The 72,089-nt window shown below is 35.2% G+C and overlaps 1 protein-coding gene across 1 annotated transcript; it reads right to left on the bottom strand.

The window, feature by feature from the left end:
• Nucleotides 1–29,406: 29,406 nt before the first annotated feature.
• LOC145664821 (innexin inx2-like) lies at nt 29,407–68,768 on the bottom strand. Its single transcript, XM_081731814.1, has 3 exons — nt 68,679–68,768; nt 49,577–49,641; nt 29,407–32,835 (listed from the first exon to the last, which is right to left on the bottom strand). Exon 3 carries the CDS (start codon nt 32,832–32,834, stop codon nt 31,659–31,661), a length of 1,176 nt encoding a protein of 391 aa, XP_081587940.1. The 5' UTR covers nt 32,835; nt 49,577–49,641; nt 68,679–68,768; the 3' UTR covers nt 29,407–31,658.
• Nucleotides 68,769–72,089: the final 3,321 nt, after the last annotated feature.

Here is a 72,089-nt window from a genome sequence, read left to right as displayed (position 1 = left end):
TGTTTTGGACGCAAAAGGAGGCCCCACACCATATTACGTATGATTTTCACACTTTTGGAAACATTTTAGATTTTTTGTCTTTCCCCTATATATATATATATATATATATATATATATATATATATATATATATATATATATATATATATATATATTCAGAGTTTTCATACAGTCCGCTCCCCCCACGTGTATCTTCGAAACGACTGCGAATATGAGGAAACTCAAAAACAGATCCATAATTATTTTAAGGGGCTTGAATTTTGAGCTATAAAATGTTCACCCCAGATTCCCGAATATAGGGGTACGTGGAGTCAACTTAAAAATTTTAAATGGCAAAAGGTGTCGAGTAATATATCATTAGAAACGTCTCGACAAGAAAAACACTTTTCCGAAAGTTTCAAGTCCCTACCGTGAAACCATCCAAAATGGCGGAGGTTCACATTTTGTGTACATAAAATCCGTTCCCACCCCGTGTTTCTTCGAAATGGCTGAGAATATGACAAAACTCTCGACAAAAGATATTTCTCTGTAAGTTCTGAATTTGCAAATAGATTAGCAATCATTGTTTCAAGAAACGGCATTGACTTGTTATGCCGTTTCAATACTTTAATCAGGAACAGGGGAAGCAATAGCTTGTGTTGTTAATAAAACATTGGAATCCTGAAGAGTTACAGACCAAGTGAAATGTATGGGTTTTGATACAACATCCACAAATACTGGTTTGCGTAGTGGATCATGAGTCTTTCTAGAGGAAAGGATGGAAAAGAAATGCTTTATTTGGTTTGAAGACATCGTATCCTCCAAATTATGCTTGAGGAAGTTCCTAGTAAGTCAATTGGAGCCTCAACAAGGCCTGATATCTTGCTGCTTAACCGATTTAAAGGTTTGTGGAACTCGATTGACTACAATAATTTCAAACTCGATACATCTAACGGTTTACTTCATAAAAATGTTACCAACAGTGCGCCAAATGTACTTGAGTTTGCTAAAAAAAAAAAAAAAAAAAAAAAAAGTATGATTTTCAACCACGAGAAGATTGCACAGAACGTTTAGAGCTCAAAATCATATTCCTTCGAGAAGTTCCAGAAAGAAGTATACATTTTAGAGTTCCAGAGGAAGTGTCAAGCCCGATGGATGGCCAAAGCAATTTACTCGCTAAAGATAGCAAGAAGAAGAAACAGGAATTCGTAGCATTTGCTCATTTGTGGTGAAAGTTTACGTTAACTGTTGGTTTTAAGCACCATTTGCTTGTACTCTCCCCAGAAATGACTTGCAACTTTTGAGAAATTTAAAGGAAGGTATCAATGGGAAAATTTCGAAGTACGTAATGAAAAAGTTTCTCCATTTGTGGTACATATCAGAAGAGCTTGTTCCGCTTGCGTTGTTTTATGGCGACGTTCCTCAGGAAACTAAAAGGAAATTGTTGGATGCTTTAGAAAATGAAGACAATGACGAACCATTGAAACATGCACAAATTGATCCTGATGTCATTCTTACAAAGGACTTTCAAGATTTTGTACCCAGTAACACCATGAGGTTTTTCCAAATCCTGGATCTACCATCAGAATCTTTGTAAACAGATGCAATTCCCTGGAAAGACAATGAATCCTACAAGAAAAGCAAGGCAATAGCTAGTTCACTTAAAGTTATTAATGATGTAGTTGAACGTCGGGTTGCGCTGATGAAAGAGTACAGTAAACTTCTTACAAAAGTTGGAGAACAAAAGCAGTATTCACTCTTGGTAGTTAAGCAATTTAGAAGCAAGTATCCGGACACGAAGGAATCAACTTTGGTGTCTTAAAATGAAGTAAAAACTGATAATTCATTTTATTAACATTTTTTTTTTTTAAATCTTATTATATGGTAGCAATGTATTAACATTTTTTTAAATACAACTTCACTTATAACTAAATTTTACTTTAATTTATTCCTAGTATTTTAGTGAAAATTTTACAATGTGGTAGCTACCCCTAAATATTAGTTTAAAAATACAAAAAAATACAGAATAATGCGAAAACAACTTTTTCACGTATTTAAAGACCACCCTAATATATATATATATATATATATACAGGGTGGACAATTTATCTTGATCATCGGCTATACCGGAGAAACCAAACGAGAGAGAAAAGCGAAACTTTGCACGAAGCGACTATAAGGAAGTTGACATCTTCACATATATTAAAGGGAAACACGTAACAAACAATGTTACCAACCCAATATAAATTTATATTTTTTTCAAATAGCACTAAGTCAAATTATTACGTATTTCAAATCAACAATTTCAAGTCAAATTAAAACTTAAAATGCAATGTCGCAACTTACTAGATCATTACATATTTTAAATCAACATGTAAAGCGAAAATTTAAAATGCAAACTAAGGATGTTATAGTATCACAAAAAAAATCCGAAGTTTAGAAGCCTCTAACGCACGAAAAAACACAACGCAGATGCACAGGATAATGTACATAGTTATGTTTTTTTTTTACTTGTTTTGAATGAATAGGAATGAAGATACGAAGATACCTTGAAAATTTTATTTTTTAAAAAATTCTTTATTTCGAAAACAAATGCTTAGATAACTATCACATGTATTTACGTGTTTTAAATTTGTAATTAATTTGTAAATTATTTTGCCGTTTAACGCACATCGTTATCACAAACCGTTCCGGAGGATAAACCTTGATAAAGTTCGCAACACTACTGAAAATGGTGTATTTGTGGAAAATATTTAAAATGATTATTGTTTTCCTTCTTTTTTATATCTTTTAGTATCGGTAATTATAACAAGTTCTCGCAATTACATGATTTAAGCAGTGTTGCAAACTTTAGCAATGTTTATCATATCTTCGGAACGGTTTGAGATACCGAAATGCTGTAAATTAAAAAAAAATACTTTACACATCCATTACAAACCATGCAAGTAACTAAATGTGATAATTATCTAAGCATTTTTTCGAAATAAAGACTCTGAAACAAACTAACATTTTCAAGCCCTCATAACTTCGCTTCAGTTCATTCGAAACAAGTCATACGATGAGCGTGGTATCCAGTGCTAAAGCACTTCTGATGTGTATTTTCCTGTGCCATTTTGTTCTGCTATGTGCGCGTTAGAGGCTTCCAAACTTTGGATCTTTGTGATAATATGACATCCTTAGTTTACAATACTGAACAATAAAACTTGAATATTGCACAGACTTGTGGTAAAATGACGAATAAATAGTGCAATATTTCTAAATGAGTTACATTTTAGGCTTAATCTACTCTTGTGCTAAGTAGAGAAGGTTATAGTGAAAACTCAAGAAGCTCAATAAAGAGTTTGAAATCTATGAAATAAATAAGATGGTACAAAATATGTATTACATGATTCAAATTCTGGTACCCACTTAAGGAGCTAAAATACTACTTAGCAGTTTTCTATTGGATTAAGGAAGATACCCTCATTTCCTAGATTTTATAAATTTAAAGAAACTCCGTCCTAAAGAGATTTTGTTTCAAGCAATAAACGTAAAATTAGCCAATGTACAGTATTAGAACCCATTCTTTTGATCCATTTTTTGGATCATTTCTAAACTTCTTGTTAACAGAAGTTTTCGAGTATCTACGAAGAATAAACACAACGTGTAACCGTGAACTTCATCATTAGACACGAATGCTTCTATAAAAAGAATTGCTAAGAAATATAGTTCATTCGAGTGTGTTAAAATTTGGTAAGTTAGACTCCCTAAGAATATGGCTTCAATGGAACTTCGGCGATAATATTTATTAACTTATTAACATTCCGTATGAGAACATAGAACGGATATCATATTCCACTGATATTCATGAAATATAATACATTACTCATTTAAAATGCAAAAACCCAAAAAATGGAAACATTTTTAATTATAGGCCCAAGTTGAAGTCCCCTACTCAAATATATCACAAAATACAATTAACACAATAACAATAAAACTTAAAGCCCTTTCTTAAATCTGAATTGCTACACGAATATCAATGACACTTTAACTACTATCGAGTTTCTTTACCACAAATTGTAAACGAGAAGCTTGACACATCTGTGTTACCTTAATACTAAAAGACTAAGATTAATGCTAGTCATAAACAGAGTACTAGTTTAAATAATATTCGATAATTTATTTATTTTATAGTGGTTTTACGAAAACATCCTAACATGAAATGACTTGTGGTGTCGAAATTATGAAACAACCCAAAAAAGGAAGAAAACATATTCGAACAGACTGGGTTAGAACAACAATCTAGGCTTTTTGAATCAGTAGTATAGTGGCTACTCGGGCATCTAGACCCAACTACGCTCTTTAACCATATGCTAATATAGGTACATCGAAAAATGACTCAAACTGGTCATTATGTTCGATTTTAGTCCCTCAGGTCCGAACTTCGAACCTCAAACCTTCCACGTAGATACAAGAAATGTCAATGGCATCTACTGCTGTGGTATCCAACAACCGATTTTCACTGGTGAAAAAGTTTCCTTAGCTCTCACGTTATGTGGAAAGATGCATCTACCGAATGCTTTAAAAAAGGAATAACAACATAAAGAAGGAAAAAAGTATATATTCCTTACATGTTGCATGATTAGAATTAGAAACGTACCATTTGTGCCGGCTAATAATTTTTAATTTTTCTTAAAGGAAACATGGTACCTTAGAGGAAAGGTGACAACTGCATTATTCAAAGTATGTGCCATCGATAGCTGTATATATTTTACCCATTTTTTCTTAAAGTGTGGGTTCCCTCTAGCCCCGTAGCCAGCGAAAAAAATGTAGGAGGGCCCGGTAGAATTTAGGGGGGCCCAACCCAACAGTATAGTTCATTTGCAAGCCTACCGTGAATATTTTAGGGAGGCAAGTGAAAATTTAGAGCGGCCGGGCCCCCTAGCCCCCTGGATACGGGCCTGGTTCCCTCTCAGAAAATCGTTTACATTTTGAGGTGATCCAGTCAGCAACCATATTTAGACATTTTCATAACTGTTGAATTGCTATTTGGAAAGTGCGTGAGACGTCGACGAAAACAAGTTGAAATTCGAAGGATCCGCGTCTGGTAAGTACGTCGGGAGGGAAACGTTCCCAGCCAAGTGCAGAATTAGCTGTGTATGATGAAGCATTGTCTTGCTCTCCAAATCACTTTTCCGTTTCTTGTAGCGCAATCCGAGCACTTTTCGAGCAATCCATGGTACAAATTGATCAGTTGTTGACGGTGGTGAACGGTATTCAATGTTTTGCCTGGTTTCAGGAGTAAATGGTACACCATTCCCTTCTGTTCTCACCAAATGTACAGCATTCCCTCCTTAAGCGATTCCGCTTTGCAGTCGGTGTGAATAGTTGTCCTCGGACAACCCATGACTTCTTGCATTGAAATAGTAGTAATACCACGGTATATATACTTGTTCCTACATGATCGAAAGTCTTTATCATCTAGACGAAATATGTTAGAGATTATGTAAGGAAAGTATTATGCTGACCACACATTAGTAGGGGTCAATTTCTGAAGAGAACTTGAAAAGGAATGAAGAAATTTTCTCTTTCGCTAACTGTTGTAGGATTCTGGATTGCACTCTTAGTTGTTACTCAACAATTTTTCTTTGGTGGTATGAGAATGTGGAAGAACACTATAAAAGGTTATTCAGGTTTCTTCGTCTGTAAATAAGAGGATTTGTTGCCTTTTAACAACTATGGAAACCAGATAAACACAATTTAATTATGGTCCTATTTGGTTATACAGATGAAGATTTAAGAGGGAAAATTTCCTAACACTACCTTCTCACAAAATACTAGCTGGGGTTTCACTTTGTTCAATTTGGGACTTCTTATAGATTAACCGTTTGCTAAAGAAAAAAGAGTTAACATAAGGGCTTTCCTGTCAATTCACACATTTACAGAGGTAGGTGGGCTAGTTTCGTTTTAAAGTACTAGAATGATTAAAAAAAACACAGAATTTACTGTTACATTGTTCTTTTAAGTTTTCGCTTCTTGTGTTTAGACTTGTCATCCTTCGTACTATCATAGTACTTCATTAGTACTATGGAAAACAACACAATGCCACAACAAGTAAACATTTCTAGTTGATCAGTTATTACGTACTGTGGTTAGGGCTTCGTGTCCTCGGATAATGACCACATTCAGTTATAACTATGAGCTTATCACGCGCAAAGGGTCAAAGACGTGAGGCACGAAATGGGAAGAGTGCTTCAATATTTCATCAAAACTATTAATGAGAATTAGTCTGCGTCAGTTTTGAGTTTCTACTAAAGTGTCTTACTGCTCATCTTTGTTCTCAGACAGATATTGATTTTAATGAATGTTCTCTTCTTAAAATCAATAGGATTACTGACCAATAGGATAGTTACTGATTACAAGTATTTATTTAACAAAATCAATTCGTTCAATGTAGCACATGTTACTTGTTTCCTTAATTTAAGTCTTGGTTACTTAATTTGTCTAAAGGATTACGTTGAAAAGATCTCAACATGTCATTTCTCTTAATAGTCTTAAATCTACCGAACTCCTGCTTAACTTCCTCTATTCTAAGTTTCTCTTATTCTACACTGGTTCTGAAATCACATATTCTTACACTCAACCGTCTTCTGTTCTATTTTTTTTACATTAGAAAAAAGATAAAATTTGTTTGATACTGTGCTTATTTCGTCCTATGATATTATTCCTCCATGAAGATAGTTCCACGTCTTTCATAGATCCTACATCTTCTAGACTGTTATTTTCCTAGAATCAAAAACAACGTAACACAACTTAGGTGATATAAGTTTGTTAATTTCTAACGTGTCTTTCATTTCTAGGGGTCTTAAATAGGTGCATAGGCAGGTGAAACATTCTAAGTAACAAGGCCTTGAATTTGTATTTTTCTATTATTTTTCGAGCTTACAACCATATGTAGTAAACGTTCATTGGGCTTTATATGGTCTATTGTAAGGTTGTGCTATATTTCTTTCGTTGTAGCTAGATTGCAATTTGGTTTTTAATTGCAATTTATTTGTTTGTTTGGTGAATTGTAGTAGATTACCGACTTTCAGCACTAAGGCTATATGTGTTAAGAGCCGTTAACCGTAGCTTGAACATTGTAAATATAGACCTACCAGCACGAATTGAAACTAAGTATTCTTTTTCTGTTTAATTGGCGATAAGTTTAAGTTAATATAAGAGTTTATTATATGTTTCTTTCATTTTAAGAAATTGATCCCTTTTGTGTATTATATTCTTTTCGAGTGGAGAAGGAATTATCATTAATTGATTTATTTCACTTCTGGAGCAGAGGGCCAAGTACAGTGAATAAAGTTAAAGAAGTTACACTCTTGTGGGGTAAGTTCTCTAATTTCAGCGAGGAAAAACGGTGTAATTTGTGTTGTTTTATTCTAATCGCGGTATCGGTATAAGTGTGTCGTAATTTGATTATTGTTAATCAGTGTTACAATAGTTTATTTAAATTGACGATTTTGAAACGTAATTTTCATGAGTTGACGAATGAACTGTTTCTAAAGATATATCTAATTGTGCAGGATTCGAACTTCGAACCACCAACAAATGGGTTGCAACCTTCCAATAATGTAGCGGGGCATCGAAGAAGAACAAGTCTTGTGTGAGGGAGTTTTTGAAGACTCACGCTCATGTCATTATGATATAATAACAGTGAGACGAAAATGTTGTTGGACTTCATATTATTATGAACTCCATGGTTAAAGCTCCATCATGAAACTTTTTATAAACTTCAGCTACTCAACATAAGGCTTATACAGTTTCTTTGACCCTAATGTTGCGTTTATGCTCCTAACTTTTAATCATTGCAACATGTAAGGAATATATACTTTTTTCTTTCTTTATGTTGTTATTCCTTTTTTAAAGCATTCGGTAGATGCATCTTTCCACATAACGTGAGAGCTAAGGAAACTTTTTCACCAGTAAAAATCGGTTGTTGGATACCACAGCAGTAGACGCCGTTGACATTTCCTTGTATCTATGTGAAAGGTTTGAGGTTCGAAGTTCGGACCTGAGGGACTAAAATCGATGTTGAACATAATGACCAGTTTGAGTCATTTTTCGATGTACCTATATTAGCATATGGTTAAAGAGCGTAGTTGGGTTTAGATACCCGAGTAGCCACTATACTACTAATTCAAAAAGCCTAGATCGTTGTTCGAACCCAGTCTGTTCGAATATGTTTTCTTCCTTTTTTGGGTTGTTTCAAAACTATGGGACCTACCGAAGTTGGGCCAACAATTTCCTTAGGAAGTAGTATGTGCGCTATCTAAAAATCCATTTTTGAAAACCCTGCGGTACTTTCGCAACAGTTTTTTTATAAAAGGAGTTTGGCTGCGGGCACATAATTTGAAGTACTCACCAACTACCTCTATAAAAATTGTTGCGGAAATACCGAAGGACTCTGAAACATGGATATTTGGATAAGGCACATACTAGTTCTTAAGTGAAGTCTTGACCCGACTACGGTAGGTCCCATAGTTTTGGAGTTATAGGTTGATTTCTGACACCAACTTGAACTACCTTTAAAGTTCAATTTTTCATGATTTCGGCAGCTTATAACTCCCAAAGGAAGCATTTGTGCACCCAAGTTGGTCTATACCTTTTGTCCTATTTTGGTGTCAGAAATCACCTCACAAACGTTCTCGGTGTTGTTTTGAAACACCCTGTATTTATAAACAAGATCTTTTCAGTGTTTCTTCCAGGCAACTTCCATGAAAGCGTTGTCTCTCCTCCATCTGGATTCGCATACTGTTCTCCCGGAGGTAAAGTAGTTTTAGTTATTATCACATGTTCCTCTTGTGTAAGGTAAATCCTGTCGCATATAATGTCTTACTTAGTGCATACCCCACTCATATTTTGCTCACGGGACAAAGTTTTCTGGGAAGAAATATTTTATCTGATGTTGTTTTCCCAGTGAAGCCAAATTGTCTCCGATAAAGTTTCACGATACATCAATCGTTAAGTACTGTCAAAGCTGTTTCTTGGTAAGTAATAGTAAAATTAAATTGTCTCTATGAGAGCAAAAGTGAGTAAAGATAAACTATGTTCAATAGCTTAGAAAACATCCAGTGTTTTTGTATTCAAGAGAAGTATTTTTAAAACATGTTAATAACATATATACATTCGGCTATTTGAATGACTCGACGAGAAAATAAGAACAAAATAAAGATAATTATAGATAAATTTGTAAACCAGGGTGTCTACTAAAATTTCGTGACTTTTTCGTGACCATTTCTTTACCAAACCATAACATCTCGTAACATTCTCAAGAGTGAGATAGGTTGCGTTTCGCTTTGCTTGCAATTTGGTAGCGTTTAAACCCGATCATGTACGTTGTTGGTGTTGAATTTTGACGTTTTACAGAACAAACGTTTTCACTCTGAACTTATATTTGTACAGATAAAAACAATCGTGACCCAAAAGCTAAATTTCGTGACCCCCAGTGAATCTTTTCCACGCTCATTCTCAATCCTCTGTATATTCACATATTTTCATGAAGAAAGTAAAAAAAAAATTCGATTAGAAACTATCTTGGGTCATAAGTTGTCAGCACGATAGTTAAAGCAGAGAATACAGATCGCTTTTCACACTTACAAACTATGCTATGCATAAGTGTCGAATGTCTTATACAAAGGGTTTTTCCATCCGTCCCTCTCCTAACACCTATCTATACAAAAATAGTAAGATATATTTAGAAGCGGTTTTACTATATATTCAGCTTCTCACAAATATGTACTGTCTCCCTCCTTAAGCATCCATTCCAAGCAGAAATGGTTGATACTAACGATTTTCGGTTTCAACCTTTATCAGCATAGAGAAGGAACTGTAGAAGTCAAGTAATGTGTTTTCTACAGGGATTCAGTGTTGAAGAATACATTCTATCTTTGATCTTATTGCTCTGTTACAACTAGTAGTTACAGATGTACTATTTTATGTTTAATTCGCTAAGTTTGGAAGTTTACCGTAATTTCGCACTTCGAAACCAAACATATTATTATTTATTATCAATATTCAATTATAGGTACAAATCTGGATCCAAGATAAAAATCGAGGTCCGAAGTCTGGATCTCGGATCAAAGTTTGGATCCAGATTCAGATTTCAAATCCAGGCTCACATCAAGATGCGAAAAATTTTGGCCATTCCTAACACACAGTAGATTCTCACTCAAATCAGGGGTACTCTAAAACTTTTGATCTGTAATGTATAACTCAACATTTGATGTCATTTGATACTTCACTTGACAATAATTTGTTGCATGTTCACACAAAACTATGGGTATGTAATGCAACAAGTTTAAATATCTGACTTGATAAAAATAAAAATAATGTTACTCGGTGAAACAATAATATAGAACAATGTAATTGTGAATGTGTTAATACAAACCGTATGTTATATAATATCATTTATTATTGATTGTGAGTGAAACGAATTTCCTGTTTCGGATGTCATGAATAATTAAAGGTATTGCTTCATATTGTCTCATTAGTGTTCCTTTGCAATAAATTCTTCTAATGAATGTGTTGACATCGTGTCGTTTAGACAAGCAAGCACTACACATACATTGGACAAGATAGACATTACTATTTTTATTATTTCCCTTCTAATACGTATATTATTGGGATCAGAAGGTTCTAAGGAAGCAATTTTCAACCTTTAGGAATGTTGTCGGATCATAAAGTTTTAACATCATGCTTCCTGTTTCAAAATTGATTCATTGCAGCAAAAATGGTTAAATACATCGACCAACGTTTTGATATAGACTTCTTCTCCAGTTATCAATACGACCGTTCTAAATATGTTAAGAATATTCATTACAGAAGCCATATCATTCTTAACTATACCCTAGGTGAAACAAGTTAAAATTCTTGGATTCAAGTGAAACTTCAGGTTTGATGCACTTTCAAATTTATGACTTAATCGTCATTGAGCATAAAACAGCCGGCTTCAGAAGGAAGTTCTGCGCCCCATGAGTACCGGAATGTTTGACTATAAATTTCAGCATTTAGTTAGTTATCTATACTCATATAAAATAATATGTGTCTGTGTGTCACCAGACTTTGCATATTGAGGAGTCAGCTTGAGCCACTAAATTTTGTACACATATATATTCACCAGATGTAATGGCAAGAAGAAGTGGACCGAAGTGAATGAAATTGTGCGCAGACATTGTAGAGGTAAGAAAAGGGAATACGTGTCCCATATTTTCCTGGAAAGGAAAAAAAAACTGTTCGGTAGACCGAGGCGTTGGGTTGCGAAAGGAGTGGACTGAAACGAACGAAATTGTGTGCACATATTATGTATTAAAATAAGGTCTTCCGTGTTTCACAAGTGCCCCCATCCGATTTCTTCAAATTTGGCAAATGAACAGTAAGCATAGACAGTATTGCGTATTTTATAGTATCTCGGAGGCGCCTTTCTTTATCCCTTTACAATGATTTCCCGCATAAACAAAATCATCTGCCGATTTATTTTCTGTCTGCTGTTAATGTGTCAAATTTATAGCAAATCGGATAGGGTCACTTGAGAAACACGAAATGCCTTATTTCACATATATAATATCTACACACAATTTTATTTGCTTCGGTCCATTGATTCCTGCGCTATTACAGTAATATTCACTTATTTTTCGGAGAGGGCCTTCGCCCCACCACTGTTTTTCCGCACAAATTAAAGCACGTTTTGTTTACTTTTTTGCAAATAGTCCCTACACAAAGTTTCGTTGCAATTCTCCATACGGTTTAGGAACTTCTGACGTATAGTTATTTGTACATTTGATATTTCGTAATCAAGGTTTAGAAGATCTGTGACCACCCAACCTTTTTTTAAATGAAAATACGAAATACATATTCCCTCAATTTACCTCCACAATATCTGTGCACAGTTTCATTCACTTTGGTTAACTTCTTCTTGCCCTAAAGGGGTCAAATTTCAAAATTTTGGGTGGGGGCTTTTGCCCCTAAAACCGTTTTTTTTCGCAGAAAATAAAACACGTATTCATTTTTTTGTGTATTGTCACTACACAAAGTTTTATTTCAATTTTGCACTTCTTTTAGGCACTTCTGTTATACTGTTATTAGCACTTCTGATATTTCATGAGCAAAGTTTTGGAGGGGTTTGTGCCCACCCAAACTTTCTTTTCAGAAAAGTAGGAAACCCGTATTCCCTATTTTTACGTCTACAATATTCGTGCACGATTTCATTCACTTCGGTGCACTTCTTGATTTTCGGGCGTCAGCTTTCAAAATTTTGGGTGGGAACTTTTACCGTCTAAAACGGCTTTTCCGAAGAAAATAATAAAAAAAACATGTTCGTTAATTTTTGTGTATTGTCCTTACACAAAGTTTCGTTACAATTCTTCGTTTTCTTTACACACATTTGACATACTGTTATTATCACTTTTGATATTTCGTGATCAAAAGTTTGGAGGGATCCGTGACCCACTAATCTTTTTTTTTTCTTTTTTCACAAAAGTACGAAACATGTATCCCCTCATTTTACGTCTACAATATCTGTGCACCATTTTGTTCACTTCGGTTCATTTGTTTTTGCCTTTCGGACGTCAACTTCCAAACTTTTGGGTGGGGGTTTTTGTCCCCCCTAAAACCTTTTTTCCGCAGAAAATAGAAAACGTGTATCCATCTATTTTATGCGTAGTATCTACCTGTCAAATTTTATCAAAATCGGAGTGTTACATTTGGGAAGTGTTACTTGTGAGTAAGGCTTACCTTACCTCAGCCTCGCAGTCTCTCGACTCCAGGCATGATGTCATCAATGAATCTTACCCTACCTTGATCTTACTCTGATCAACTTCATTGGACTCGAGCTCACTAAGGGCTTCGTCTCACTGTCTTAATTAGATCAGGCACTCGTACATGCTTGTGCTAACAAACATCATTCTGTATGGCGTTACCATGTATTCTGGCTCCCTGTCCACCCATAGAGGCTCATACTGAAACGTACTGCGAATTCAGCCCAGGAGCCAGATTCACAAGTTGCACTCTCACTATTAAGAAATGATTTAATTTGTTTTCACTTCAGTTGCCTACAAGACAAGAGTTCACATTATCTTGTGTCGAAAGTGCATAATAAAATGGATGTTTCGTCTCGAAAAATCTATCTGTTTTTATTGGAAAAGTGGTCTTGTAGTGACAATTCTGTCTCGCATCATATCGTGGGCAATTCTTTCGGTATAAAAAGCTTAATATGAAAGGAGTTTAGTTTCTGGAGGAATTTTCTATTTATTGTTGAGTTCCGTGAAGCTTAATATACCTCAAGCTGGGTCTTAGACCTTTAAGGTTGGGAAGTACTGCCATAAGATGCTGTGTAAACATCATACTAGACAAACAACGTAATATATATAGTTTTCCAGTACACTCTTGTAAACTTAAGTGTGTGATCAAACAATTTAGAGTTAAAATTTTCAACTATGTATCAGACGCTTAAATATTCGACTTTCAGATTTAAATTTCTTGTTCCCAGAGTCAGTGTATCCATTCTTACAACTTTCTAGCTAGACGTGAACAGCTTGTACTTGAGACAAAGAAAAAAATCTATAATTAGGAGAGCCGAATTTATTTACCTTACTTGTTAGTAAAACACCTCTGTGAAAAATCTATATTTTAAACAAGATCAGGGCCACGATGACTCAGTTATAGAGCATTTGAGTCTGACTCACTGGGTTCCTGGTTCGATTCCACCTCGCGCGAAATGAATTTTGTGGTGAACAAACACCATGTGTCTGGGTTTTCTCAGTTTTCTTTCGTTTCTTCTCGTTTTCTTTATTCCACCATTATTCTATTTAAATCAAGATGGCATAACCATAGGACGTAATTGTTAGGCACGGGAGATTCAGGTTATAGTCTCGGTAGATGCTCATATGATTTGGATCCCACGTTGAGCTGTAGGTTCAAGTCTCATATACCCTCACTGCTAAAAGAGACGCAAAACATTTTATTCAAATTGACGCTTTGAAGTTTTCGAAACCTTTTTGAAAAAGTGAAGAATTGTTAGATTTTCACTTCATGAAATTTTTTAAGCAATATTTATTACCAATAAATTTTACGGCTAAACAACGATGTAGGAATAAGTAGAGAATGTTTTTATGAATCGGAAAATATTCATCATTTTTAATACATATAAATTTTAAATAATAGAATGGGATTTGTCTACTCTGCGAACTCTATGTATGTTCCCTCCACTTTATAAAAATATACAAACACACATACACACACTCACACGGAGAGAGAGAAAGAGAGTTGAATTAAGTTGATTTTTAGTTTAACCTCCCTTTCAGCAGCGAAGCTATGTGACGATACCTACTGATTAACGTATAATCCAACCACATGAGCCCTCGCCGGGAGTCGAAGCCAGGTCTCCCATGCCAGACGTGCATATGCTAACCGCTTAGCAACGAAGGAGCTCGCAGAGAGAGTGAGAGAGAAAAAAACACTAAGTAAATTTTTGCTTCCTAACTTGAAATATTAAAACATTTTCCGGTTCCCGAAAGCTAATTGGAAAATTATAGTTTGTTGCTGACTAACTTTCCTCTACAGGAATTCAATTTTGTTGCTCAATGTGTAGTTAAATCTAGTGCAAAATTTTCCACCTAACATCAGTATATATAATATCCAAAATTGTCCGGCTTATGGAAAGCTTTTTCCACTTGTTTCTACATGATAATGAACATTTTCCGATCTATGAAAATTCCTTTCACTTGTTTCTACAGAGGAATAAAACTCCGATTCACAAAAAGTTGTTTTACTCTTGCCTTCAAAATGATGAAAATTTTCCGACTCTTAAAAAGTTTTTCAATTTTTCCATACAGGACAGACAACTTTTCGATTTATGAAAAATTATTCCACTTGTTCCTACATAGTACTGAAAATTGTCTGAGACATTAAAATTTTCAGATTCTTTAAACGATCTTTCACTTTTTAACATTTCTATACATGAATTCAATCAACTTTTAGATTACTGAGGAATTGTTTGTTGATTACTGATAGTTTTTTAGAACGGAAAATTTTACGAAAAAAAAATATAGCAGAAAATGTTCCACCTCACATTGCTACCTCCATGATTTATATCTAAAAAAAATTCCTACTCTAGACTATATATCTGCTAAGATTCATAGAAGTACGGTAAACAGGTATGACACTAAATTAAAACAAACAAACAAAAAAAAAAAAAGATTTCCGAACCATATTGCGATATTTAAAAAAAATCAAAAACGTTGAAAATGAAACAATTTTCGAAGCTCTGTCTCGTACTGTAATTATTTTGATTTACTGTTTGTTAAGTTATTCTTTTCGAAAAACGTGCCTTGGAGTAGTGTTCCGAAAATTAGGGAGAAATTCGAGAAATTTTAATGAAAAGATCTTTCAATTTAAGGGCATCTTTTTGGAATCCTAGTTTCAGGTACGTGCATGAAAAGTATGTCAGAAAATAAATAATATTCTAGATTATGCATTTACTTAATATCGTTGAAGTACTAATACTTCTAAGAAATTTCTGTTTGGATTTGCTTCAAGCCAAAAGTGCATCTAACTTTTAGGAGAAAAGTGTAGCTCGTGTGAAATTTGTAATATCTCAAAATTACACAACTCAACAGTTATCATCAGACAATGTTGAACCTTTAGAAATATAGCTAATACGTTACAATTATTTTTGATTTGATTCAAGTTTAGTGTCTTTTTGACCAGAGAAGATATATGAGACGTGGATCTATAGCTTAAGGGGCCCTATGACTGCGAAATTAAAATACCGCTAATTTTACAGTAATTGTGTGATATCTTCCAATAGATTAAAGATAATCAAAAAGTAGAGCAAGACCTCCCTAGACAATATTATGTTACGTGAGACACCGTTATTACGACTCACTTATCTACTTTCGATTTCCAACCATTTAGAAATCGGCATTTATTTTCGCGTTTCTAAATAACTGCAAACGGAAAGCTAGTGATAACGATAACTCATGCAAAATAACATTGTCTAGGAAGGTCTTGTTTCACTTTTCAATTATCTTTGATCTATTTGAAGATATCACGTAATTACTGTAAAATTAGCGGTATTTCAATTTCGCAGTGATACAGCCTCTTAAAGTGGGATCCGAACCAAATGAGCTTTCATCGGAAATTGAACCCTGTTCCCCCACCAAGGTGTTCATACAAATCAGTGAATCAATAGGGAGTTTAATTTTACAATTATTTAAAATGTGTTTGGCATCATCCAGAGTGTGAGATAACTCGAATAACTTTGTATAAATAGGTCTTTTTGATAGTAGTAGCACCAAGTATTAACCATTATTAACAATTAAGTGCTAAAACTATCAATGTGCTTTGCTTATATCTCCGAAAGAGACTGATGATAGGTGCCTAGGATGGATATTACAAACAAATATTAGCGTGACGTTTATATCATATGAAACAGTTTATCTCTGGTAGCTGAGGTCCGAGGCTCGATCCCCGACCAAGTAAGTTTATGATTAACAATATTGGGTTCGTGGTTTCTTCTCGGAGTTTTCCTTCTTCCTCCCACTTTCTCGCTCCACCAATTCTTACATCATCATTGATTTGCCTTAATAATTGTATTCCTTAGCCTAAAGGATATAATCGTGGGACGTTAAACTGAAATATTTCATTTTCTGCCTTCTCCTTACCTGTTACCGTTTTTTTCCTCCTCAATGATAAATGTTAAAACAAGAAGTGATAGAGAGCTCCTTCGTGGCTAAGCGGTTAGCGTACGCGCCTTTGGCGCGGGAGACTCGGGTTCGATTCCCGGCGGGAGCTCATGTGATTCGGATTTCGCGTTAATCACTATTCCCGTCTCATATAGCATCGCTCCTGAAGAGGACGTTAAACTCAAAATCAAGTCAACTCAACAAGAATTGATTGATGTATGCCATTTCTGATGGATGGGTTACCTCTATCAGCACATTTGATTCCCAACTTTTGATCGTACCAAAATTGATGGTTATCCATCAAATGTTTGTTGACGGTTTCTTGGCCCGGCAACATGGACAGCCAGTGTAAATATTTAAGGGAGATTTTGGTAAACCAAACTAATTAAAAACGATTGTACCCAGATAAATTAAAGAGATGGAGAATGTCAACAAACCAGGTAAAACTATCGTCTTGACCACACATTCATGTGAAGCAAACTGCCTAGAAGAATCAACAGTTTCATTAAAAATCAAAAACATTTTTAAAAGTAAACCATGGAATATGTATTTCGCAAGTTACTGCAAACATATGTATTCCTTTATCTTTGATCAATGCAGAGGCGGCTCGTGAGCGAAGTCACAGCAGCAGAAGAAAACTTTTTAGTGCACTAATTGTTGTCTCCAACTACTAATATGTTAGATAATCTTTATTTCCTTAGTTTCAAACCATAAAAAATATGTTTACAAGTGGGACTTCCTTCAAGACCCGCCTTTGGAACGATGGCAACACAAATAGTAAAGATAATTCGTACGCTTAAACAAAATAAAACTAACATTTCACGGAAATTCAAATTCTTCTACGATACTTACCGCGGAATATTTTTCATACATAAAGAGGGAGAGTGAACTCCTTTTCCTTGATAAACTTAAACTACAAAAAGAGTCTTCATTGGGCCGTCTGAAGCCAGAACGAACTAACTACATTTCCATGCTGAGGGAATTTAACCCTTATTGAAACAGTGGCAATTTGACAGAACTTCTCTCCCGTCCAAAAAAGAAAGAAATAAAAATGGATAAGTGTATTATATATAAAAATGGTTTAATTTTGATATTTCAGATACACATAAAGGAGGAAAATATCATACTACTACTACTACTACTACTACTACTACTACTACTACTACTAATAATAATAATAATAATAATAATAACATTCAATGATAACTATTATTATTTGCACTATCTGCTACCAAAGTGCACTAACTAGATTTAACGATTTCATAGTTTAAGCATGAAACTATTTGAGTTTCGCGTGTTTTACACTAAACCTTACGCCAGACAAAGCTAAATGTAGAAACTGACGGAATGGCCACGTGAAATCCATTTCCCAAGAACAACAGTTGGTCAAAGTGGCTCTCTTTCCATAAGCGTTTCTTTCCCGCAGGACAAATTAGAAAAGAAAAAAAGAAAAGGAAGTAGTTCACTCTTGCTTCAGACAGCTCAATTATCAACGAAGCCACATGTCAAATTAAATGAAATGCAATTTCTAATTTTACGTCCCACTCTTATAACCTTTAAGGCTAAATGAGATGGATAATTAACGAAAGCCAATGATCCTGAAAGAATTGGTCGAATGGAAATGTTGAAGGATACTGAATAATAATTAGAAAACCCATGGGCGTGGTGTTGCCCACCACAAACTTATATGACCTGGAATTGGACCAAGGATTCCAACTATTATTCCTTTATAAATTTCAATTTCAACCTAAAGAGTAATTCTTGTACTGTTTCAGGGAAGTTATTTAAAGATTTGCTATATGTGATTAGCAAATAAACTTTTAATCAATATTAGCACAATGTTCGTTTTTCGCAAGGAAAGATAAAGTTATGTGGGAAACATACAAGGTATATGGGAAACTTTACACGTTTTTCACTTGCATCAAAAAATAATTTTTGAGGTAAGATTGATTTCACTGGAGTTATGTAGATGTTCACACTTATTTAACCAATTAGGAGTCGCATATCCTTAATGTTTCCGTTTAGTTTAAGGTACATGGGAAATATTTATACAAAATTTCAAAGTTGCACATTTAATGGTTTCGGAGATCTGGAGAAGAAACCAAAATATCAACTCCCGTATTTCCTCTTTGAGGAGTCACATTTTTTGTTAAACTCCATGTTACCGCTAGCCTTCGGTACATAGTATATATACATACACATCTACATATAGACACAGGGTACTAATGAACTAGACCTACAAACTAAAACATGTGATTCCTCACATCAAAATAAGGAAAAATGTTCATATGGAACCGTGGTCAAAAGTGCATACTTTCAGAGCTAGGACTGTCCAAAACCATGGGAAAATGAACTTTGGAAAATGAATATATCAAAAACCATTAGCTTTTGAGCTGAGGTGGCATGATTTTTGTCTTATGTTAGACTTGTAATCTTCTTTATCCAAAAAGCATGATACCGAGTAGTTCAGAGGCGGCGCAAGGGATTCCACTAAAGGATATGGGGTATCCCGGATATTCCGTTAGAACAGATGGGTTCGATTCATGACAGATGAAACAACGTCCCATCAAGTAACAAAAAGTAATTGAAAAAACGTCAATAGTTTGAACAGAATTAAGATGGCGAAGGATTTTTGGTGTATTGTACGTGGTTGCATAACTCCAGTAGGAGCTGAATATAGTGGATAAAAGCAAATCAAATAAGATCATTACATCTGCAGGTTGGTGACCCACAAGCCGGACTTCGGACTAAGGCTGGCTCGCATATTATAAATTCACTGGTGGGATGGACATGGGCTAAAAATTCCGGCACGTCCAGACCTGTATCACAGGGAAAGCGAAAATAAATTGCTAGTAAATTGAAAACTCGTTGTTTAGGAATGCACTCACATTGGCCACAACGGATGAACAATATCACGCGCCGTCTTGTAATCAAGGAATTTCGGATTCGATTCCTAGATGTTGCAAGAGGTAACACTGCAAATTTCTTTCAAACAAATCTAGGAGGATAAGTTACCAACTCTTCTCAACAAGACTTTTCCCTCTGTATGTTAACATAGCCAGTGTTGTCGTTTTATGTGCCATCAGCTCCCATACCGTTGTAAACTATCTGCGGCAAAAGGGTTACATGATAACTCGGTGATAGTAAACACCTTATGCCAAGGGGTCCCACTTCTGTTCTGCGACAAGGTGAGTTTGTGATGAAGAACATTGTATCTATTGCTCTTATTTTAGTTTTTTTTCCCTAGGATATTCCCCTTTTCTCTCAAATCCTCATTGGATGAATTCTTCCAAAATCATTACGTATTATTAATGTCTGTCTCCCATAGTATACAGAACATCACTGTGGGTTGATAACCTGCAGATGTAACGATTTTATTTAATTTACTTTTATCCACTACATTCAGTCCGTGCTGTAGTTATGCAACCACGTACAACACACCAACAAATCCTTCGTTATTTTAATTCTGTTCAAAATATCGATGGTCTGTCAACGGCTCTTTGATCTCTGATGGGACATTGTTTCATCTGTCATGAATCGGACCCATCTGTTCTAAAGGAATATCCTTGACTCCGCACTTCCTGTGATAGAGCAGGTTAAAAGTCTAACAAGGAACCCTAGGTATCTATCAGAGCCCGATTTTCATGAAACTTTGTATATAGAGAGAGTACCTCGGGAAACTCGCACAGCCAAAATTGTAGCTGCAGAGTCCAAGACGTTGTGACACTAGGGCCCGATAAAGATCAAAAGTGGAACCTCAGTACATTAAGGACATGGTGAGAAAATGCACGTTTTTCTTTAAAACTAATCACTGTAATGACACGAAATGAGCATACATGGATACAAGATGGTCGATATGATCTGTTAAAAGTTATAAAAAGAATTTCCGCCATCTTGAAAGAGGCCATGTTGAAACTGGTGCGATTGGTGCAAATGAGAAGAGAGTCACCAGATACATTAATTTGAACGTAAATAGCCACTAAAACCTGTTGGTGAAGTCTGTTGTGGGATTACATTATTCCTATGCTTCTGGTAGAGTGGTTTATGTACAAGATAAGCAAAGTGTATCCTGTGACACTCGAGCAGATTGAGAGTATGGGGCGCTATAGGTGAACTGATATGATGTTCTGACTTCTGTTCGAATTAATTTAAGTCTAATAAAAAGTTACAAGTTAATGTCAACCATGATATTATTATGAAGATTAAACCCGTCGTATCAGCACATCCACACCAATTACATGTTGACTCTGACACAAATGATGTAGTGCTAAAATTATATTTCGCTTTGTTTTTCTAGTTGCACTGATCCCACTCATAGCGCACCATAACCTGCATCTGCTCGAGTATCATGAGATACACTTTGCTCATCTTGTACCTAAACCACTCTACCAGAAGCATAGGAATAATGTAATCCCACAACAGACTTCACCAACAGGTTTTTGTGGCTATTTACGTTAAAATTAATGTATCGGGTGACCCTCTTCTCATTTGCACCAATCGCACCAGTTTCAACATGGCCTCTTTCAAGATGGCGGATATTCTTTTTATAACTTTTAACAGATCATATCGACCATCTCTATTCATGTATGCTCATTTCGTGTCGTTACAATGATTAGTTTTAAAGAAAAACGTGCATTTTATCACCATGTCCTTAATGTACTGAGGTTTCACTTTTGATCTTTCTCGGGCCCTAATGTCCCAACATCTTGGACTCTGCAGCTACAATTTTGGCTGTGCGAGTTTCTCGAGGTACTCTCTCTATATACAAAGTTTCATGAAAATCGGGCTCTGATAGATACCTAGGGTTCCTTGTAAGACGAAAACATGCCGCTATCGCCTCAGCTCAATAATTAATAGTTTTGGAGATCTTCGCCCCCAAAAGTTCATTTTTCCTTGTAAATTATTTATTGCAGCTTTGGAAAATTAATGATTGCTAATAAATCTCCAACTGACCAAAACAGTATATATATTTTAAGATTATATATACTTTTTGAGTGAGTTGGATTTTTATTAGCAATTCATTTCCCCATAATTTTGGACATCCCTAGCTCTGAAAGTATGCATTTTGACCATAGGTCCATATAAACTTTTAAAAAATGGTGTAAAGAATCACCTATATATATAACAATATAAGAAATTCCCAGTCTTGTCACTTATTAGACAGGTTATCTTACTGCTCTCAGTCATTCTGTTGATAGAGACGTAAAATTTAAAAGAAAGAAATGCAATTTAACTAGGACGGATCGCTGTTGAATCTTGAGTACAGGCGGCGTGAATAAATCTGAAATCTGTCGTATTTACTCTCCACAGATAGTTAATACTTCTTTTCTATATAATAGTTTATTTTTAATCAATAACTGAGACAAGTTGAATGTATTTTACGTAAATGAAAACAAAGTAAAATCCCTTGTCATCAAAAACGTTCTAAAAATTATTGAATCGAAATTATTAGCATAAAATATATATGGAATAAAAACGCGGCGCTTTTGCGCATAACCGTACAAGTCCAATAGTTTGCTGCTGAAAGACAGCTGGTAATTTCCATAGTATTTTCCATGTCACAAAGCAATTAAGCAATTAAGTAAATGAACAATTCGGCACTTAAGAAGTCCTATGAAGTTTTGTTTTTCCAATGCTGAAGGTTATTTATTCTCTCTCAGAGCGATTTGCATATATAAAACTAACTGATTGACTAGAATATTCTCTTACGTAATATAGAAATGGACTAAATTTTCTAAATATCTAAGTACATACTGAACGTGAAAAATTAAACATAGTTTACTTACCGGCTCCTTTGCACCGTCAAAACCAAATGGCTGCAATATGATTCCACGTCCTCAGTCCGCTATCTCTAAGAACACTTTACAGCCGGGAACACTTTACCTAACTAAACTAAGAAAAGACGACGCTAGAGCCACTATGCTCATCAGGACAACAAAAAATCCGCAAAAGTTGAACGGATAAACAGGAACGGGAAGCATGAATCATTGAGGCGTATGTGATGGGCGTATACATGTTGTTTTCTCTCTGCTGTTTACCGTTCTTTTCAGATCAAGACCAGTGGCGGCATTAACGGGTAGGCCAGATAGGTACGGATCTATCCAAAAATTTTGAAAAATGTATAAACTCTAAGAGATACAATAAAGAGCAAATCTATTTTCCACTTTTTATATTAAGATAGATAATTATTTAGCAAATAGCATCAACCATTACTGTAAAAGTAATTTCCTACTGTCATTAATCAGTCAATTGTGTGTATGTATTCATAAGCGAGAGACGTGATCTACCCAAAATGTGAATCCTAAAGTCGCCCCTGATCAAAACATGAGTGTTTGTCACACGAACATTGCTATTACGTTGTCTAGCTAAAGTTATTAACGCAAAAGTCACTGTAAGAACTCAACACAAAGAGCTCACACTTTAAAATATATATATTATTTAATCTCAAATTTCATTGACTCATTTATGACAATATTTTGGAAACGATTAGGATTAACAATCTAAAATGTTTGTATAAGTATTGTCTTCGTACACTAGCGTAGATAAGACATAATTTTGCGCAAGTCGACCGCTAATGAGTGACAAGACTGAGAATTTTTTATATTGTTATATATATAGGTGATTCTTTACACCATTTAAAAAAAAACGTTCATATGGACCTATGGTCAAAAGTGCATACTTTCAGAGCTAGGGATGTCTAAAACTATGGGGAAATGAATTGCTAATAAAAATCCAACTTACTCAAGCAGTATATATAAACTTAAAATATATATACTGGTTTGGTCAGTTGGAGATTTATTAGCAATCATTAATTTTCCAAAGCTGCGATGAATAATTTACAAGGAAAAATGAACTCTTGGGGGCGAAGATCTCCAAAACTATTAATTATTGAGCTGAGGTTGCAGCGGCATGTTTTCGTCTTAGACTTGTAATCTGCGCTATCATATGAAGTGCGGAGTCAAGGATATTCCTTTAGAGCAGATGGGTTCGATTCATGACAGATGAAACAATGTCCCATCAGAGACCAAAGAGCCGTTGACAGACCATCGATATTTTGAACAGAATTAAAATAACGAAGGATTTGTTGGTGTGTTGTACGTGGTTGCATAACTACAGTAGGGACTGAATGTAGTGGATCAAAGTAAATTAAGTAAAATCGTTACATCTGAAGGTTGTCAACCCACAGTGATGTTCTGTATAGTATAGGAGACAGACATTAATAATACGGAATGCTTTTGGAAGAATTCATCCAATGAGAATTTGAGAGAAAATGGGAGTACCCTCGAAAAGCAAAAACTAAAATAAGAGCAATAGGTACAATGTTCTTCATCACAAACTCACTCTATCACAGACCTGAAGTGGGAACCCTTGGCATAAGGTGCACACTACCACTGAATTACCATCTAACTCTTGTCGCAGATAGTTAACAACGTATGGGAGGTGATGACACATAAACACAATAGAACTGGTTATATAACAGAGGGAAAAGTCGGGTTGAGAAGGTAAATCTTTCGAGAAGAGTTGGTAAATTATCCTCCTAGATTTGTTTGAAAGAAATTAACATTTTGCAGTGTTACCTCTTGCAACATCTAAGAATCGAATCCGGAATTCCTTGATTACAAGGCGGCGCGTGATATTGTTCATCCGTTGTGGTCAATGTGAGTGCACTCCTAAACAACGAGTTTTCAATTTACTAGCAATTTGTTTTCGCTTTCCCTGAGATAGAGGTCTGGACGCGCCGGAATTTTTAGCCCTTGTCCTTCCCGCCAGTGAATTTATAATATGCAAGCCGGCCTTAGTCCGAAGTCTGGCTTGTGGGTCATCAACCTGCAGATGTAATTATATTAGTTAATTTCATTTTTCCACTACATTCAGCCCCTATTGGAGTTATGCAACCATGTACAACACAACAAAAATCCTTCACCATCTTAATTCTGTTCAAAATATTGATAGTCTTTTAAGTACTTTTTGTTACTTGATGGGACGTTGTTTCATCTGCCATGAACCGGACCCATCTGTTCTAACGGACTATCCGGGATACCCCATATCCTATAGGGGAATCCCTTGCGCCGCCTCTGAACTACTCGGAATCATGCATTTTGGATAGAGCAGATTACAAGTCTAACATAAGACAAAAAACATGCCATCTCATCTCAATAGCTAATGGTTTTTGATATATTCATTTTCCAAAGTTCATTTTCCCATGGTTTTGGACAATCCTAGCACTGAAAGTATGCACTTTTGACCACGGGTCCATATGAACATTTTTCCTTATTTTGATGTGAGGAATCACCTGTTTTTGTTTGTCGGTCTAGTTCATTAGTATCCTGTGTCTATATATATATGTGTATGTATATGTGTATGTATATATACCATGTACCGAAGGCTGAAAGTAACATGGAGTTTAACAAAAAATGTGACTCCTCAAAGAGGAAATACGGGAGTTGATATTTTGGTTTCTTCTCCAGATCTCCGAAACCATTAAATGTGCAACTTTGAAATTTTGTATAAATATTCCCCATGTACCTTAAACTAAACGGAAACATTAAGGATATGCGACTCCTAATTGGTTAAATAAGTGTGAACATCTACATAACTCCAGTGAAATCAATCTTACCTCAAAAAAATATTTTTTGATGCAAGTGAAAAACGTGTAAAGTTTCCCACATACCTTTTATGTTTCCCACGTAACTTTATCTTTCCTTGCGAAAAACGAACATTGTGCTAATATTGATTAAAAGTTTATTTGCTATTTACATATAACAAATCTTTTAATAACCTCCCTGCAATAGTAGAAGAATTACTCTTTAGGTTGAAATCGAAATTTATAAAGGAATAATAGTTTGAATCCTTGGTCCAATTCCAGGTCATATAAGTTTGTGGTGGACAACACCGCGCCCATGGGTATTCTAATTTTTATTCTGTTTGGTTTCCTTCGAAACTGGAATTAGTTTTCCATGAAAAAAAAAAAACGACAGCGATTAAAAACAAATCCAGGTTTAGAGACAACCGAAAAATTAACCGAAGTGGGGAAAAAGCAGAGGCGTACGTTTTATTATGATTTTGACTAGACATGTTGGCTATTTAGATGTTGAAATACTGTGAGGATATATTGCCCAGAAGATTGAATTCCTATTTGCATAATGACTAAATATCATTTGAGAGCTTCTCCGTAGTTAGAGGCGGTATGGAAAGGCTTTACAATCATCCCAACTTTCTGAGAAAAATAAAAAAGTCAGCTTATGTTGCAGTATAGAGAGCTATACACGAAAATACTCAAAAGCGACTTTCTTATGTTAACAATTTTTAAACAATTTCCCGCGGAAAAACTCCCAGACTTCACACTCGATTGATGGGTATTCCAGACTCTCCGGATTCTCCTAAGAGCAAATAACCCCTATGTCCGTCCGTCAGGACACGACATTTATGTGCAAGAAGACACACTCACACACACACACACACACACACACGCACACACACATACACAAATACATAAGAGAAAAAAATCAAAATATAAAATGCAAAACATAATGGAAAAATATATGTAAAAAACTTTTGAGCAACTTACTAGAAAGTTTTTTTTTTTTTTTTTAAGGTTCTTCATAACAGCTTCATCCCTGGAGATTGGACGCTACTTTGGCTCCATGGACATCACCTGAGCTTCTAAGTCCCTTTCCAAGCAAGAATTCCACATTATTTTCTGGCTTAAATTGTTCCATCGGAGGAACAAGTAGTATCAAGTTGGCTTTACAGAAGGCACTTTAGGTTGATTCCTTACAGCTGAAATTACGTTGTTCATAACACTAAATGACCTTTTACATTCAACTGTTGATATGATTATAGTATGTGATTACAGATTGATTTCATAATCGGTTGCGGATCATCTGGAACAATGCCATCACTCAGATACTGTCTAAACGTTTTAACAGATGTTCTCGAATCGATTCCAATCTTTTGACAAAGAAATCAAATTTTCCCATCAGCAAAGGAAACGTCTCTGTTCGCAGCATTAGATTTTTTATTGTATCTAAAGCTTCTAAGTTTAGTAGTAGCTCATCACACAGTATAGCAAATATTGCAGATTTTATTGAAGAAGATCTATCACATTGAGTTCTAACATTCGTTTTTCCATTTCACATTCCAGATGGTTATAAAAGGTTTATCCGTCTATTATCTGAACTCTACCTAGGCCATGTAGCTTCACATTTTTTAACAGGAATTTTACACAGAATTCCTTATGCTGGCATTTCAAAATATTCACCAGTACAAGCCTACAATGAGTGACATTCTTTTTTTTTTTTACTTTACGACATAGATGGCTTTAGGATTTTAATTTTGGTTAAGAACACTCCCTCACTTAAGGATACGTATACACATTTGATTGATTAATGACAATAGGAAATTCTTTTACAGTAGTGGTTGATGGTATTTGTTAAATAATTATATATATCATTAATATCAATAGTGGAAAATATATTTACTGTTTATTGTGTCTTTTAGCGTTTATATAGTTTTCAAAATTTTTGGGTAGGCCCGAGCCTACCCGGCCTACCCGCTAAAGCCCTCACTGCTTTACGAGCTTGTGATCTTAAATAACCGTTATCTCTCTTTTTGTAGGTGAAGGGATAACACTTCTAGTTTGATCTGTGTATCCAACATCAAACACATATTCAGAAGATAATTTAGATCTGCTTCCCTGTACATCAATCTTTTGTTTTGCTTTCTTTCTTTGGAGTTCCTTGCATAATCAGTAGAAGCATCTTGAAAATTTCATACAAGAGCGAGAAAAATTAGTCCACACAGTTTTAACCGATTAAAAACTTTATGCAATCCACCTTATACCAAGAATTCAACAAACACTTTGGATATTTATACCTGTATTGGAAGCACATTGTGGCAATTGATATTTATTGTTTAAGGTTAAGTATTATATAAAGCATAAAGTTTGCCAAAAATATTTTTATGTTGTTAATCTTAGACATTTTTGAAATAAAGTCACTCACTGTAAATTCGAAACGGTGTATAATAGAGTGCCACACTATCAGTTCTGGAAACTCTTCCTTTGATTTTTTACCGGCATATCCGTGGGACGTAAAACTTAAAGATTTCATTTCATTTTCTTCCTTTGACTTTGTAGCCAATCCAGAAACTCTACCCAACATATTAGATGCACCATTAAAAACAAATTATATCACATTTGTTTTGATAAAGTATTCAGAAAAATATTTGTGCAAAACAGGTTTTAAACTATCATAAATGCATTTTCTTGTAGTGTTCGGAAGCTCAAGCAAATAGAGAAAGGACTACTTGCTTCATCAACTGAATTAGAAAAGAAGACCCACAAACAAGCGACAAGTGCTGGCTTATGACTAAGTGTAGTGAACTTGGAAATGCAACGTTAGTTTATATTAATAAGGATATTATTATTAGATTTTATACTTTGTTCCATATTTTTTAAAATCTCTTTGATCTTACCACGGCATTCTGGAATTGGAGAGATATCGCTTTCTTTTATTAGCAACGTTAAGGAATTAGATAAAAACTTTCATTGAAAAGATAATTATTACCAATAGTATTACGATAATCATGTTTTAGGGTTATACAGTGTGTTTGAAAAAGAACTCCCTAGCCTTAGTGTGTCCTAGAATCTGTACAAAGTGACATACACTATTCTAGTTTGTGGTGTTTGATTCATCAACTCTCCAAGTTTGGCTCCCCTGCAGTTGGCAGGTCTGCTTGACCTTGAGACGGCACCAGTGCTCTTTTTTTCCCTCTGTTTCCTCAGTTCAGTTCAGTTCAGTCTTGGCAGGCGTGCAGTGCATAGCAACTTAGCCAAAATGTGTACTACGCAACAGAATGCGCAGTGTGTTATTTGGCTTGTGAAAACTGGGGCCGCATAAAAAACGTTGTGTACAGTAAAAAGATCAGAGACATAAATCATTTACGGGAAAGAATCGTCGCGGCGGTTGGGACAGTTACACCTGAAATGTTGGTGAATACGTGGTGAGAAGTAGAATATCCTCTCGACGTGTGCAGGGCCACACAGGATCTCACGTTGAAGTCTACCAACATGAAACAAAACTTGAAGGAATTCTTTTTCATGATATGTACTCATTGATGTAAGTTTTCATTCATTCCACAATTAAATTTATATATAAAATTAGATCGTGTACTTACCTAACACTTGTAATTTGTAATTTTTATTCCAACTAACATAAAGCCGATGACTCAGTTAAGACTAATCGCAGGAGGACACTTGTTGTCGAAATATCTATACACATTATTTGAGTCACAGGATTGTAACATTCCTCCAGCATAAAGATAAAACTTGAGAACATATATTAGTTTACGTCTGAAACTAGATATGGTGCATGGCCGCGGTGTCTTGATGGTAGTGCTCACCTCTCCTGCGCCAGGCTCCAGCTCGCACTATCGTGTACAAACACCATGTGGTGAATTTTCTATATTATCTCCCATTCCCTCGTACTTTATTCATTCCACTAATTATTTCATTATCATCATAACTGCCTCTTTTAGCTTCGATGCATATTCGTGGGGCATTAAACCTAAAACATAATAACAATTAAAATAAAGGAATGATGTTTACTACTTTTGAATAATGTATTTCTTAACGTTCAGATAGATCATGCACTTATTTCAACTTTTAAAACTGGGTAGTTCCTCTTAGTGTAAAAATATTATCCTTAAAGAAATTTGAAACAAACTTTATTCAATGAATCAGTATCACGACTACACGAAAGTACATAAATGTTTAAATATCAGGGAAATGTACAAAAGTATATAAAAGTTCCAAACTGAGTTACTACGCAAACTGCTGTTTGACAAACTTCATTGTTCAGTACCATATGTACTAGTTTACTGTTCATTCTCATATTAAAATGCATTCTATTCTGGAAGTTTACAACGAATGCACCTTTTTCAGTATTTAAGGAAAGTTGTACAAATGTCCATATATATATTTAGTGAATACATCGAAAAAGCTAGATCGCAGTAAGAATGAAATTTAAAAGCATTATTTTAAGTTTTAAATGGAAGCACAATTCTTATGGAACACCTTGGTTTTACGATTAAACCATTTAACAAAATATAACGAAATTATTAAATACCAGTATTTATTAAAGAATACCTTCTTACTAATACGCATTTCGGAAGTAACAAATATGAAACTTGAATGCATTATTTTAATACATATATAATAAGTAATCATTGAATATTTCAGTTTTTCAAACAAATATTAATTTACAATTTACAAAATTCACAACAACTCTTCGTTTTCAATGAAATGAAAATTTTGTTTCGATTCTACTTAAGAATTTTCGAGTATTACAAAAAAGTATACGCTTATGTTCTTTTATGTACGTATTGTTTACATTTTAAAAATTCACCAAATATTAAAAGCAAAATCTGGAAACCTTTTCTTCTATGATTTATTCCACCAAGAAGTTAGTGCTTTTAGCTTTCAAAACTTTTAATTTAATTTCACAATTTTTACAAAGGAGTTGAAACTCAAAAATAAACTTGCAAGTGTTATATAAATCAAGTTTTTTCTTTCTAAACAAGCTTCTAACAATGTTTAAATAATAAGATATTGGAATCTACGTCAACTTAAACTATAGCTTAAATTTCATCTTGAGGAATTTTAACGATCAAAATCTGTTATACATCTGAAACCTTCTACAATACTTCCATTAACATAAATATAACACTGATTGGAACTTATCATATCATTTTAAAATTAAGTTAATGCTTCAGAATATTTACTGCATTAAAACATGTGACAAATATAATCCACAATGTTTCCCCTCTATCATAAGATAAATATATATCGAAACCTTAATAACACAAAATTGCTAAGCTTTCTACTTATAAGATCATAACCAATAAAATAATTTGAAACTTTCGTACAAACTTTTAAGCTCATGTGTTTTGTTTGAAGTGATAACTCTAAACTTATCATTGCTCCCTGTAGCACAAACTTAATACAGAAATTATAGAAACCTAGTTTAGGCTAGGCAATTATTGATGATTTGTAGCCTAGACTACAATAATGAATAAAAAACGGACATAAGAATTTGCTTATCATATCAATTGAACTGTGAGTGACGAAAAGAGTTATTAGAGATTAACTATTCAATAGAATTATGAAAGCTAAGCAAATAAACCACTAAGTCATGTATGATAAGATAAACCACGAATTCTAGCAAAGTAAGGAGGAAACATTATAATGAGGCGTGCGAATCAAATCAAACTAATACATTTACTGAATTGAATTCAAAGCAGTAAGAAAGCGTCCCTAGAGGTTCATATTCTTTAGATGTTGTTAGTAATATAATATGAGAAAATAAGATGATAGCATTATAATAAGTGACACACAGATTACAAATTCAGAAATAATAATTACTTTTGTGATCAACATGTTAGAACGCAAGTATTAAATAAGGCTGACAATTTAGATAATAAAAACTCAAATATTGCCAATGATCAATCATATAATTCCATAATTGCGATTATTATCATTATTATTGTTGTTCAATACTATTTCATAAAACTGGTAAACAATGATCCCATCAAACAAATCTATTAAGACTTAATACAAGACATTCTTTTAACTTTTTTTTAAATAACTAAACAAACAGTTAAATGATATGTATCTTTAATGTTTTAGTAATTCTATCTGCAGCCAGATTCTAAAGTTTACGTTTTCAAACTCATATTAAAGAAACAAAAAATTTAAAAAAATGATCAACATACTCCATTCTTTTCATTCCTTTCTGGATACTGCAGCCAGCATAAAAGGTAAAATGTTTCTTTGTTTTTTCTTGTAAAATGTACTAGTTTTCCTTGAAATCGTAGTAAAGTAATAATAAATTTGTGTGGTACTAGCTCTAAAACTAGGCTTCTATTTCAACCGAATTCTGTTTCCCGTTATCGTGTAAAGCAAATGATTTATACCTGCCCATTTCCGTTCTCTTCCTGCGAGTCGGAAGACTCTTCCTCTGCGTAAGGCCCTTCAGCCTGGGCACCTCCAGATTTCCTTTTCTGAAAACGACGTTCTAGTTCCAGAATAAACTTCTCAAAGATATTGCGGTCAACATTTTGTCGTATCAACTGGAACAAGTAATACTCGGTGTAGGATATCCAGGGTAGTACTTCCATGATATTTCGACGGTCGGATAGTATGAACCTATACTTGAATACCTTCGAACGCAACCAATAGAATGATATGATGATCAGCTCATAAACGAGGTCAAGAACGGTGATTAATAGTAGCAATACTAGCCAAAACCAGATGAAAATGTAGATCATCTCGTTAACAGCATTTAGTGGTAAAATGCAAATGGTATTGTGGACCTGGATGCTTCCTGAATCGCCATATTTCCTAAAAGCGCAGTTGGTGACTAGTGGGAAGAAGGAAGACATGGAATCGATCCTGTTATTGGGTTCCTGGTTGGAAATCTTGATCATATCTAAGCCATAATTGATGAATTCTCCGCCGAGGAATACATTGATGAGATAGAGATTACTGAGAACATTTATGAAGTTGAGGCTGAGACAAAGAAAGTAATAATAAACCAGAGATTTAACGTTTTCGCAACAATAAATAAAGCTTTTAACCATTTTCTTTATCTTCTTTTCGTGGTTCTTAGAAGATTCATCCACGTTCAAATCCCGCATTCTAGATGATAATCTTCTCAGCTTCTTATCCGAAAGGATGGTCCAGAAGTAATGCGGGATATAGAAGAGCATGCCTTGGAAGAATAAGATGAGCGGAAACCATTGATAGTAAGAATGATAACGAACTTTGTCATTTTGTGCGGAAGCAACTGCTTCTGGATGAATTGCTGTTGTTCCATGCCTGAAGGTGCCATTGATCCAGCAATATGTGTCTATCACCGACTGACGAATTGGAGAACTCTCATCTTGGATGCAAACGATGGGATTTCCTACGAATTGATGGGCAGTCACCATAAGACAAAGGAAGAAGAAAAGTCCAGTTGTTAACTTATAATGTAATCGAAACCAGATGCTATCCGTAGATATCTTGTTCAACAAGATGATCCTATAGAAGTTACGGGTTCCTGTCAATAACTTCTTCAACGCCATCTTAATTTGAGGTATCATCCTGAAAAAACAAGAAAGTAGCAAAATTATATGACGTTATAAATGATCATAACAAATTATCTAAATAATAACAAAGAAAATCAACTAAGAATTATTGGAAATAATAATAATAGTAATGGAATTTTAATATTCCACACAGGTTAAAAAAATAATAATTGCATTTGAACTCTGCACACTTCGATCACCTATTGAAGAATGATTGTAACAGGTAGCAGTGAGAAATGTGAGGACGGGACTTGCTACTGCGCATTGAAATACAACTCACCAACACATCTGTTCCCGAGTTTTTAGAAAGTTTCAATTCCATAAGTAACAAGGAAGGATAAAATAGCGTCAGTTTAAGAAACAGTCTTTGGCTATTGGATTTTTAGTTCTACGTTGTTATTAGTGATTAAAAGGAAAAGAAATGTCGAAAAGTGAATTATGTACCAATCGATATAAATTAATCTAGATAACCAAAATGATATTGGTGAGTGTATATTGTCATGCGTAGTTTTCGAGGAAACCAAGAAAGATGTTTTTGTAAAAATAAAATCTGGCGGAATAAGATAAAATTGAAGTTTACTCTTATCAAGCGTATTACTATGACTCTAGCAAGATGACAGTACACAAAGTATGGTTAACGAAATATATCAAAAAATGATTAACTCTAAATTAATTTCTATTTAACTAAAATAATGTACAAAGATGAGACATGTATTAGTCTACAGATCATCGAACTTATCAAAATGGCAGGTTTAAATTTTCATGTGTAATGTTCGAGAAAATCGACGGAAACCTGTGACGCTAAATTGCACATGCGCAACCGTTTGAGTGGGGTGATCAAGTTCAATTTTATGACAGTTATGAGTCATAGTTTTTGGGCTTGACGGTTGTGTCTGTGTTTGCTAGTTTGTGTGGCTGTATTGTGAGAAATTCAGTGTTAAAATGGAAGCTGAACCTGACTGAGGTCGGATTACTACTTATAGTGACCAGCGTTTCTACATCAAAATCGAAATTCTACGTGGAAAAAATCCAACTGACATTTACAATGTTTTACGAAAGGTTTGTGGAAATAGTGTAGTGGACCGTAGTACTGTATCACGGTGATCAGGTCGTTTCCGTGAAGCTCATGTGTGCGGACAACCCACTGCGGACAACCCAGGAAGTCAAAGATCGTCAACTGCAACAGACTACACCTAAGAGATTATTGTGAATGATATTTTGAGAGAGGATTGACGAAAAACATTAGGAAATTGCATATGAGACAAGAATGTCTGTCACTTCAGTTTACAGTATAACTAGGAATGCAATGGATGTACCTGATTGCAATGAAATGAGCTGAGCGAGCTTAAACTACGTAATCATTCCTGGCCATTATGCAATAATAAATGCCATTTTTAATTGTTGACAAAAAAATCGCGTGAAAACTTTTTCCCCATGTTAAGTCTATGCAAGCGTTTTTCGGTGATTATTCCTCGATGGTACATCGGATTTTTGATTTCGACCTATGTTGTCACTCAGCACGACATACTCTATCAGCGTGCTAAGTTTGGTTGAGATCGGCCAAACGGTCTAGGAGGAAGCGTTTTTCGGTGATTATTCCTCGGTGGTACATCGGATTTTTCATTTCGACCTATGTTGTCACTCAGCACGACATACTCTATCAGCGTGCTAAGTTTGGTTGAGATCGGCCAAACGGTCTAGGAGGAAGCGTTTTTCGGTGATTATTCCTCGATGGTACATCGGATTTTTGATTTCGACCTATGTTGTCACTCAGCACGACATACTCTATCAGCGTGCTAAGTTTGGTTGAGATCGGCCAAACGGTCTAGGAGGAGTTCGCGGACAACCAAACGGCTAACCCGAGTATAAGAGCTTCGCTTCGCTCAGCTCAATTACTGAAAAGTTAAAGATGATAAAAATCGCTGACAGATTGGTTCCACATGATTTGAGTGAAGAGGAAAAGCATGTCTTCACTCAGATACTTCCCCACCCATCATATGGTCCTGATGTGAGCCCAACAGATTTTGATTCAAATCCCAAATTGAAGGAACGACTCCGTGGAAAACGTTTCGATATAATAGAGGAAGGTTTTAGTGAGGTGATCTGAGTGATCAGACAGCTCTGCAATGAAGATGCCCTATCCGGAATACAGAATTTACCAATAACTAACTGATTCATACTAGCTTTGATATATTCAATAGTGTCTGATTTTTCGATAGTGTATGAAGAAGGATATGTTAGATATCCGAAACTGTCACAATTATTATTATATTATTTTATAATAAAACGTTGTTTTGTTCAGCATTGGTATTTTAATGAAAGAATTTACCAGAATGTTGGGAAGCTTTCATAAGCAAGAATGGAGATATATTGAAGGCTCGTAAAGGTATTTTGTACAATAATTTATTTACTTCCATAACATCTTTCAGTGTGCAGAAGTTTTGAAATTACCCTCATATTATTGTTTGTTTCCCTAACAGTGACACACACACTTCTAACAATGAGACGTACATAATAATTACTTGTAACTTCAAACAGCTTCTGTAATTCAAGTACTTAGTTATTACATTGGAAATAAGTTCATGACTACTCGACTATCTTTTCCTTATCAAGGTATATTAATATGAATCCGATGACGTAATATCACACAACAGTATTGACCCTTGGTAGTGTTTGTTATAAACTAACGGGGGTATGGAAAGTTCGGGAATTGGACCAGCTTCGTTATGAGTAAAGAAATTAAAAACAGAGGGAAATTGTTGGAAATAATTTTCAATCTACAAAAAGTGAATTCTTTCAAATGCCGTAGCCTCTTGGAATCCACTTTATGCCAAATGAAGAAGCAACTTCGCCAGTTCAGGGAGGTTATTCTCTTAGAGTTTCATCATACCAACAGTAAAGCATTGTTAGAAAACGGATTCGTGAATTTCAAGATTCATTTCGCGTAACAATGTGCTTATGTATGTTTTTCCTATTATGTTCGCGTGTCGTTCCGTTCCGTTCGAACTACAAATGTTGCTTTTTCATACGTGGGTCGTCCAATATATGTTTCCCTAAGCTGTAAAAATAGTATTTTTAAAATACATTTGTAAACTATTCATACATGTGTACGTGGATCCTGGCTCACTTCTCCACATACTTCCCATTGTGATTCAGGCATTTGTTTCACGGTATCACCTTGTCCTAACCCTTTACAAAAATCGATTCTAGCTATTTAGCACTTTCCTTACATTCAGTTTCACTTATTCGTCACCAGGTCACAGGAAACCAAGTCGCTTATGTCGAACCTGAACTCTTCTTCAAGGAAACAAAATTCGACATAAGCGACCTGATTTCTTCTTTTTGACGATAACGCCCACACATACTCAACACGCTAAAAAGACACAAAATTGAAGAATTAAGGTGGGAACGGCTGTCCTATTCTCCGTACAGCCTCAATTAAGCGCCGAGTTACTTCCATCCTTTTCCGATGATAAAGTCTGCATTGCAAGGTGAACGTTTCAAAAGAGATGAAGAAGAGAAGCGCAATGTGAGGAGGGTGCTAAATAGCAGAGTTTTGATTTTTTGCAAATGGTTTGGACAAATTGTTGCAACAGTGAGACAGATGCCTGAATTTCACTGGGAATTATGTGGAAAATGTGAAGAAGAACCCACCTATAAATGTATGTATAATTTACACATGTATCTTAAAAAATAAATATTTTTTCTAGCTTAGGAAAACATATATTGAACGATCCATGTATAACAGAGGACGCATTACCAGTGTGGAGTGCAAGTGGTTGGAGCAATTGGGGAAACTCTCTACCATTTTAGATTCAAAACTATCTCTCTTCAACAATTTTCTTCCCATTCAGTTTTTGGTATGTTTACTCAGAATGGGGTCGGCCCATAGCCCTTGACATTTGATAGCCCGGTACTATAAAGGTAACCAAGAAAGGTCGGTCGCTTTTTGTGGAGGTCTGTGTCCAATCGGGCCTCACACCGTGAGTTGAATGCGAATGGAGATAACTGTTAGGTCAGTTGGTGGTGTGGGTATATCCAACATATTACCTGGTTGTGGCAGTTCAGTTACACCGTGAACTTGCGTAAGAACAGATTGAACATGGGACCTCCACAGAACGTCATAAGGGAATGTATGCTCTACGAGTTCAAACTGGGGTCAAACGTCGCTGCATCGGGGTGGATGATATGCCAAGTATTTGGTGAAGGTGTTCTGAGTATCCGGTCAGTGCAGTGGTTGTTTAACAAGTTTAAGGACGGTGACGAAACACTCGAAGACGAACCACGCTCCGGAAGATCGACACATGTACAAAATGAAGATTTTCAGGCAGCAATTGAGGCGAACAGTGGGCAAACCTGTGAGGAATTGGGACTACAATTCAGTGTGAGTGGAAAAAACATTCGGCAGCAAATTCATCAACTTGGAAAGCACCAAGCTGTATCAAGTTAAGTTGATGTGTCCCACATGATTTGACTCCGGAGCAGAAGAGAACAGGAGCGGACATGTGTGTTTCTTTGCAGTCTTGTCTGTGGAAGAAGCAATTTCTGGACAGGGTGTTGACATGTGATGAGAAATGGGTGCTGTACAAAGCTCCATGGTGCCGTCAGCATTGGTTACCATCTCATAAACCGGTTCCGAAACAGCAGAAACCACTACTGCACCAGAAGACGGTCCTCCTGTGTGTTTGGTAGACTACTCGCGGCATCGTGCATCGGAAACTGCTACCAGCTGGTCAGAGCATCAATGCAACTGTGTGCTGTCAACAGTTGACCCATGTAAAAAAACACAACTCAAAACTCTGGAGCCAGCAGTTCTGAATCGCAAAGGGATCGTCCTGTTAAAGGAAACGCTAAGTCTCACGTACCGAGGATGACCCAGGACACCATTCTACGCTTTGTATGAGAAACACTATTGTACCCGCCATACACCCCGGACATTGCACTGTCCGATTATCACCTGTTCTATTCCTTGGACAATCATCTTAGAGGAAGTCTGTTGAAATCGCTAGTAGAGGTGAAAAATACACTTCATACCTTCTTCGCTTCACGGCCCACTACGTTCTACCCCGACGAAATCCATGGCCTTCCAGAATGTTGGCAGAAGGTCGTGGACGATGATAAGGATCTTTCAGGTACGTCTAAGGTGACATATTGATGTTTGAAGATGGTGGGTGAAAAAGCGACAGAACAAGTCTTGGTTACCTTTATGTAAAAATAGTGAATATATGCGTATTTCTAATGCATAATATTTTCTTAACAATGCTTTTGCATTTAACAAGAAAAGATATCAAAATACGAGTCACATACAAACCGATAGATCTAAGTGCAACAACACGACTTTACCAACTGTAAATCATCATGTGTAGTTTGTTGGAGAACATAAAAATAATAATTGTTGGAGAACAATAACAATGCAATCTGTTGTAATATGCTGCAGTACATTCACAACAAGGTTTTTATTGTGGTACTACAATATGACAACACAGAGAACTGTTAATGAGATATAGACGAACATTACGATCTACTCTTAAAACTAGAAATTGTATTTAACTGTTATATCCAAAGATGAGGCGAAACAGAAATCGATATATATCACAACGAGTGGAACAACATAAGGCTCTCTTGAGAGCAAATTCTCATGTAGAATTTACGAGAAATTCGGAGAAAAATAGTTTTTATTGCACAAATGATATAACATTTCTTGCCAATAATATCATAATCAATAGTTTTCAAATCCTATTGCTACATTATATTTATTTATGTTCTATAAATAAAAAAATAAATTTTTAAGTAAAAGATTTTAAGTGTTGTTTTCTTTGTCTCCTAACTATGACACGCACTCTCCTAATAATAGTGGCATACAGAGTACATGTAAATTAGGGGAAATAAATAAAAAATAGAGTAAAAAAAATTAAAAGTTAATTTAAAAATAGATATTTAAAAAATAATAATTTTTTCTATTCTTTTACTAACAAAGATACACGTAAATATATTTTTATTTGATTTTATTTAATTTAGCTGTGTAATGAGTGGGCTTTAGGATTTAGCATTTAGATTTCTGGGCTTTCGGCATCTATGGCCATTTAGCCCGTCACGTTTTGAGGGATGACGCCATCGGCGAGCACACTATCCGAGGAAAGGGAAGGAAGAAACGGCCTGGGACCTATAAGTTAGGTACCACCCCGGCATTTGCCTGGTGTGAATGAAGAAATCCCAGGAAAACCTCATTCGGGGTGGCTGACCAGAAAAAGCGTTTTTCGACCGAGTGCTCTCAGCGGCAATCGAACCCGGGACCGCTCGCAACGAAGGCTAGAGAGTTAGCGACTTCGCTACGCGGGGCCACAATGAGTGAGGTAGTCTGCTGCAATGTGAAAATAGTATCTGGACAGTGGAAAGCTTTTAATATTGATTTTGTGAAAGTCTCTATAGCGTATAAGCTTATACTTTGCATTTATTTGAAATAAGAAAGACGAATGAGGAAAGTGGACAGTCTTCACACCCACCCATATCGTTTATTGCTGCTCCCTGTGTAGAGGAATGTGTGGTGGAATTATTTATGTGCGAATGTTATACAAACTGCACAACGTCATGGAATTGTTGGTTGCATAACAATTGACTTCCTTTCGCAAAACTGTTTGAACTTTCGTTCCAGCGGCGAGGCCGTAAAATACAATTTATTTCACTTATTCTGAAAAACAATCTAAACACTCATTTACTCCCAATCTCTTTGTTCCTGTAAAATGTGAAGAGCAGTTTTTATCCCTGCTGTGTCATTCAGTAGCAAGTTCAGGGAGGGAAATTTCTCGTAAGATACTTCATGTCAAGAAGTTAAAGGACTTGCTTCTTAATGATGGAGACATATTGCAAGAAAAAATAAAGTTGTGTGGATACAAGAAAGTACCACATCATACCTCATACAAATAACGTAAATTGTTGTTCTGTATGGTTGCGAAACATGGTCACTTACTCTGAGGGAAGAACATAGACTGAAAGTATTTGAGCACAAGATCCTGAGACGAATATTCGGGCCCAAGAGGAACAAGAAAGGGGAATGGCGGAAACTTCATAACGAGGAACTACATAATTTATACGGTTTACCCAACATTGTTAGGGGCGTCAAGTCTAGGAGGCTTAGATGGGCGGGTCATGTAGCTAGAATGGAAGAAAGTAGAAACGCTTTCAAAGTCTTGACTGGAAGACCAATCGGAAAACGACCATTAGGAAGACCTAGGCTCAGATGGGAGGACAATATTAAAATGGAATACAAAGTAGAAACTGAATGCAGTTAGCTAAGGATAGAAGTCAGTGGAGAGCTTTTATGAACGCGGTATTGAACTTCCGGGTTCCATAGGCCATAGAGTTAGTTAGTTAGTTATAATTAAGTGGAAGACACACGTACCAAGCGGGATTCATAATCAGTGGGTATGGCATATGGAATGTAAGCTTGGAAGTAAAGTGTTGGATACCAAGTGTTTTCTTTGTCAGGCACACATTAAATGCACAAAAAAGCATAGAGGATAGTACAAGAGAAAATATCTGGATGACATTACACGCAGTCATATAATCGGAAGACTTGAAATCCAGCATACTCAGCGATCTGTGTGTGCAGAGTTGAATGTAGCGCGTAGTGTAATTTTGTAGGGTAACAAGATTCCAGGAAAGGCAAAAACATTCGAAGGAATATAGAGTAGACGAATCACCACAAGAAGCAATTTTTAACATTAAACTTGAACTACATTGGAGCAACACTGTAGTAGTTTGACATTCGCAGAATTCTTTGGGACCCATATATTTCTACGACTTGTGTACTGACGGCTGCATAATATTTCCATTACGCAAAGCGACCCACTACAGGTTTTCTACTCACACAACGACTCCGTGAGAACCACCTAACGTGTTCTTTGGACCACTGTGACTGGACCAAAGAATAGTGGGATCAGCTATTCTTTCTGATGAGTCTGGTGCAGAGCATATAATTATTTTCAATGTTTTCTTATCTATTGGGACCACAGATACGTTATGGAATCGCATATTTTATGAAATAAGATCATTATGGTTTGCAGTAGCATCTTGAACTGCTTGCATCGGCAGGATATTGTGACGGGTCTAATCTATCGGAACACTTCTCTGCGACTATATATGTGACCTCTCAGTGGATCCATGGCCTTAGTTGTCTAATTTATGATAATACTTAGAGGGTGAAAGTAGCAGAGAAATATACCGAACACTAGGATATCACATGTTTGGATTAGTAACCATATATCCCGGACCTTAATGCGATTGAACATGTCTGAGACGCCATTAAGCACAGGATTGGAACACAAATTCCACCACTCAGGACTTTGGATGACCTGCGACGGATAATTTGCAACAGTTTGATGCAATTTCAAGAGCTGTTGGTTGACCTTATTCAAAGTATGAGAATGCGTTGTATACCCCACGTAATTGTTCCCAAATTGAAATCACATCCCAAATTGAAAATTTCTGGCTATGTCAAACGGGACTAACGTGTAATCTAGAAATTGAACTAATACGGGTTAGATGCTTTATAAGTTTTTTAATGTGTTTCTGTGTCATTTAGCCATCAGTGTAAAGAACAAGTATCCCTCCATAACATTCGGTTCCGCTGATCGTCAACGTCCCTCCGCCTTCATTCGTGCGTCATTTTCATATGGTAGTCCTTAACTTCTAGATAAAGTTTCTACTTTTGTGGAAAATCTAAATTTCCACCCCAGTTTTAATGTACTTGATATCACTCAGGGAGCACTTATTTTCCTTCTATCCATACATATCAATAATAACTATATTTTGTTTTCGTAATTAAACGAAGTATTGATTATTTTTAGTAAAAATATTGTTATTTTTATTAAATTCTTTAAATTAAGATTTTATCAATAATAACTCATTCGTTGGGAGAAACTTGATTTCAGTGTTTCATCTATTAATGAACAGGAGGAGGTTCTAACGCGAACCTTTGAAACTTTAAAGAAGATTAGCTTCTATTTGATTGGATAATTGAATGTGTAGGTACAAAATATTATATGAATTTATCGTGGATAAATATTATATACCGCGTCATGAAATCATGTACTCGTGTTTTGCCGTTTGCAGTACATTGCATATTTAGTGGGTAGTGAAGAAAAAATTGAGGTTATGTAGTTGGAAATAAGTTTAAGATGAAAACATCAGTTTATGATAGGGTCAGACGAGACAGTTCTTTTTAATTAATTGACGTTTTGCTCTGATGCCTTGGTCATATACATTGTATTTGATTTTGGGTTGCATATTAATATAAAACTATTTTATGGACATAGCAGGTTTACTTTCAATGTTGAGCCTTATGATTGCTTACCACAGCAACATCATCTCGCACCAGCGACTACCGAACAAGCAACAGATGTTTAATTCAATTTACTAAATATACTAAAACAGAGTTCCCGAATTAGTGGTCCGATAATGGAAAAAAATATAAGGGAAGATAATAATTCTAAGAGTATTTCTAGTTCCTAAGGTAAGTTTCTGAGTACTGGGTGACGTTTTCCGAGAACTTACAATCTTTATTTCAGCTTTTAACTCTTTCAGTTCTAACGTCCATTCTAATCGACATTTAGTTTATTGTCTTACTTCTTATTTTTACAATGCAATGCTCTAAACAATGTTTGAAAACATTAGATATCTAAGATAGATTGTACTATTAATTGGATAACTTGCCATCTGACGATTTTCTGTTTTATTCTCCGAAATACAGAAATATTTCTTTTAACAATTAAAATAAAACTTGGTTTAAATGAGTTAAAATCGAATTTCGCGAAATTCCTCCTAGTCCATAATCTGTAAAAGGTGCATTGTTAAAAATTGCAAATTCCATGACACAATGGTTTTGAAAATTTGGTATTTAATAGAGAGGATGTTAACGTCCACCTTCAGGAGTGAGACAAATGAGGAGCGAGCACTAAAAAACAACCCTGGGCCAGGCACGTTATCCACATGAAATGCCGACCCTGAAAGAGTTAGTGAGTTTAGTTCTTACAGATGTTACACTCCCCTCCCAAAGTACTCAGTTAAGCTCTCATAGTCTATTCCAACTTACATTATAAAAGGAAGTCATTTCTACTCTAAGATCGTTTATACATTAAACTGTTTCCACAAGTTAATTGTTAACGAGTTTGCCTCTGATAAACACGTTTAATACCCGGTGAAGTACAATATTTATCAGTGCTCAAGGTGACAGGGATTAAAATGAAAACTTTAATTAGGGAGAACGAAGTTCCGTACATCTATAAAAAGTCAGATTTTACTTCGACTATCATACTGACATTTTTTAAACATTCATCAACTTAACTTCCTTGTAGCTATATTGTTACCGTAACGCCTTTGGCGCGGAAGATCCAGATTCAATTCTAGGTAGGAGCCCACCTGATTTGGATCCCACGTTAAGCTTCACATCAACGTCTCATATAAACTTGATACTGAAAGGGACGCTAAACTCCAATCCAATTAACGAATCAGCATTCATCAATTGGTGTAATTTTAACGCTGAAAGTACACACTCTGTTTAGTAGGATCCGATCACACTTTAATTTATATTATGAATTGATTATACCATACTGATAGACGAGACTCAGTATAAATTCAGTTCCCAGTGTCAGCTATCAAAAGCATTATTCAGAATTTATGTATGTGCTAATTTGGGTTTTCGGTTAAGGTGTAATGTTGTTAGGGGCGTGTTTGATTATATATGGAGTGCTCAGAGCACAAAGGAATTAAGTCCAATTACCAAAGTGAGAGAGAAAGAGACTTGACTTTGGGTTGTACGCACGATTCAGTACATAGAAAAGTTAACACTACTTTTTATATTAGAAGAGACACTTACAATATTTGTGTATGAATCTTTTGAGATCTGAAAGGAGTTTTAGATAAAGAGCTTTAAGATGAATCACCAAACCTGGACTTGATTCCCTTGTGAACTGAACACATCATATGTTTTCCGCAGTACAGTTGGATTTATTTGGATTTTAGGATTTAGGAATTAGATTTCTGGGCTTTCGGCATCTATGGTCATTAAGCTCCTCACGTATGAGGAATGACGTTCCATGGCGTGTACCCAACACGGGGAAAGGGAAGGAAGGAAGCGGTCTGGGACTTACAAGTTACGTACCACTCCGGCATTTGTCTGGTGTAAATGAGGAAAACCCATGAAAACCTTATTCAAGATGGCTGGCTTGTAAAATCTTTTTACACTTTCTCGACTGAGTTTCCCCACCGGGAATAAGAACTTTAAATTACTGTTCTTAAAAAGCACATATTTTCATCTTACAATAAGACAGTCGCGTAGTTATAACAATTACTTTTAAAATCTTATGTAAATAATTTAAATACTCCCGGATCCTCCAGATTCTATATTGTATTTTGTGTATCGACATATGAATATGTACGAAATTGATTCTTCTGTTACACAACTAGTAGAACAGTTAATGTTGAAAGAAGAAGAAAAGACAACTTATTTTTTTTAAAGAATCTTTTTTCCAGAAGTACATATGGAGCTACGATTTTCCTGTTTATAATATAACGATTTGAACAGAGGTCTAAACATTCTACCTATATATATACAGTGATGATATCATGTTGTTTTGTCTATTCCTTGAGTTTCAAACATCCGTGTACAAGAAACATGATTCATAACGATCAATAAATTCCTTCCCAAAGTAACGCCCGTGTCAAGCAGAAAAACAACTCCTTGAAATGTAATCGGACGTGTTTTTTTTTTTTTTTTATTTTAGTAAACAGCTAAAACAATGGACAGTTAAGGGCCAGAAGTCATGGCGTATATAAGTGCGAGAAAAAATGAAACAACTTTCCCACAGTCTTACAGAGAGTAGCAGTGGGACTTCCCTTTCGATAGCCACATTACAACCGTTGCATATATTTAATCGAGCTCTCGTGGTTAAACGGTTAGCGTACGCGCCTTTGGCATGCGATATCGGTGTTTGATTGCCGGTGGGAGCTCATGTGGTTTGGATTCACGTTAACCTTTAGGTCCACGTCTCATATAGCATCAGTGGCGGCGATTGGACGTTAAAATTGGGGGGACAAGACATGATCTGAATGTATATTAACGTTAGTTTTCCTGGTTGATGCTAACACTTAGTTTGACAAAATGTTGTACAACTAATAGGATCGTTAAAGTAAAGTATATCGTATTTCATATTTTATTAAGTTAATTGATAAGAACAACACGAGTATGTAGGTACTAGCCCTTTGTACTCTTAAACAACGAAAGTGTAAGAAGAGATTTGATTCCTTGCTCATGAACATCTTAAAATGTTGTTTGGAAAATTGTGTAATCAGGTTATATAATAACAAATTTACAAAACAAATAAACAGAAAGGATAATATTAATCATAGTAATGAATAACGAGTCTTGTTTTGTAGAAGTTATATTGAAAGTGGAGATTAATGAACAACTTAATTTTTAATTCCACACATGCTATTAAATGTATGTTATTACACTTAGAAAATGAAAGACAGTAAATACTACAAGCATGTGCTACGACTTTAAAGCAATATTTGCTTTTCTAGCTTCCCGAAACATGTTTGTTCCCATTAGATGCAGTTTTCACTTTCTTGGAACACATTAAAACACAATAGTATTTAGAATCTTTCCACACTCCAGTTATAGAAAATAATCCTGAAATCTAGAATTCTGTTGAATTCATTAAATTTAATACTCGTACACCCCTAAACACACTACTTCACTCATATATTACACTGCAAAACAATGGAAAAAGTAGAAGTTATTTCTTATTACGCTCTTTTTAATCAATATTCCTTACTTTACAAAAAAAAAAAAAAAAAACATTTTAGGAACTGTCAATCTTTGTGCAATTAAAAAAACACCTTGTGAAGTACTTCTTTTTTTGCGAAACGTTCTCAGTAAGTTTCAAAGCGACTGACTAACATATCGAACCCTTGTAAGAAGGGGGTATATAAGCAAAACCTGCTAAATCCATTTTCGAATTTTATCTAGGAACGAAGAAAAACCGACGCCCTCATGTTTTCGGAATTGTTGAACAACTTTTTCTGTTTACTGACTGATTTCACTCATTTGTATTAAGTAGTGACCACTAAAAAAAAAGTTCAACAATTTTGAAACATAAGGGCGTCACTTCTTAGTTTCCTGACAAAATTGAAAAATGTGTTTAGCAAGTTTTGTTTCTATATCCCTGAATTGAAAGTATGCTGGAATTATTGTGCTCCAATAGGTCAATCTTTGGGTTATTTTCCGAGGGAATTAAATGCAATTCCTGTAGTTTTCTTAAGTTCACGGGAAGACAACCAATACGTACTCACGTAACGGCAAATATTATATGGCACCATTTTTTTCTATGAAACAGTAATACATACAAAAACTTTACACTTCCAAATGAAATTATATACATTAATGGGTTACTTCAAAAAGTGGGGGAAACTGCCCCCTTTGCCCCCTAATCGCCGCCCATGTATAGCATCAATACTGAAAGGGACACTAAAGTGAAAATCAAACCATATAATTACCCAATAGTAAAGTATAGTAAGTTACAGAATATAGAATAACTTACAAAACGCGCAATACACTATTTTAGCCGTTGGCGAGTAATGCAAGTAAGAAGTATTTAAAAATCTACAGACTTTGTTAAGATAGTCTTGATCTTGTCCTTTCGTGTCCCGTGTCCCACTTTGGCCGCCTTTGAGCCCAACGCTTTATTTGGAATAATTTTAATCAAATATTGATACGAAACATCGTTTTGGAAATAACAAACATGCATTTCTGCATGCCTCATGCAAAGTGAAGGAATCATACAGTGGCCACATTTTCTATATCATTAGCCTTAGAAGGATACAAGTTTAAATTTTAGCTATGCTATTGAATACATCCAGAAATGAGGAGAAGTTAATAATGATTGCTAGCTGAGTGTCCATTCTTGGCACGGGGAGAATTAATTTTATGAGAAGTATTTGATAGATATATACGATTGTCTTGTCTCTAATTTCAAAATATTTGTTGATGCAAATTTGATTTCAGTAGAGTTAAACAAACTCTTACACAATCACTTCTGAATAACTTTTTGCAGTTTGAGAACGTAGCCGTCAAATCGGCTTCTCGAATTGGCAAATTCACATTTAATACGCTAGCATATAGTATACAAATTTCGCGGCTGTATGATGAAGCACTTTAAAACAAATTGGTAATAATAATGGTAAATCTTTTAATCAACCTACATTTTCTGGTGAATGGTAATAATATGCATAAACTTTGTGTTGCAAATAGTTCAGGATACATAGAGAATATTCCATCAAAATTTCAAATTTAAAGATTAAGAAAGCTTTTAACATCTCTTTCTATGCTCTTACGTGTTTAATTTACAGAATGCTTTATATTACCCATGGTCAAGAGTATGAGGAGACCACGAGTGTCAAATTTCTCTTACCTACGCAAAATTGTTTCGAATATCTAGTGATGACGGGGAACCCTAAGGACCTTATTTCTTTCGAGTCATTTTTCGCAAATTTGTCTTATGCTGACCCTAAAGACAATGAGAAAAATTGTAGAATATTTCAAGCTCCTACGCTCAAATATTTTGAACATCTATATAATGGAAAACATTCCTTCAAGATGCTTTTGCCTTCTTAGGAATTAATTTCCTTGAAACTGTGTTTTATTCTAAGCTTAGACTTCAAGGATCACATTTCTACGAAATTTCAAGTCGATACAACAAAAGGGCTTAGGATCTCGTCGAAGTAAAAACTTCAACGCCCTCTTTTACTTAATACGAGACGATTTTCATAAATGTTATATTTATTACTAACTTACAGTTCACTGACAACGTTTCAGTATACAAGCATTGAAGTTGTACCAGCAGCAGAAAGAGTTTGAATACCTTTCGTCCATCCTCCATGCCAAAGTTTTATATAGTAAAGTTTGCTGAAGGAGAAGATTTGTAAGAAAATAAATTTCCTGTATGTAACAGTTTGGAAGATCCGATAAACGCCGAATCGAACCAATACACGGATAGATCTTCAACAGACCTAGTCGCCTACGAAGCTCTATCTTCAAATTTTCGGGGCAGTTATTTTACAAGGATGGTGGTAGTGAAGGTGAATTCACACTTTTTCATGTTTCTAAGAACGTTAAACCTGTATGCAACCAGTATTATATTTTGGCACTGCGGACTTAAATAACATCGGATGATCAACATCCTGGTAATGGAATGTTTTGTGGAAACATTCTTCTTCCTCTCATTTCTCCTCTGAAATAAGATCCATCAACAAGGGTGCTTACAACTAGTAATAAAAATATTCGCATATAATTTTTGGAAGCATGTAATAAATAAAGCATTAATATTATTATTAACACTGTTATTTAAGTGTGTAACAAACAGTGAGAACTATATATAATCATAAGGTTCTTTTTCAGAAGGATGACCAAGGTAATCAGGATACATATTACAAACGCCATCATTTCTGGTTTCCGGGGTTAGCATTCATTGCTTTCAGATTCCCAAACTATGGAATCCACAAGTATTGGAAGTTTTATACAACGGCTGTCAGTCTGTCTATCGAAAGATATTAGAGCACAAACAGTAAAATATATCGAGAAATGCTTTTCTAGAACCGATCCAGCATCTCAACAATAGGTTTCATTTCCGCCGCTTTTCCTCTATTTACACCAAACTTGGTAACAAACAAACAAACAAAAAAAAACTATTTCAGGTTTCAACATTAATCAGTACAGAGCGAAACGGTAACAGATAGGACAAAATGATCATCTAAAGAAAATATATCTTCACCCGCATCTCTCTGCTAAAACCGGAAGTGGTAAAAATTTACTACTACTTCTGGATTCAACATTGATATCCATAGATCTAAAATGGTAAGAGATAGGACAACAGTTATTTTAGTCAATTCATCATCCATAGAATGCGTTCTATTTGCTTCGCTATTTCTCTATTCAAACTAGTATTTGTAGAAATTAACCAATTCTTATTTCAATGTTGATAATTGTAGATCAAAAACGATAAGACATTATAAGTAGTGGCCTTTTATAGTGGCCGAGAAAGAGCCTTTATCTTTCTAACCAGAAAAGTAGGTATTTCTCTATTACAAAACCAGAAATTGGAGAGGTACCGTACTAAGAGTCACTTGTTTAATTGTTCCTATTTATGGTTTAATGCTATTTTTTTTTTGTTTCTTTCTCTTTTTTGGCTTTATCCAATTCAACTATTTTAATGAAGTCAGATATAAGAGGTCTGTATATACAAGAAAATGTGTTAATTAATGCAAGTAGGTGTTGTTTGATCCATTTTGTCTTCTAGAATGAGTTATTGAATGTGAAGTTCTTCATTTGCTTGGTTTTCTGGCAGAACAGTCTTTATTAAGCACACAGAGATGTCAGATATTAGACTAAAGAAAGTTTAGCATACGGAACTCATGATAAGGAACATATATACTCAATACTTTTTTCAAAGCAAATATTATAGTTAGTGTTAAAACTAAGCTTTAAGACGATTGGAGACTATTTATTCGACAACATAACATAACATCTTTCTAATTTCTTTTAACTGACGTGTAAACCTGCAAATAGTGCACGACGAGTAGGCCGTTACTTTGGTATAGAAAATTGTTTGTCGATTCAAGAATCACAGATGTTATTTCTAAGAAAGAAATCTTACATACTTTTTAAGTAAATATCTGCATATTGTCAGATTCCTTGGACCTACCTTGTTTGTAGAATAAGATTTCACAGCCAGTTATTAGAACTCTTGAATACTCAACAGAGTGCTTGCTGGAAAGAAAAGTGAAGTAGACAAAAAATTTCAGAATATATTTCCTCTACAAGATGGAACAAGAAAATATTTCATAGGCATAGGTTGACAACTTCTAAATATCTTTGGCTTTTATCTAATAATAAAATATCTTTACGTTAAAATAATAAAATTTGCTTTATAGAACAAGAAAGTATCAACGTTTTGCATATGTATTTGGATATGCATACGCTATGTTCTATAGAAAAACTAATATATCGAACTGCAAGAATTCGAAATCCTGCGTTCATTTTCCAACAATTCAACCCTATTAGATATTCATTTCATAAAAAGACCAGTGGAGAATGCTCCAAGAACATTGTCAGAACGAACTTAAAAATAATGTAGAGGTGGAGTGGGAGGATAACTGTGATTGTTCCTACATGTAAAAGTAAATCTTTTTACTTGCCCCTTCTTCTGTTTCTTCAAATACTCACAAAATATCATCTCTCTATGACTTACGGTTACAGAGATATGGTTCCTTAAATCTCCCGAAATCGGAACCATTTTTTGGCCAATATCTCGGGAACGATAAGTCATGGTATTGGTGTTAATCAATACCTAAGAGGATGGTAGACATTTTGGTACCGATATTAACTTGTGACCACTGGTCAAACCAGTGGCCAGTCAGACAGTGCCTACCGGTTACTATTTGGTGCGAAAATAGTTACCATCCTCCTTAGGTATTTAACAACACCAATATCATCTCTTTATAACTTATGGTTCTCGAGATATGGCTCCTTAAATCTCCGGAAATCGGGCAATTTTTGGCCAATATCTCACCAATTGGTCAGGAACGGTAAGAGTGACGTGAAAAGTTCCAAGTTCCATCACTTTCTAAGGTAGTTTTTGATGTTCTATCGAATGGAGGTCTCAAAATTAAAAAAACAAAAATCACAAATAACAGACAGATGGACAGACACAGACAGACACACAGACATAGAGAATTCAGTAACGATCTTTTCAAGTTCGTTCAATATATTCTTGGAAGCCTCAAGTTAACTAATCCGTAAAATTTAGTGCCGCACAGGTCATGTGAGTTTAATCACGGGCCGACCTTGAAATATCAACAAGAAAGAAGAAAAGAATACTTGATTAGAAAATATCCTGGGTCAACAATTTTTGGTTCCACAGTTAAAGCAGAGAGTATGGCTACCTTTTTAAACTTCCAAATTATGCTAAGCAAACGTATATGGAAGTCTTATAGAACAACTTTGTCCGTCCGTCCTCCCAATGGTCTGTCGACAGATATCAGAGAAATAACGGTAAGAGATATCGAGAAGCGGTATTTTGCAATTGATTCAGCGTCACAAGAATATCTTCATTTCGTCCGTTAACAGAATATTCAAACTAGAAATGGTTCAAATTAGTCCTTTCCGGTTTCAACATTTATCGACATAGAACGCAAACAGTAGCAAATATCGCGAAATGCTTTCTTTCTGTTAAACACTTCTCTATGTTCGTCATTATGTCCCACCATTGAAGTACCTTTTCATGCCACTTTCTTAGATCCTGTAGGTGCCACTGAATTACTTCCTTTTTTAATTCTAAAATATATTCTTCAATATCGAGCATTTTTACATTCTTCGCCTATAGTTCTTTTCGTATGTATTGCTTTCTCTATTTTTGCCTTTGTAACTATCATGTTCCATCTCCATGGGTGAATTAGGTTGTCCACTATAATTGTAAAATAGCACCTCTTCTTCAGAATCGGACAATAATTAGTAATCTTTCGTATTCACTGAATCCTTTCCTTATTTTTCTTTTCTCGATTTATCTTAGATTTCTTTTTCTTTTTTTTAACTCAGGCTGAGGTACAGTTGTGCAATCGTCTAAAATTTCATTTGGAGATTGGTAATGCAGGGTGTCCATAGTTAGTACTCTATACAAATCTTGTAATTGTGTCTGGTCCAATAGTGAAGGCTTGTTTGATACTTGCATTATGGTGTGACTAAAGTTTTGCTCCTTTTCCGTAACTTGGTCATCTATTTGTAATTCGTTAATCTCTGTATGTCATTGTTGAGCTATACAGGCACTAGAAAAGTGATGCAATCCTGTGCATTTTTAACACCTCTTACCTAAAGCTGGACAATTATCTTTTACATGCGAACGCCGACAATTCAGCCATTTAATAACCTTTCTATCTTTGCTATCTGAAGACTCTAATGATACCGAATAACCTAGTTTCTTCTTTGTACTTCGTTGCGAGTCACTGGAATCTGTAGAATACCATAATCGTGGTGAGTTACTTGTAGTAGTATGATATGCTGAGAGACCTTGGACTTCTTTCCTTTCTCTAGTTCTATTATGTTGCATCATGTTAATTGGAAGTAGATTTCGCTCAGAAACACTGCTGAAAATCGTCATCTGCTCTTCAGTGCTTTCAACCGCCTTAGCAATATCAACTATTTGTTGAAAATCAAGGGAACTAGACGCCAGTATCTGCCTATGAGCTAAATTATTTTTCATGCCGAATACAAACCGATCCTGTAAAGAATGGTCTAAACATTTATCAAAGTTGCAGTAAGCAGCTTGATTTTTCAACACCAATATAAATTGGGCAACCGTTTGATGTTCCAGTTGTGTCAATTGATGGAACTTGAAACTCTCAGCTATTTCGTTAGTTTTAACTCCATAATGCGTTAACATATGCTGTTTTAATTCTTCATACGATTTTTGTGCTGGTTTACTTCGCGTGCACAAATTTCTCAACTCTTCATAAGCTGGATCCCCTATGATGCCAAAAATGTTGCTACTTTCCGATCCTCCGGTAAAGCTGCAGATAACGCCACCTGTTCGAATCTCTCAATGTAAATTTGAATTATTTCTGTTTCCACGTCAAAAGGTTTGAAGTTGCTAAATGAATACAATTTTACTATTTAAAAGCGTAATATTCTTTATCCTACCGACTGCGCCAATTACAGCAAACATTTTTACTGTAATTGTTAAAAGTAATTTCCACTAAATTATTTCATTATCAGCAGAGCAATAGCTGTGCATGTAAGAGGAAGAAGGAGAGAAATTAAAAACAAAACGATTGGGTAGAATATTACAGTGTACATTTCGATTATTATTATTATTATTATTATTATTATAATTATTATTATTATTATTATTATTATTATTATTATTATTATTATTATTATTATTATTATTATTATTATTATTATTATTATTATTATTATTATTATTATTATTTTTGACATCCGCGAGAAATGTTAGGTTTAAGAATATTAGTTGGGGCGAGAAATGTTTTAAATTTGTAATATACTTACTAAAAAGAAAAAGAAGTGAGTTGCTAGGTAGATTGTTGTTGTTTATTGAAATTGGAATATGCAATTTGAGATTGGAATACAGGGCATGGATTAAGGAAAATATCAAGAGATATACATTTGTAGTAGAAGTTGATGATATTTAGTATTGGAAGATTACGACATTGTGATTAGAGTGTGTTACGAGGTTTAATGAATAAAGGTATTTGAAGGTGGTAACAGGGTTGAAATATATGGAAGCTAGTCAATTTGAATATATATATTGCTCTCCTGATAAATGAAATAATTTAGTGGAAATTACTTTTAATAATTACAGTAAAAAAGATTAACACTTTCAAACGATTTAGCGTCTCAATACAACATTATGTGACCAGCAGATTGTTCTAACAGAACCGAAAGTGGTTCAAATTTATTTCCTCGATTAATCTATTATATTTTTACAATGCTTTTTATGTTGACAAGATATTACATTACTGGTAAAACATATTATCCTGAAAACTGGCCTTGCGTCACTAGTGCATGTATGTTTACTTCTTGGTTTAGGTTGTCTTCGTATTCGATAAGCTATGGATATGACAATTTCTGGATTCTTAACGTCTGACCACATATTTTTTTGTTTAATGGAAGATCTCCGTCCACAGGGTTATTGTTTACACCCAAATGGCGCAGTTGAGGAAGGCTCTAATACATGGAAAAGTTGAACAGATACAAACCTCCCAGAAATTAACAAACGGTGTTATAACTTATTTTCGTATACACCAACTGCATCTCAGTTTCATGATCATCTGTTACAATTTGTTGTTGTTCCGGAAGATAAAGCCATGCTGCCTCATTCCCCAAAGGGGGTGCGTGGTTGATTGCGATACCTTCCTTGTCTTTACTCTTCATTTGTCAAATGAAAGCTTTTGAATTACTATTGCCATACATTTAGGTTTAGCTGTTTCCGAGCCTCATCGCTGCCCAGCCTGTGAGGATCAGACTACCAGTGTCCTGTATGATCTATCATGTATAAAGGGAACTGGTAGATATACCCAACACTCCGTCAATGGTATAATACTTCGAGACCTTAACATTGATGAAATTCCTTAAATATGGAAACCTTCTGGCTCCTATCGTTCAGATAGAAATTAACCCGGTGGTACGACATTGGTTCCATGCATGAGAAGTAAATGCTTATTATGGGACTTTACGTGCGCTGATACATACGCTCATTTAAATCTCCCTCTGTCTAAAATAAACACTGGAGTGTTACTAATCACACAGAGGCTTAAAAGCAAAGAAAATATAACAACCCTCTAGAACATTCTTTTAAACCCCAATTGCAATCAAGACTAATGGCACTTGGGGAACGGGATGAAATGTTGAATTTATTTGGAGATAGGAAGACGCCTTTTTTGCGTTTTAGGCGAAGTTCGTTCTACATCTCTCTAGATATAACGCATAGCTATTTGTATCGAACGTTGCAACGAGTCGTCGTTCCTTGGCACTTTAAAACCTGGAAAGGAACTGGTTGATGCGTTTCTTCTCTAAAAAATATTCCTTTAATTTCACCTGTTTTAATAACTTGTAATTTTAATTATAACTCATTTATAAAATTGTAAAAATTAAAGAAAAAGAGTTTGTCACATTGTTATATTTTTATATTTCAGTGAGTAACAATCAAATAATGCTATAACTTTCTACTTAAAACTAATGTTAAATTTTATGTTTAATTGGAATTTCTAGTATATATTTTAAAAACATTATTTGTGGTAAAAGACAAATAAAATTTAAAAACAATATAAATCAATATAATTATGGCTGCGCAAATAGGAAACCGTATATTATATATCATTTAATATTGATTGTTAGTGACTAGAATTTCCTGTATCAGATGTCCTGAACAATTAAGGGTGTTGCTTCCTGTTGAGTCACTATTGTTTATTTGCAGTAACTTCTCCAATGGAATGTACTGACGTCACGTCGTTTCGACAAGCATTATATAATATATTTGATAAACATTTCATTATTATTTTATTACTTCCTTGTAGTACGTAGTATGTTACTGGCAGCAGAAGTTTCTATGGAAGTGATTCTCAACCCTCAGGAATGTTGGTGGCTCGTAAAGTTCTCACATCATACTTCCGGTTTCAATATTGATTCGTTACAGAAAAAAAATTCTCAGATAGATCGAGAAAGTGGTTTAATATGCAACAGTGCCATGCCGTGGGGGAGCGAAAGGGGTGACGGCCCCTGGCACCGGGCCGCAAAATTCGGGAGGAAAAAAGAAACGAAAGGAAGGAAAGAAAAAAGAGAGAGAAAAAATTACTTGCAACATTACTAATATTACTTAAATCCTCTTCCTGCTTTAGGAAGTGGTTCTATAATGTTACTCATGTTAGGAAAATGCATGTGCACATATATAAAATGGAAGGAAAAAAGAAATAAAAATGCTCAAAATAAAAGAAGAAAAAAGTTTATTTTTCGAAATTTTCTTAAACTTCTCGCCAGCCATGGTGGCGCTTCGTGGCTGTCTGTCGACCACCCTCTCATGTACGAAGACGTCGTTGTATAGTCTCGCCCCAGGCGCTGATTTTTCACGGCACGGAACTGATATGCAATTAGTGTCCCAATAATAGATTTCATCTTCAACTGTCAATAAAATAGTTCTAAATATTTTACAAATATCCGTTATAGAGGACATGCAACTCCTAACTATAGTTTAGGCGAAACAAGTTTGAGAATAATTTAGTTTCCGGTGGTGGGGTATAATCACCAACGAAACATATAAATCTATATATCAATCGATTCAGCATTACAAAACGAATCGATCGATACCAAATTTAACTACTTCCGGTTTACTGAGCCTAATTTAGTTTCGGAGGGTTGGGTATAATGAGCAAAGAAACATATACAATCTATACATCAATAGATTAAGCTTGTTAACACGAATCGATCGGTACCGAATTTAACTACTTCCGGTTAACCACTTCCGGTTTACTGAGCCTAATTTACTTTACGGAAGTGGAGTATAATCACAAACGAAACATATACAATACATATATCAACTGATTCAGCATGACAAAATAAATCGATCGATACAGATTTTAACTACTTGCGGTTTATTGAGTCTTATTTAGTTTCCGAGGGTGAAGTATAAATAGGAACGAAACATATACAATCTTCTCCTATAGCCTAACCGGCATAACCGTGGGACGTAAAACTTCGATTGAGCTTGGCAATTCAAATCGATGGATATTGATTTTAATTACTTCCCGTTTACAGATTTTTACTTATTTATTTACCGGAAGTGTTGCATAATCAGGAACAAAACATATTTATTTAGCTGAACGAAGAAATAAAACTTCTCTGTATTGCCATAGAAGCATGATTCACATCTTGTTGGAAAAGAAAATTTTATTCTATGCACTGTATCCAATACGTCTCAATATTGCTTATAGATTGGCGACACATGGTCGTCAAATTTTGCAATTTGTTAGTCTACATACAGAACGAAACAACTTATAGCTTATTCTAAAGCAGTTTTCTTCATATGTGCATGGCCGACATATCAAACCCCTAATAGCACAATTATATAGCATGTATGCCTATCATATTATCTCAGTTACAAGGGAATGTGTCTAGTATGTGCCTTATGTACCTCTGAGGGAGAAATCACATGGATGACAAGTAATAGTTACATTCTATGTCCGCCCCTAGGCATATGCCTGACATGTACCTGTGGAACGTGCCTAGTATATTCTAAATAGTCTATGTTCCTAATGCCGTAAGAGACAATGAACCACGAAATTACTCCCCAAAAATATGTTAAATCGCCTATATCCTTAATGTGTTTACATTAAGTTAAGTCTAAAAACACTTTAAACAAGAAAAAAATGTACCCCAGGGTAGGCACGAACCACCAACCTTTGGATTACTAGCCTCGTGCTCCTCCAACTTGGCCACGAAGGAGATGAAGTGGAAGTTGCTTGTAGAGGGATAAATTGATGATGTCTTTTGAATTTGGCCATCAGAGTACTCCTTTAACACCGTATATTCGATGATAACCGTTTGGTATCAGATAAAAATACTTTAAAATCGCTTTACTTTACTCGACATATAATTTTATAACAAAGTGACGAGTGCCTATTTACATTGTAGAAAAAGAAGTAACAAATGCATCAAACGTAGGAGATGAATTTAGAACACCTAAACGGCGCACGCCTAGCACATCTTGTGCTGTTAGGTTATTATTATCTGAAACAGTATGAACCTAAAGGACGTATCATGTCTTGTCTTATCTTGAACCTCTTGCGAGGTATTATTATATTTATAAGCCGCAGCTCTAACAGCCTGGTAGGCTATGTCTCTAAAATTGTCTTAAATAAATATATGTACGAAAATAGCACGTGCTAAGATGGCCGAAATTTCCTGTTTTAAGAATTTTTTTTTCTATCACACTGTCACTAAAAGTAAAAGGGAGAAGCGGCGCATGTCGTCGTGGAAAATGTAATACAGTGTATGAAAATTGTAACAAACATTTAAATTGTTAAAAGTAAAAATTGTAAACAGTAAAATTTTAAGAAAAATAGTGAGAGCAAACCTCCCCAACACTATCTTTCACAGCGCCATCTCTTCTTAAAGGACGTACATAGAACATGACAGAGAGACTATTTGTCCCAAGTGACGACATAAAAACAAATGACTGTTAGAGTGCAAATCTGAGCCAGGTATATAAATGCTATAGTAGTAAATATCAATTAGACGTAACAAGTACTTAAAGCTAAGTAATTGAAGTACATGCTTAGCACATGCTTAGTACATGCTTGGCACATATATAGATTGTATATGTTTCCTGGTGATTATACCCCACCGCTAAAAAATAAATTAGAATCAGTAAACCGGAAGTAGTTAAAATCGGTATCGATCGATTCGTTTTGTAATGCTGAATCGATTGATATATAGATTGTATATGTTTCGTTGGTGATTACACGCAACGCCGCAAACTAAATTAGGCTCAGTAAACCGGAAGTAGTTAAAATCGGTATCGACCGATTCGATTTCTCAAGCTGAATCGATTGTTATATAGATTGTATATGTTTCATTGGTGATTATACCCCACCCCGGAAACTAAATTAAGATCAATAAAACGGAAGTAGCTAAAATCGGTATCAATCGATTGCTTTTGTCATGCTGAATCGATTGATATATTTATGTATATTTCGTTTGTCATTATTCCCCACCCCGGAAAATAAATTAGATTCAGTAAACCGAAAGTGGTTAACCGAAAGTAGTTAAAATCGGTATCGATCGATTCGTTCTAACACGCTGAATCGATTGATATATAGAGTGTATATGTTTCGTTAATGATTATACCCCACCCCCAGAAACTAAATTAAGCTCAGTAAACTGGAAGTAATTAAAATCGGCATCGATCGATTTGTTTTGTCATGTTGAATCGATTGATATATGGGATGTATATGTTTCGTTGGTGATTATAACCCCACCCGCGAAAACTAAATTAGGCTCAGTAAACCGGAAGTAGTTAAGTTGGGGATCGATCGATTCGTTTTGTCATGCTGAATCGATTGATATATAGATTTATATGTTTCGTTGGTGATTATACCCCACCCCCGGAAAATAAATTACTCAGTAAACCGGAAGCGGTTAACTGGCAGGCCCAAATCCATGGGGAGTTAGGGGGCAGGGCCATCATAAATTTTTACTGGTCCCCCTACAATTTTCACGGTAGACTTGCAAATAAACTATAATATGGTGATGAACTATAGTATGGGCCTAACTTCTACCGGCCCCGCCTATATTTTTGGGCTGGCTACGGGCCTGTTAACCGGGAGTGGTAAAAATCGGTATGGATCGATTCGTTTTGTCATGCTGAATCGATTTATATATAAGGTGTATATGTTTCGTTGGTGATTATACCCCACCCCGGAAAATAAATTAGATTCTAAAACCCGGAAATGGTTGACAGAAAGTAGTTAAAGTCGGTATTGATCAATTCGTTTTGTCATTCTTAATCGATTGATATATAGATTTAGATGCTTCGTTGGTAATTATACCCCACCCCGGAAACTAAATTGTTTCCAAAAACTGGGGTTCAAATGTAAATAGGGGTTTGATATACTTTCAAATTTATGATTTAATCGTCATCGAGCATAAAACAGCTGGCTTATGAAGAATGTTCGGCAGTCAATGTACACAGGCATGTTTGAGTTTATAAATTTCATCCTATACTTAATTATCGATATTCATACAATAAAATAACGTGCTAAACTCATCAGAGTTTAGCATAGAAAAGTGTCAACTTACGCCACCAAATTGTATATACAGATATATCTTCATTGGATCTAATCGCGTACGAAGCTGTCTTTTTGATTTTTGACTCCAGGGGAACTAGTACCTATGCATACAGTGAACCATTGAGCCTGTAAGGTAGGCAAGTCACATTGTCATCCGGTTCTATTCTCGGTGGGAGCTCATGGGTTTCGGATCCCACATTGATCTGTAGGTCCAAGTCTCATATAGCTTCACTGCTGAAATGGAGATTAAACTCAAGACAAACCAAATCATGGGATGTAAAGCTGAAAGATTTCAGATTTCAAAGGAAATCTATAGGAAGTCAAGTGAATTATAACGGAGGTTATTATTAACTTCTTAACTGAATAGACTACTTTTAATTGTCTTGAATTTGAATTGGTTGGACAAACCTCCTTCAAGGGTTGTAAGAAAGATGGCTTATATTTTTTTCACTTCTTATCCCGCTTACAAGCCTTGCATTTACAGAAACGTTCTACTATCTGTTCAACATCGCCGAGAGGTACGAACTATACTGCAATTGGCTAATCATTCACTAAAATTCCTGTACAAATTCTGCTCCTAATACGCGCTACAATAAACGTATCCATACAGATGATATACAGGGTGTTTCAAAATAACACCGGCAATATTCGGGAGGTAATTCCTGACACCAAGATAAGACAAATAGTGCAACTTGGACGCATAAATGCTTCCTTTCGGAGTTATAGGCTGCCGAAAACATAAAAAAAATGAACTTTAAAAGTCCGTAGCTCTAAAACTATGAGACATGCCATAGTCGGGGAAGGACTTCACCAAGGAACTAGTATGTGTCCTATCCAAAAACCCTAGTTTAAGAATCCTGTGGTACTTCCGCAACAATGTTTATAGAGGTAGTTATTGAGTACTTCAAGTTATATGCCCTTACCCAAACCCCCTCTATAAAAATTGTTGAGTGAGAACATCACGATTGTGAAACATGTATTTTTGGGTAGTGCACATATTAGTTCCTAAGTGAAGTGTTGAACCGGCTACGGTAAGTTCCATAGTTGTGGAACTTTAAAGTTCATTTTTCCCTGTCTTCGGCAGCCTATAACTACGAAAGGAAGCATTTGTGCACCCAAGTTGGTCTATACTCTTTGTCTTATCTTGGTGTCAGGCATCATGCATCACAAACGTTGTCGGTGTTGTTTTGAAACACCCTGTATAACTAATGTTTCAACTAGACTGTTTACAAGGACCATGATGATGATAATAATTATAAAATGTTACTTAGATCATATATATTATATAGGATGATCGAAGTTGTATTGTAATATAGTAGTAATATTATTGTATTGTAACACACATACATACACAAACCCACACTCACACACATTCACTCACTCACTGATTCACACAACATTACATCTCCGAAACTACTAGACGTAGAACCTTGAAATTTTGCAAAAGTATTGCCCCTGCACTATAGGCTGAAGATAATCAGGGTCAGTGACGTAATTAGGAGGTCAAACGGTGCTTGTACCTCGGGAGCCGGATTGGAAGCGCCGGTGAGCTATTTGGGTGAGCTTTTTGGTTTCGTTGGTCAGGGGGCGCTAATTCGAGTTCTTGCCCCGGATGTCAACTAGCGTATTTGCGTCACAGGGTAGGATAAGTTTGGCCTTCGTACTGATACAGCGCTCTATGTTAAATGAAGTAGAAACGTTTCCAGTTCACCAGGTTATTTAAACTGAATCTAAGAGCACACAAAAATGAAATCTTGAACGTGAGCATTATAATGTTAGGGAACTCACAACATCTAAAATCCGTTTCCCAAGAGTGATATATTGTTGATATGGTGAGGGCCCAGTGAAAAAGTCTACTGAACTGCCAATGTTGTTTCTTCATATAACATAACACTCCTTACTAGTATTTGACGTGGGAGACACGGGTTCGATTCCCGGCGGGAGCTCATGTAGTTCGGATTTCACGTTAATCACTAGGTCCACGTTCATATAGCCTCGCTGCTGAAAGGGATGCTAAACTAAAATCAACTCAACTCAACTCCTTACTAGGATAGAGCCCAGATGACTGGTACGATTGAAAAATCCATTATTTTAGATTGGAAACCAACTACTTCCAACAACGTCTCTATCTTTTCATTTTTTCGTAACTTTAATTACAAAGAAGTTGCCCTATGGCCCCATACTTTTATACACCCTGTATAGTACTAGGAGGATAAATGATCACTAAAAATCGAAATTTAAATCGTCCTGATGATGACCTTTAATTAATATCCAATCATTCAAGGACGGCTTTGAAATGAAATGAAATCTTTTAAGTTTTACGTCCCACGTTTATGCGGGTTAGGATAAAGGAGACGGTGATAATGAGAGATGAGTGAAATGGTGGTATGAAGAAAGTGGGAGGAAACAGGAGAACCCCGAAAAAACCCATGATCACGGTGTTTGTCCACCACAAAGTTCACTTGACGGGGGCTGGGATCGAACCCGGGACCCCAAGCACCAGAGGTAAACGCTCTACCACTGAGCCACCGCGCCACCATCAATGACAGGTTTGTTACATGTGGAATCTATACTACATGTGCTCCCACCGGGAATCGAACCAGGTCTCCTGAGATTCTTGGTTTGTAAGTCATTGCATTTACAATGAAACATTCTTTTAAGGGTCATTTTCTCGGATAGATGTTTCTATTTTTTGACCCTCTCTTCAAGGCCCGAGATTTAGATACCTGCATAATAAACACTTGCAAAATACTAAATCCTCTAGGCTATATATTTTCAAACCATATTGTGATATTTAAAAAAAAAAATCAAAAATCTTCGAAAATGAAATCGCTTACGAAGCTCGTTCTCGTACCCCAACTATTTTACATTTATTGTTCGTGAGTTATTCTTTTCGAATGAAGTAAGCCTTCGAGTGATATCATATACATGTGTTCCCAAAATTAGGGAGAAATTTTCCTGAAAAGGTCTTTCAAATTTGATTGCATCTTTTTGTTACTCCTATGTTCAGGTACGTCAGAAAATAATTAATATTACAGGTTATGAATTTATCTAATATCATTGAAGTACTAATGCGTGCTACACATTTCTGTTTGGTTTTGCTTGAAGCCAAAAGCGTATCTAAACTTTATGGAAAAGTGTAACTCGTGTGAAACTTTTAACACCGCCAACTTACACGACTCAAGAGTTAGCAATAATGTTGGGCGTTTAGAAATGAAACTATTATTTTACACTTACTTTTGATCTGATTTGAGTTTAGCGTCAATTTCAGCAGCAAGGCTACATAAGACGTGGATTTACAGCTTAAAGTGAGATCCAAACCACATGAGCTCCCACCAAGAATCGAACCCCGGTCTCCCACGACAAAGGTGTGCACGCTAGAAATTTAGCCATGAGGGAGTTGTATTTTACACTTATCTGACATCAACCAGAGCCTGATAAGACTCGAAATAGTTTTTTTATTGTATAAACAAGTCTTCTTAATAGTAATATCATAAAGTATTAATCATTAATAACAAATAACCAGTAAAAATATCAACGTCCTTCGCTTACATACCATCGACCAAAAGAGATTGATGACAACTGTCCGGGAATGATGGCTCAAAGAAGTAGCAGTGTCACGTTTACACCACGAAAAGAAGTGTGGCTTTTATGGTTAGGTATTTTCCTAATTAATATTGATACCAAAGACAGTAAATTAATTTTTAAAAACGTTTTCCGCTATCTATTACCGTTGCTCTCTACAACAAACAAAGTAAAAACAAAAAAGTAGTTTATTTCTGCCATTTCTAGTTTAAATAGAAGAATAAAAGAAAAGATGGCATCTATTCTTAGAACGTTGTACCTTTATAATTGTTTGTCCTACGTAGATGAATGTTGAAAGAGAAATTATTTGTGGATTTCTATCACTTCCGGCTTTAGTGGAAAATGGAGGATGAACATGAAATATATTTTTAGGCCACTTAATCAATTGGAAGTATTCCTTCTCTCTACCTATCGCAGCTTTTTCTCTATAATGGTGAACGTTAAAGCAAGATCTCAAATGATTTCAACCACTTCTGATAGATGGGTTATCTCCATCAGCACATTGAATTTCTTACATTTTATCCTCTACGTTCTGGTCAGTGTTGATGGTGATCCATTAAATAGTTGTTGAGGTAATTTTTGACCCGGACGAACGAATTCATAGACAGACAGTGTAAATATTGAAGGGAGTTTGTGGTAAACCAAACTAATTAAAAACTATCGTAGTCAGAGAAATTAAAGATATGGAGAATGTCGACAAAACCAGTTAACATTATCTTCTTTGTGATACTCATATGAGGTACATCGCCTCGAAGAAACCAATGATTCATTAAAAAACAAATACATATTAAAAAGTTAACCATGGAATATGCATTTCGTGAGTTATCGGAGATGGGTTCATTCCTTTGTTTTTGACTGATACAGGAGCGGCTCGTGAGGGAAGGCACACCGGTAAAACAAATAAAGTTTTCTTGGTTGGAACTAAGAAAATCTTTCTAAGTGCATTAATTGTTGTATACAACAACTAATGCATAAAATAATCATTATTCCCTTAACTTGAAGGAATATTTTTTTTTTACAAATATGACTTCCTTCACGAGCCGCCTCTGGACTGATGGCAGCAAAATCAATAGAGATAATTCTTATTCCTCAACAAAAGAAAACTAACATTTGATGGAAATTCAAATCCTTTTTCGCTAATTATTCAGAGTATTTTTCCTATATAGAGAGGAAGGGTCATCCCTTTTATTTGCTAAACTGAAAACCGCAAAAATAATTCTTAAATGAGCCGTCCGTAGCCAAAACGACCTAAATACATTTCTGTACTAAGAGAAATTAGCCCTTATGGAAAAAGTGGTAACTTCACAGAACTGCCCTCCCTTCCGAATAAAGAAAGAAAAAAAGAAAAGAAAGAAGAGGAGGAAAGTAAGGTATGTAAAAGTGGTTTGGTTTAGTTATTTGAGATCCACGTAAAAGAGGGAAACAAATAATAATAATAATAATAATAATAATAATAATAATAATAATAATAATAATAATAATAATAATAATAATAATAATAATAATAATAATAATAATAATAATTATTATTATTATTATTATTATTATTATTATTATACTGAATGGTACTGTTATTATTTGCACTGTCTGAAGCAGAAGTGTAGTAACTACATTTTCAAATTCTCAGTTTAAACATGAAATCATTTCTGTTTCGCGTATTTCACACTGATCCCTATTCCACACGAAACTAAGTGTAGAATTGACGCAATGATCACGTGAAGTCCACTTTCTAATAGCAGTAGTTCGAGTTAAGTCGTCTCTGTTTCTATAAGTGCTATTTTCCCACGGTACGAGAAAAGAGAATAACAGTTCAGTTTGACTTCAGACAGCTCAAATGTCAACGAGCATCATGGGCGCCCGAAAGAAAATTTTCTAGGGGGGAGTGGGGCTCATATCCCTAGTTGCTATATAACATTTTGTATTTTCTATTTGTATTAAGAAAATCTTAAGAAATTTAGTACATCTTCGTGAGGCAGGTTGGCTCGGGGCCCACCCCTCGGACACCCATGACGAACACACATATCATATTATATCTAAATTCGATTATTTTATGCAAAACACTTCGAATTATTTCACATCAAATTAATTGTTCTTCTTCTTCTTTGAGTCCTTTACCAATGAAATGCAATTTCTAATTTTACGACCTACTGTTATGCTCCTCAGGTTAAGGGAGATGGATAATAAGCGAAACGGAATGATTGTGAAAGAATTGGTCGAATGAGAATGCTGGAGGACAAAGGAGAACCATGAGAAACCCAATGGACGCGGTATTGTCCACCACAAACTTACATTGGCTGGGATCTGACCAGGGATTCCACACACCACAAATCCTTTAGAAATTTCAATCTCAACATAAAGAGTAATTCTTATACTATTACAGGGAAGCTATTAAAGATTTACTATATGGTAACAGGAAATAATGTTTTACTCAAAACTAGCAGAATGCTCATTTAATTATCGCTCGGGAAGATTAACGTTTGTGGAAAACATAAAATAGGTAGCTATACATATTTTTACTACCATCAGAATATTTTTTGATGTAAGATTAATTTCACTAGAATGCTGAAATTTGTTTTACTCATTAGGAGGCACATTTCATTAGCGTTGTTCTTAGTTTAGAAAACATGGGGATTATTTATACACAATTTCAAGATTATACATGTAGCGGTTTCAAGAGAACTGAAGAAGGAATAAAAAATTCAATTCCTCCTTTTCCTCTTTGAAAGGTCGTCACATTTCTCAAATTTCCAATACTTTTGAAGATGTAAGAAACGGTATAAGAAATTACTATTAATACTTTCCCCCATTAGCGGCCGCATTGCACAAAATCTCGTCTTATCTACCCTAATGTGCTAGGACAATACTTATACAAAATGTTAAGGTTTATAGGCACTGAACTTTGGAAATGTTATACTCGTAAATGAATCAGTGAATTTTGAAACTAAGAAGGTTTTCTTGAAATTCTGTACGTTTCCCATTTAAGTTTTAACTAAATAAAATAACTTGTCTTTTATCTTATTAATAAGATATTCACGAGATAATTATAAATACGCCATATAATCAGCTGATTTCTTGGTAGAAAATGTCGCACTTTTTTTTTTTTTTTTTAATGGCATTGCATGTTCAGCACGAGTCTGGTCCTAAGAAGTCAACAAACAGCATATGACTACAGACTTTGTACGCATCTACCTTCCCACTAGAAACTGACACATAAATCATTTTCAGAAGGGAAGATGTTTTAATGTTTTACAACAACGATACGCGTAAATCTTTAGGAAGAAACAATGCTGTAATTAGCTCCATAAATATAATCACATTGATGTATGTTGTTTAAGAATTAGAAAAAAGTACAAAATTAAGTGTGACCTCATTATTACAGCATTACTCATATTCCTATTTGCTTTCAGTCCTTGCCGCTAGCTTAGTGACTAGCGAGAACTTTTGGTTCACGGGTACCAATTTTCAACTCCCTGTGGGAGGGGACAGAGATGCTAATAATCCAACCAAATGTATTTGCTGCCAAACCTTCATTTCGTAAGACAACAGAGAGATCATGTCTATAGCGAAAGAAACTAATATGATATAAGAAGCGACCGTCGTGTTCTTTATTTACTAAAATATTCCTGTGAATAATTTATTTCCGTTTTACACGAAGCAATAAAAGCTGGTTTAGGTTAACCGAAAATAAACGTCTATTAATAGAAACACTCATGACTCCATTATAAGTAATAATCAATAATTTCTCAACTAATTGATCATATTGCTTTATTTGGGTCAACTTACTTAATATATATTGATCGGTGAATGGTTTAATTAATTAATTTATTTATTTAGAAAACAACACAACAGGCTTAATGCCTAATTATAGTGTCGTATAATACATACATATACATATATACTTTTACCCGTACAATTAATCAATGCACTTCGAGTGTCAGGTACTCGGTAATAATCTTGTTTCTAAATACATATTCTTACATACTGAATATATCTAATACATCAGTTTTATGACTTAATTCATTGTAGGAGTCACACATTCTCCACAGCGGAGATTTACTGAGAATATTTGTTCGTGCCCTTTTACAGAAAAATATACCAGTATTCCCTGGTTTCGTTCTGCCTGTTGGAACGCTCAGATATATTTTCGTGAGTAGCTCTGGACAGTCAATTTTTATTTAATACTTTATATAAAAATAGTAAATCAAACATCTTTCGTCGATTCGTCAACGTTAGGAAATTCAAACTCCTTACTAAGTCCACGTAGGGAATCAGTTTGGGATAGAAAGCTGTTTTCTTGTACGTAAGCATTTTTAGAAATTTAAATTGTATGTTTTCTATCGCTTGTAAGTATTTATTTACATTCGCTGTCCAAATAACGCACGCGTATTCTAGTCGGGACCTTACATACAAATTATAAAGTTTAATGAATGTTGACTCGTTTCTAAACTCTTTACCCATTCTATAGATAAAACCGAGGTTTCTGAATGCAGCGTTAGAGACTGCATCAATGTGATGAGAGAAGGTCAATTTTGAATCAAAAATTACTTCTAAATCTTTAACTGAATTTGGTTTATACAGAGATATGGCATTAATTATATACAGATGATTGATGGGATTTTCTTTCCTTGAGAACGATAAAGACTTGCATTTAGTGATATTTAATGAAAGTTTGTTTTTGGCACACCATTGCCCAACACCCTGTAAATCCTGCTCGAGTTGTGTGCAGTCATCTATTGTGCTTATTTTAGAATATAATTTGAGATCATCGACAAACAACAGAAAGTGAGACTTTTTAACATAGGTTGAAATATCATTAATTACAAGAAGAAATAATAGCGGACCTAAATGGGATCCTTGAGGAACACCTGATAATGTGGTAAATTTCGTGGTAATATATCCCTTGTAAGAGACAACTTGCTCTCGATTGCACAAGTAGGAAGCGAAGCACTCTATTGCTCGTTTAGAAAAATTGAATGACTAGCGAAAGCTAAAATGTCTGACACGTTATTTGTAACAATAAGGAATTCTATTTTCCTTGTGTCCTCCGTGGGGTAAAGCAGTTATGGTGCACGAGCACCGGGCTCGATTCATGGCGAGAGATCATTGAACACATTACAGTGGTTCGAATTCTAGATTAAAATGTAGAACCACATCTCATATAGCCTCTGCGAAAGAGACGTTAAATTCCAGTAAACAACATCAATTCTTCCTGTTCAATATAGAACGGCCAAGATACCGTATAGATATGTAAGAGGTATTAACTGTCGTTTGTGAGACGGGAGAACTGAATATATTCCTTGTAGGAGGGCTACATGTAGTATGACCTAATGCTAAACCGTAGATTCGCATTTCACTTAGCCTTTCTGCTGACAGGGAAATAAAATTTAAAAGAAAGAAATGTAATTTAACTTTTACGCTGTTGAATCTTGAATCTTTACAGTATGCCTCAATAAATCTGAAATCAGTCGCATGTACTCTCCATAGATAGTAAATACTTCTTTACTACATACTTGTTCTATTATCAATAACTGAGACAATTTGAACAATTTTTTCTACTTAAATGAAAAGAAAGTAAACTCTGTTATTAAAAACTTCTCTAAATTACTGAACCGAAATTATTGAGATAAATTATGTATCTAACAAAGAAGCGGCGGTTTACTCATGACTGAACAAGTCTAACTGTTTTGCTGCTCAAAGAAAGCTGTGATTTCCTGTTTTTCCGATCCTGGAAATTATTTAATCTCTTTTACAGCAGCTTTCATATAAATAAGTAAAGGGATGAATAGAGCACTTCATAAACGGCCAACAATTTCTAAATATCTAAAGATATATTGAATATGAACAATTAAATATAGTTTCACTTACCACTCCTATTGCACCACGAATCAAAATGGCCGCACTATGACTTCGCGTCCTCAGCCCACTAGCTCCAAGAACGCCTTCTTCCACTTGGCGCTCGTATTCAACTAAGCGAAGACGACGCTAGAGCCTCTATGCTCGTCAGGATAACAGAAAGCCCGCGAAAGTTAAACGGACGAACACGAACGAGAAGTATGAATCATTGAGGCTTATGTGATTGTCGTTTACATGTTGTTTACTCGCTGCTGTTTACCGCTCTTTTCAGATCAAGACATTGGTGTTTGTCAGTTGAGCATTGCTGTCGAATCATTTAAGCTAAAGTTATTAATGAAAAAAAAAAAAATATCGAAGGCAGTAGTCTATAAAATTAACACAGATCTAATATTGTAAATGCAAAAACTTTTTCATCTCTATTTTGAATTTTGTGAAACACAAATTGCAACTTGTGCCGTTACAAAATCACACAATCTATTTCCTTATATGCAGGGGACGGTCATTCATAAATAGAGTCTGATGGGGCTACGATACGGGAAGACAAACTAAGGAGGACGGGCGAGCAAGCAAACTTTCGTGGACGACCGACAAAAGTGCCATTCATATCGTTTGAAGCTGAACAAACAACCAAAAAAAATCAAAATCACAAATTACTACAGTAGAATATCTGTAATATTCTTTAATATAAATACATTTAGAAAAACGTAAGTTCAATTCATGAAACCCCAACATGAAAATCTACAGCAGGAGTCAGCAAACTGAATCCCGCGGATCAAATAAGTCCCGTCGCTTCTTTTTATCCATTGTGTGGGCTTTATTTTGAATTTTGGTGTACATTGGCATTTATTTATAATGTGGCCCTACAAAAAAAAGTATAAATCTCTGAGCTACAGGATCAACAAAAGCTCCCGGCGTGCAAAGCTGTGGATCACAGCCTTTGTTGTCAAGCCGAAACTACTTGACTGAACTTGCCCACAAAATAAAAATATTTTCATTCCTTAAACACTGGGTTACTTGCACATTAAATTTGGTTTATATTCGGTTTGTAGTTCTACCTAGAAAAGAATACCACAGAAAAGCCAAGACAAAATTAGTCTGTCCCTGAACGAGCTCAGCCACCACTGAGCTTTGTTCCTTGGATGACAGGCTACTTCTTCACTAATTTGGTTTTCAGATCCGACTAGTAGTTACCAAAAAATAAAGTTCCACATATAAGGTGGATTAAGCCTATCCGAGCCGCGGTTGTCTGCCCGAGCTCGGCCTACTATAGCAAGTTTTATTCCTTGGACGATGTGCTGCTTAAAACCCATTTCGGTTCAGGTCCGGCCAGTACCTACTGAGAATAATGCACATCACATGAGGGAAACGAGTCTATCCAAGGCCGAGCCTGGCCACCAAATATAACGATCTTAATTCTTTAGATGAAAGGCAACTTTCTCACTAAATTTGGTTCATATCCTGCCAATAGTTACCGAGAAAGAAAGTATCAAATACACACGCACACACACATACACAATATACACGTGGAATAAAACTATCAACTACTGTGCGCTTACGTTGGAAGTTAAAAATACTGTAATAAAAGGAAATCAAGCATTTTTAAGAGTATTTGAAAACCATCTTCACCTCATTTACGCTATCCTGTGATCTTAACTTCTTTGTTAAGAACCGGTGACCATATGTTCTAAGAGGGATGCGAAACAAAGATTAAACTAAAAGTTCTTCCTATGCCCATATTTTACTGTGAATGTAGGCATTTTTCTTCCTTCTTTCTTGAACTTTAAATAATTGAACGCTGTCCCCTCGCGACCCCATCATTTCCATCTTTGCATGTAAGGTTATCGAGGGTGAAGGATAAAAGCATACTATAATTTACAAAAGTGTACATTATTTAAATTGGTTTGAGTACGGATTGACAGTTCACATCACGTGCCATTTTAATTGTTTCAAAATATTGTAGCTAATCAGAGCACAGTATTATTTATACGTATTACTACTAGTCCATTCTCCGAGTTATTGTTACGAATTCACCAGGTGTTTTGGTAATATCATAATGCAGTTTTAGATAACGAACATACAAATATTTCAAGAAGGAGCAGATAACAGATTCATCTCATGAAGCAATGGAATTTAAATAACACAACTAACTTCCACGATGCGTTTCTCTTCTTTAAATTAAGAAATATGTACTAAAATGTTTCAAATAAAACACCCAAGTGAATAAACATAGCCTACTACTGTGTATAATGATGCACTTTGTAGTGTCTGTCTTCAAAATTGCTATTTTGTTTTGAATAAAAGCTGATTTACTTGAATAATATCCACATTTTACTGATATATTGCGATTCTTACGATAATAATTATTAAGCACTAAAGTTTGAAGTTACTTTACGTGTCCCTTCTTGCATAACCTGGAATACCTATCAAGTCTAGGTTGACAGTTAAACAGAGATGTCATTTTTACAGAATACCAAACTGATATATTCATTTAACAACTGATGTGGACATTTTTTCGAGCTACACGGTGTTTGATACAATTAAACGAGTTTTGGCGAAATAATATTACTTTTCCACTATTTGTTGAGTGTTTTTTTCCCTGTTTGTTAACATTTCCCTGTGTAACATGGCAGTTCATGCTGTATCTGGGAATTTGTTCAATAAATAAATAAAAGAATTCTTGATGTTTCCATACGAAATACGTAAATAAAATAATTTTTCTACCTTAGTCTTCGAGATGAGAATTTGTACAAATGCTTTAAAATTGTATTGTTCGTTCATCAAACTGGGAACATGAAACATAAAATAAAAACAACTCCTCTAAAGAACGTTTCTAAAACTTTTACGTTTTCGTCTACATCCACTATATTAAAATCACTCCTTCATAAAATTCGTCAATCGAAAGGTTTTCGGATTTGTATATACTGAAACCCAATATCAGTTATTTGTATGAGTTTCCAAGGATTAAAAGATATTCTCTGTTGTGTCCGATTCGTACACGTGACTGATTTATTAAAATAGCCTCTCCATCATATACCTGTCTTTATGTCCAGCAAGTGAAAAGAAGTCTCATTTTAAGCTCTGTGTTTATTATCGAGGTTTTTGCTATTAACATGGGCTTTCAATCACGACCGAGGTTTGCATTCGGTGCAGTTGGCTCATTCAAAATGAACTCTCTTAATATAGACATTACCCACCACACTATCTCGCTTCCAATAGAGTGGATAATCAGTTGCTGAACATTCTTTAAACTATCACCATTGAGAGAAAGTGTGTAATAGGAAAAGCTGTAACTGTCTAGAAGAAATATAATTATTAATCATGAAATAATTATTCAAATTAGTTTATTCTTTGGAAGATTAAACAAAGAAACATCCTTTTCTTATAATGCATTAATTATTCAACTCCCGATGCGTCTCTTAAAGT

This window comes from Thermobia domestica, chromosome 11 (genome assembly GCF_964235325.1).
Source record: "Thermobia domestica chromosome 11, izTheDome1.hap1.1, whole genome shotgun sequence".
In the NCBI taxonomy this organism is placed as follows: domain Eukaryota; kingdom Metazoa; phylum Arthropoda; class Insecta; order Zygentoma; family Lepismatidae; genus Thermobia; species Thermobia domestica.
Note: the sequence above shows the minus strand (reverse complement) of the source record. Positions and strands in the feature narration are given on the sequence as shown.

Excerpts from the sequence above, each read along its gene's own strand:
- LOC145664821 (XM_081731814.1), bottom strand. The coding sequence starts at position 32,834 with ATGATACCTCAAATTAAGATGGCGTTGAAGAAGTTATTGACAGGAACC.